At 49.1% G+C, this 70,699-nt stretch overlaps 2 protein-coding genes across 5 annotated transcripts in view; one reads left to right on the forward strand and one right to left on the reverse strand.

Annotated features, from left to right (window-relative positions):
- Positions 1–13,461: 13,461 nt before the first annotated feature.
- On the reverse strand, positions 13,462–43,490 carry KCNJ1 (potassium inwardly rectifying channel subfamily J member 1). Of its 4 annotated transcripts, none has more exons than XM_024740831.1 (2): positions 43,252–43,477; positions 13,462–15,583 (listed from the first exon to the last, which is right to left on the reverse strand). In XM_024740831.1, exon 2 carries the CDS (start codon positions 15,561–15,563, stop codon positions 14,445–14,447), a length of 1,119 nt encoding a protein of 372 aa, XP_024596599.1. In that variant the 5' UTR covers positions 15,564–15,583; positions 43,252–43,477; the 3' UTR covers positions 13,462–14,444. The 4 variants fall into 4 exon arrangements, 2 of the variants coding, with proteins under 2 accessions (XP_024596599.1, XP_024596600.1); XM_024740832.1 differs by lacking the exon at positions 43,252–43,477 and adding an exon at positions 18,270–18,290; XR_003002665.1 differs by lacking the exon at positions 13,462–15,583 and adding an exon at positions 24,577–26,219 and having other exon boundaries at positions 43,252–43,490.
- Positions 43,491–62,527: 19,037 nt separating this feature from the next.
- KCNJ5 (potassium inwardly rectifying channel subfamily J member 5) overlaps positions 62,528–70,699 on the forward strand; it is a 24,826-nt gene continuing 16,654 nt past the window's right edge. The window contains exon 1 of the mRNA XM_024740799.1: positions 62,528–62,749. The gene's annotated coding sequence lies outside the window, so the exon portion shown is untranslated. The remainder of the gene's footprint in view (positions 62,750–70,699) is intronic.

Here is a 70,699-nt window from a genome sequence, read left to right on the forward strand (position 1 = left end):
CCCGCCGTGAATCCAGCCCATTTACAATTCCCTTTGAAAAGGTCTCTGTTTGGGTGAGCTCCTTAGGCTCTGCCTAGAGAGCGGCAGATTATCTGAAAATAGGTGTTATTGATCACAGCCAGGTGGTCTTTGTGGAAAGGGGTCCACTTGAACCAAAATAAATATTTGCCGCACAAAGAACAAGCCGGGCCCTGTTGAGGGCAGGGCGCTGCCGGCCTCTCCGGCCTCCACGGCCGCGGGCGCGTCGGGTGCAAACCCGGATTGTGTTTCTCCAATTAGGACGGGGCCGCGCGGGGGGCGGCCGAGGGCAGCACAAAGGGCCGCCGGTTCCCCTGCCAAAGGCTCGCGGCCCGGCCCGGCTGCAGGCCCCAAGCCCGCCCGGGCCTGGGAATTATATTTTCTTTGGCTTGCCGGTGCGCTCCTTATTCTTTCTTTCTTTTCCCTCTGTTTTATTTGTATTTTCAAGTTGCCGGCCGGCCGGGCTGGATGCTGGCCATCCACCCCGCTGCCTTGGAGCGCGGGCGGGCAGACAGCCGGAGCCGCTCCGGGAGGCGCCGGGGGCCGCGTGGGTGCCAGGCTGTGCCCCTGCCCGGCGGGGCAGCAGGGATCCGGCTCCACCGTGAGGTCCTCCCGGGTCCAGCCTCATGTGACCTGGCAGTGATAAAGTGGCTTTCTTAGAAAGATGATGTTGATTCGAGGGGAGACCTGGTGGGGGGGGGGGGCACAAATCAGGAGGAAGCCGAAACCTCGTCTGACCCTTCGTGGGTCCCCTCTCGCCCATTCTACGCGCAAACACTGCCCGGCCTCCCGCCCAGGGTCAGCACTGACATCCCCTCAGGGGCGCTCCTGCGCGTTCCCACTCCCTCCCCCAGCCTCCGAGAAGTCTTCATGTGCACCTACAGATCGCAAAGCTCACCTTCTTCCCAAGGCCAGCGGCGGCTGGGTGGGCGAGGGGAGCCATGGAGGAAAGCGGGGCCGCTGCTTAGTCCATGTGGGGAGACCGGAGCCTACGGCCATAACCAACCTCTGGAAGAGGCTTTGAGGAGGCCGCCCCTGGCAGCCAGAGGGGGTTATCCAAAGCCAGGGGTGGAAGGCTGGGCCCTGAAAACGGTATGGGGCATAGGAAGCAGGAACCGCCTGACTCAGAGGGATTCCGGAAGACAGAACGGCTCGAGGCAGAAAATGAGAGGCAAGGGAATAAGCTAAGGACACAGAAAGGAAATGCAGTAAACCTATCCTGTCCAGGTCAGATCACAGGAGGGCAGGGTGCTGTCCTGCCAGAGGCAAGAGAGGGTGCAGAAAGAGCTCCCCAGCTATGGAGGCGGGTACAGACCTGGCACCGCCCTCCCGCTCAGCCACAGACCCTCCTCCACCCCGGGAGGCCCTCACTTCGCTGGAGAAGACCCTTCTGGGGGCTGCTCTTGAGCTGATGGTCCGTTTGCTGGCAGGACGCTAGGTGTGCTCAGGTAGAATTTTAAGACAGTGGTGTCTACTTCAGAACATCTCTGTCTCTCTTTGGCAGTGATTTCCTCTCCTCCCCAGATCAAAGCAAGAGCTACCATTAAGGCCAACGTGGCATCAGCAGCAGGCCGCAGGCCAGCCCCCGTAGAGCTAGGACGGCTTCGCGACCCAGGAGGAAACCGGAGCCAGGAAGGACGCCTTGGGGGCCTCGCTGTGCCTGGGGCTCTTCAGCTTTCCCTTGGGAAGCCTCTTCCGGAGGAAATCTCGGCAACTCTCTCCGGCTTTCCCTCCAAGCCTAGCGAGGACGGGCTAGTTACAAGTCCTCCCATCCCGGGACCAGAGAGCAGGAATGATCTGCTCCAGGTGAAGACGTCAGCAGGCTTGGCCACTGAGACAAAGCAGCCACAGTCACCAACGTATGAGAGGTGACAACCAGAAGCAGAGTTTTTTACAGCTAAAAATAACCTTTAAGGACATGTCATTAGAAAACCAGTGTCCAGTGCACAGGTCTTTGGAATCACCTAGGGCATCTAAATGTCCTGATTCCAGAGGTGTGCAGTGGGACCCAGGGATTCTGCGTTTATAACAAGCCCTCTCAGGTGATGCGGACACAGCCCCGCCTGGCAGACAGCCTCAGTCGTATGCTGGTAAATGTTTAATAACCGGCTCTTGAGATGGGGTGGCAGCAGGGGGCCTGATTTGTAGCATTTGTTGGTTTCCAGAGTATAAAGACTTCCACGTGGCCGACTTCAGGCAACCACTGTGAAAGCTCTGAACTCAGAGCCCGGAAGAGATGCGCCCCCTCGGCTCTTGTCACTTGGACCTCCCCTGAGACCCACAGCAATGAAGCGACGGTTCCTTGGGTCCAGAGTCAGGAGAGGAACGTGAATCCTGGGCTCTGCCCACAGCAGAGCCTGGCAGTCCTCTTAGTTAGCAGAAATCATGACCACACAGCCGGGGGGTGAGCCCCACATCCTGGTGACTTTGACCACAACCAGAACGAAACCAGGAAGGAGAACAGTAAACAAACAATGTCGCCTGCCGTTCCTTCCTCTTCACCTTGCCATCATGAAGTTCTTAAAAATGTGGCATGGCTGGGGAAGGGCCTGAGTGCCCAGCCCCCGAGGCTCGTGTTCTTTGGGGGGGAAAGTAAAAGAAGCAAGAGAGTGATCCTGGGAAATGGGGTAGAGTCTTGCCAAAGATGGGAGGCCGAATAGAAGGCACTCTGCCAGCTGGCCTTGGACGATTCTAACCAGGGCCTCAAAAGCACTGGGGTGGAGTTGTGACGGGGTGGGTAGCCGAGTGAGGTCATGCCGGGAGAAACGGGATGAAGGGAAGGGCATGGTTCATCCTTTTGTGCTTCCTTACGAGCCGACATAAGAAAACAACTGAAATGAAGTTCACATGAAAACTGCATGAAAGAACAAAAGAAGCATCTGGGAAGATTCTCCAAAGCTGCAAGTTTAGAGCTGGCTCTTATTTGGAGACCTTCCCTCGCATGAAGTCAGGTTTATAATTGTTCAGGTGTCTGCTAGTTCTTCCTCATTCAGAACTCCAGTTCCTAGAATGAAATTATAGCATTCATTCTAGAGATGAGCAAAACCTGGGGCACAGAGAGGTAACGGAATTTGCCCAAGACCGTACTGCTATTTATTCGTTCAGCAGCAGCTAGAATTCAAATTTCCTAGATCCAGTCCGGGCCTGGATCTTTACCTAGATCCCTAGATACTACACTGTATTATCTCTGATTTACCTTTTCTTAAATTGAAGTATAGTTGATGTACAGTATTATATAAGTTACAGGTGTACAGTACAGGGATTCACAATTTTTAAAGGTTATACTCCATTTATAGTTATTACAAAATATTGGCTATATTCCCTGCGCTGGACATTACTTCCCTGTACCTTATTTTATCCATAATAGCTTGTGCATCTCAATCCCCTACCCCTATCTTCCCCCCACCTTCCCTCGCCCCACTGGCAACCACTAGTTTGTTCTCTGTATCTGTGAGTCTGCTTCTCTTTTTTTGTTATATTCACTAGTTTGTTGTCTAAGTTATCTTTTGTTTAAAATGATTATGAAAGAAACGCGTGGCTTAAAAGAAAACCTGTAGAATACGGAATATGAAAAAATGACAATGAAAATGACCATTATGCTACCACCCAAAGATGATCAGATAATCACATGCATCACTTACACTTGCTTCCACCTAGTCTAGCGGCACTCAGCCTCAGCGTGGATTAGTGTCACCAGGAAAGCTTGTAAAAATCCCTGTGAAAGATTGAAAAGTCCTAATGCCAGGCTGTACCATTAAGGAATTAAGTCAGAATCCGGGTGTTGGTGGTGGCGAGCATTGGTATTTTTTGAAGCTCCCCATGTGGTGCCTGTGTGCCACAGGTTGAGGACCACTGGCCTAGAATATTCTCCTCCCATATCTTTGCGTAGCTGGCTCCTTACCATTGGCCATTTCTCAGTGTTAGCTCCTGGGAGAGGTCTTCCGTCCCCACTCTGTCTAAATCATCTTCCTCCCATCCAGTCATTCTGAGTCCTGACCCTTCCGAATGTTCCTTGCGACCTGTATGATTACGTGAAATATTCTTAAAGGTATGCATGTACTGTTATTTTCCACCTCCCGCCATTAGAAAGTAGGTCCGTAAAGGTGAAGCCCTGGACCATCTTCCTCACTGTGTATCCCCCCTGCCCTCAGCAGTCTCAGAACTGCAGGCCCTCCAAACACATTTGATGAATGAATGAATGACTGAGTGAATGGATTTGTGGTTACTTTTGAGTCTTCTTTCATGTGTATGTACACATATGTATATATACGCAACAAAATTGTATGTTTTGAAAAAATATTTCAAGTTTTATTTTTTTAATTTAATTAAACAATTTTTATAAAATTTAATTTTATCATTTTTGGTTCATACTCCTTTCATGTGACATTTTTGAGACCACTGTCTATAATCATTGCACTTGTTAAATGCGATTTGTAACACGTAGTGGTGTATTCCTGGAGCACTGCCCACCCCATGATCCTTCCTTACCCCGCCCCCATCATCTGACTAACTCTTCCTTATGCCTCAGGCTTCACCTTGATGTCTGCTCCTCAGGCACCCCTCCTTGGTGCCCCTGACAAGGTTAGGACCCCTTGTGCCTGGTCTCTCCTTTGACAACTGTGTCTCCTGTCGGCTGTCTCTGGAATCTGAGCTCCATGGCGCTCCCAGTGCATTTCGTTTTCCAGCATGTCCCAGGACTCTGCTGTGTGCCCAAATGTTTGTTGAAACCAGCATAGCATCTCACCTTATTCTGGTCCACACTGCACTAGTGCCATCTCCCTGTTGTGGTACACGGAGGTCTTTCTTCACTACAAATAATCCTGTGACAAATGGCCTTGTGTACGTCTTTATGTGAATTAAGCCATTAGGTGTCTGCAGTAAAAATAATGCCATAAAATAGAATTTTGCTTTAAAATGAACCCTGTGTTTCCCCAATTGATCTCCATAGCCTTGTGTGGTTATAATCCACATCTTACAGATGACAAAGCTAAGACTCAGAGAGAGTAAGTGACGCACCAAATTCATAAGAAAGCAACGAGAAGGGTCAGGATTGGGCCCTGACCAGGAGACAGGAGTTGGCCTATTTTTGGTGGAAATCCGTGAATTTTGACACAGCATGACCTGTGCTTGCATGGGTGGGTTGTTCCTACTCCTCCTAGGGTAGTTATGAGGATTAAATGAGTAAGCTATAGGGCTTCCCTGGTGGCGCAGTGGTCGAGAGTCCGCCTGCCGATGCAGGGGACACGGGTTCATGCCCCGGTCCGGGAAGATCCCACATGCCGCAGAGCAGCTGGGCCCGTGAGCCATGGCCGCTGAGCCTGCGCGTCCGGAGCCTGCGCTCCGCAGCGGGAGAGGCCACAGCAGTTAGAGGCCCGCGTACCGCAAAAAATAAAAAAATAAATGAGTAAGCTATAAATGTTAAATATGTAGATATATACCAGCTCTGCCCTCACTAGCCACCTTGGGCAAGTATCTGAGCCTCAGTCTTCTCACCCATAAGATGGGGATAATAATATTATTTCAGCTTGTTGTAGAGAAAATGGAAAGCTCCTGCACTCTAGGAGCCTCTTAATAAACAGTAACAAGTGTCTCTTCTGCCACCATACCCTCTCTAGAGTTATAAACGTCTACATTGATATCATATTTATTTTTCCAAAGTCTTCCACCGTTGTTTTATCAGCCCAGTAATGATTAGATGACACAGATATTTTATGTCTCTCTGTTAAATATTTAAACAACATAATGGCTATTAAAGAGCTTGCTGGGTCTGCGAAAGCCCTCTCTCCACCGCCTGCCTAACAGTTGGAGGCGGACTTCAGACCACTTTCACTTTCGTGATCTGGAAGTGGATGGCGCCACCTGCTGGCCAGAGGCACTAACGTAAGGTGCCAGCTTGCTTACGACTGACGGCTTGTGTAGATTCCCCTCCCTCTCACCTTCCTTTCCAGGTAGGTCCGTAATATCTTTTTTTTTAAACACCTTTATTGGAGTATAATTGCTTTACAATGGTGTGTTAGTTTCTGCTTTATAACAAAGTGAATCAGTTATACGTATACATATGTCCCCATATCTCTTCCCTCTTGCGTCTCCCTCCCTCCCACCCTCCCTATCCCACACCTATAGCTGGTCACAAAGCACCGAGCTGATCTCCCTGTGCTATGCGGCTGCTTCCCACTAGCTATCTATTTTACGTTTGGTAGTGTATATATGTCCATGCCTCTCTCTCGCTTTGTCACAGCTTACCCTTCCCCCTCCCCATATCCTCAAGTCCATTCTCTAGTAGGTCTGTGTCTTTATTCCTGTCTTGCCCCTAGGTTCTTCATGACATGTTTCTTCCTTAGATTCCATATATATGTGTTAGCATATGGTATTTTTCTCTTTCTGACTTACTTCACTCTGTATGACAGACTCTAGATCCATCCACCTCACCACAAATAACTCAATTTCGTTTCTTTTTATGGCTGAGTAATATTCCATTGCATATATGTGCCGCATCTTCTTTCTGTTTCTACTCCCCTGGTCACCCGATGGAGCGTCTAAAGCACAGCCCAGGTCAGCAACCAGTGTTTTCCGAGATCCATGAAGACACGCTGAATAAGCCATCTCCTTCCAGGACCCACTTGTCTCTCCACTTGTAAGATGACAAGGTTGGTCAGGGTTTTCATAAGGCCTTCTCACTGCTAAGCTTCTAGGATTTGGTGCATTTGTAGCGGAAGCAGAAGCAGTGGTGGGAGGAAGGTGAGTTATTTTGTCTCAGGTTAAGATCATGGCTGGGACTAGAAAGTGAAAGGAAGTGGTGGGGCTCAGGCCGAGGGCACAAGGCACAGTATGGGACCAACCACAGGGCCAGACTCACCTTTTCACCTTGCCTTAATCATCAGAATCATCTCCTCGGCTGTAGCATCACTCAAGCTACCATCTACTGAGAGGCTGTACCAGGCTCTGTGCTGGGTGCTTTACATACTACTTCATTATGTATTATTTCATACTGTTGTCCTTACTGTGACCCTCTAAGAGAGGGATTGTCGTTATTTACGATTTTTTAAAAAGTGGTTCATGTAAATCAACTATACTCCAAGGAAAATTAATTTTAAAAAATGGAAAAATTTTTAAGTCTTTAAAAGTGGTTCAGAAAGGTTAAGAACTAGTTTTAAACAACACAGCCAATGGGGAAAGCTGCATTTGCCCAAGTGTGTCTGTCTTCCAAGGCCCTGAACTTCACACTGGACTTCCTGCCTTCACCTCCGTTCTTCATCACCTCCATCTTTTCTTCCATGCTGCCAGCAGGGCGTGTCCTTCAGAGGCGGTCCCAGGCTCAGGTCGTGTGTGGCCACCACCAGCGACATGGGGAAGTGAGAAAGCCATCAGGATCATTGTGGTCTCTCACCGCCACTTTGAGCTCAACTAAAACCAACAGTGCTGGTGGTCCAGAGCCCACACATCAGTGAATCGCTTACTTTTCATGTCACTGGGACAGAGGAAGTCACCTCTGGGATGTGGACAAGCCTCTCACCTTCCCAGACCCCTTGGCTGCTCAGTGCCGTGGTAGATGCCTGTGACCTCTGTGTCCCCAAGGAACCAGTTCAAGGATGTGCTTCTCCGTTCCCCAGACTCACTCCCTCTGGTCCTGGTGAGCAGTCCCGCTGACCTTGGCTGCCACCTTCCTGGTGAGCTTTCCTTCAGGAAAGGTGACCCCCAGGCATGAGGTCTGTGGGTGGCCCCAGGAAAGAGCCCTGACCAACTCGAAAGCAGAAGCCCAGGGCCCTCGCCCCACCTTCCTGCTGCATCACTAGTGACCTGGGAAAGTCATGTGCTCTCTGAGCAGGTTTCCCCTCCTGGAAAACGGGAACGCTAACACTTTCCTCCCCAGCCCCCCAAAGCGAGCCTCTGCTTCTAATTTCTCCATTCCACCCTGAACACCAACACCAGAGATAGATACCTAAAACACACATTTAATCATGTCATTGCCCTGCAAGGACTCCAGTGGTTGACTGATAGATCCAGGATGCAACCTCAGGTCAGCACCAAGCCTCCGGCTGCTCTGACCACAGAGTGATGCTTCCCTCCTGTGCCAATGCCGTGGCCATGGAAACACCACATCACCTCCCAGGAGACCCAAGCAAATGTACATCCTGCTCTTCCATGAGTCTGGGGCGTGTGTGCAGCTGACGCTCAGCTCTCTAGTCTACCCCTTTCCCTATTTTCAATCCTACCCATCCACTAAGCCCAGCTTGGCTGCCACCTCCTCTGGGAAGCCTTCCCCTTCCTCTGGCCCCCTCAACATTTTCTTCATACTTCAGTTGTAGCATCTTATTTATGTAATCCATTGAATTCAATTTTAACACCTGTGCACAAAATTTCACGTACATGGTAGTTTCTATGACCTCCATCTCCCAAAGGGTGCCTGGATCCTCATCAGAAGGTGATGACCCAGAAGCCCTGGGAATGAAGCCCCCCTTCTTCCTAGCAGAGACCCTAGACCAGGTATCGGAGTGGCGCTGTTTCTCTTGAGGACACCTGTTCTGACGTTCTCACCAGCCAAAATTCCAGGAAGGTTTCATCCTTAAAGAGCTGTTAGTCCAGGCAGATCGGCTCCCACTGAGAACCCTGGTTCTGAGAATCCAGCTTATTGCCAGGCAGGGTAAGCCGTGCAGGCGCTCTGCAATGGGAGAGGAATGCAAGACAGGCACAGCCATGATCTCTCAGGCTCATAACAGCAGAGCAGGGGGCCTCTGGAGCAAGATCCCAGCAACTACAACAAAGCCAGTGAAGGCAAGTGGGGTGGGGAGCCTATCAACAATGGTCCTTACACAGTAGACTGCAGGAGGTATCGTTAAGTGGACAGTGTTTCTAGAATGCTACCTTCTGTGTAACAATGGGGGGATATAAATATATGTGTATTGCTTATATTTTTCAAAAAGAAATAGAGTCATGATGAAATGAATGAGAATGGCTACCTCGATATAAGGGGAAGGGAAAGGAGAGGCCACGGGGATAGAAATGAGTTTTCTAAATCCGGTTCTAGGATTTTGAAACCATAGAACCGTTCTTGGCGCGATTAACCAAAGAAAACTGTATAAACAATAAGCAAGCTCTCATCGTTGGAAATAAGCTGAGACAAAGGGACCTAATTCTATGTCAGATTGCTGCATGGTCCCATAGAGAAAAGAACTCCCTCAAGTGACTTTACAGCAGTTTGTTGACTGTACATCCCAGTAGGATATATTATAAAGATTTTTTAAAATTCCCAATAATTATAAATCCATAATCAATAGTCTTCTTGTTAGCAGTAATGTCAATGTCATTTTTGGGGAAACAATTATATGCATGTTTCATAAGGTAAAAAATTACTTTCTCTACCATCAGCACTTCTCTGATTTAGCTCTGGTCCCCCAGGCTGGTTTAAGCCCCTCGGGATCCTTTATCACAGTGACAGGGACCATCCTTGCATTCATTCTCGCATCCCCAGTGCCTGACTCACAGGAGGCCCTCAATGAACACCCACTGGATTGAAATGAAACCCAAGGTACCAGGATTGTACTCAGATTCCCCCAGCTCATGGCCTATGCGGTATTCAGGAGACCTCTGATCTTTGTCAGTGCCCCAACCAGGTCCCTTCTTCCTTTGCCCATGAAGGTGGCCGGGAGTCCACCCCGGGGACCAGTGCTCTTGGCTTCAAACCCACGCTCCTACCCCACTTTGCCATGTCAAAAGTCATTTACTTTTACGCTTTTTGGGTTTTTTTTACACGGTACGCGGGCCCCTCACTGTTGTGGCCTCTCCTGTTGCGGAGCACAGGCTCCAGATGCGCAGGCTCAGCGGCCATGGCTCACGGGCCCAGCCGCTCCGCGGCACGTGGGATCCTCCCGGACCGGGGCACGAACCCGCGTCCCCTGCATCGGCAGGCGGACTCTCAACAACTGCGCCACCAGGGAAGCCCAAAAGTCATTTACTTTTTACGAAGGAATTTTTCTATCGATTATTTCATCTAATCTTCCCCCTAACCCTGTTTCAAAGCTCCCTTTAACAAATAAGGAAACTGAGATTCGATGAAGTTATCTGTCACGGACCCTCAGCTAGTGAATAACTTAGCTTGGCCAAAAGTTCTTTGGGCAGATGTGGGTTGAAAGCCGCTATTACCCATGTTGTCGTGAGCAAATCATTCATTCATGTACTGATTCAAAACCATTGACTGACTATGTGAGGCAGTGTGTTGGTGCTATAGGTACACAGAGGTGAATACAGAATATGAACACTGTTCTCCAAGGCTCCATTTCCCCATCTGTCAAAACAGAAATATCTTTCTCTCCCTCAAATGAAGGGTTACTGAGAGATTGAAATAAACCAACGTATATCTAATTAGTACAGATATGTAAGGTATATGCAGACATAGGAGATACCAGTCTCCCCAGAATATGCAAGTCCAAAGATGTTTATTAAGCCCTGTCCAGGGGCTCTACTCCATGCCAAGCAGTGAGGGGTTTCTCCCAAAGCATGAGACGGGACCAGGAACGGGTGCTGACTATCCATGGGACCCAGGTAAATGCCTGGCAGCCCCGGTGGGTCCTCCCAGAGGGTGATCCACGTTAGAGGATGTAGACATGAATGATTTTAAACCCAGAAGCTTTCTAGACAGATGTGGGTTTGAGTCCCAGCCCTGCCACTGACTAGCTAGTGACTCTGGACGAGTTCCTTACCTGAGCTGCCTCGGGTGAAAAATCGGTGGAATGATAGTACCTCACAGGATCATTGGGAAAATAAAATTAGGTAGTGTGTACGAAATGCTTTAAACAGGACTCCAGACATAGTAAGAAGTCAGTAAGGAGCCCCAGAGTAAGCTTCTCCTACTATAGCACAAGAGAAACTTGGGGTTCCTCACTCGCCTGAAAGATGCTCCCGGCCTCTAGGACATCCAGGGTGGTGGAGGGTGCTTGGGATGGAGACGCAGGAGGGCCCACACCCATCCCTCGCCCCCGCAGCCCCCATGCAAGGTCTCCCTCTCTGCAGGGCTCAGCTCCAAGGAGTCCAGCTGGGTGCATCTGGCTGGGGAGATTAAATTATTTTTGAATTCCTAACTGAATGTTCTTTTAATGGAAACTTAATGACAGGCATTGAAATAGATTTCCTCCGTAACCCCTCCTCCCGCGGCGCCCCCCAACACGGCTCTGTGTGGCCCAGATCCCGATAACCTTTATTCCCTACCCCTGGACTTTTATCTCCCCAGTGACAAACAGCCCTTGCTGGACAGAAAGAGGAAATTCCAGTCATTGCTCTCAAACTTCTGGCTTCCAAAATAAAATTCTCTATCTCCCCTGTCAAGCTTTGATTGACATACACTTCCTGGAATGGGGAGGACAACGGCCCGGGGGCGGGGCCAGGGCTTCATTTGCATTCTGGGCACCCGAGGTTTTCATCACGTTTGCTCTGGGCAGGGGACAAGCCCCCGCGCTACTCGCAGTCACCCTGTGGAGGACCCATCTCCCGTTTTATGAAAAGTCTCGAGGGCAGACAGCTCCCCAACGGTCCCCACGATCTACCAGGGAAGTTCTTTGCTGTCCATGAAAACAGACAGATGAGCTGAGCATCTCACTCCTTAGACCTGACCGCTTAGGATCTTTTCCTTCTACCCTTTCTGTCTTGAGGAATAAATTTTTAGACAGTGTCCCACATCTTAACTCTAAATACTGGAGCTTGAGCCAACCTAGGTCCTGGAAGTTTAAACCGGGATCAGACTCTCCAAGTCAAAACCTCAGAGCGACAGAGCCAAACAACCCATTCACGAGGAATCTCTGAATTCAAGGGAAACTCTGAACACGGTGATGCACCATGAGATGCAGTTTTTCTTGAAAGGAATAAGAAATGCTGAATGGCTTTTAAAAATGGGTAAATCGGTAAATAGAATTATATGGTACACCTGTAGCAGTAGCAGTGCCTGTGTGATCAGGTCCTGGTGGGAACGCTGTTACCACATTGGAATAGAAAGCCTGCCTTTAGCACTGGCATTAAATTATGGGCAAGTTGGCCTTCTGGAACCTTCTGGAACCTTCTGTTTTCCATTTAATTTATTTACTCACTGAGTTCCTATGCCTGTGGTAACCCTTTCTCTCCAAATGTCCAGAGTTCTTATGCTGCTTTGGGGTTCCAGCCACCCCTTAGGACCATTGCATGGTGCCTGCAGGCCCTCATTTCCTCGGGGCTTTGTTGGATGTAAGTATGTTAACAGTTGCTAAAGGTTCAATGGGAATTTGCATTTAAAAGTAGATTTCAAAGGGCAGAAAGCCTCAATCCTAATAAAGGAATATTTGGAAGCAGACGTCTTCCATCGAATAACCCAGAAAGAAAGGCCATCTGCAAAGATCCCGGTTGTCCTGCTCTCCTAATGATCAAGAGGAACGGATTGCCTATGATCACTTCACTACCAGCATCCCCCAACATCTGCTAAAAGGAACAGAACAGACTAGAAGGCATGTCTTCTGACCCTTCCGTCTATAAAGACACTACAGAGTCATAAACCCTCATGACAATGGGCCAGCAGAGAGTTCCAGCTCCCTCGAGCTTGTTACACCCGATTTCCTTTAGCTTTGTCAGCAGATTAAACGGCGATGCCAACACACTTACACGCACAGAGTAATCTCCCACATGGTCCCATCGTGTCCACCGTTATGGCCACGGACAAAGTGCGCAACTCTGAACCCATCAGACTCCTCACTCACTTTTGTCGGAAGGACCAGAGTGTCTGTGTGTATCTGTACAAAGTCAACCCCAGGCCTGCAAAAATAAAGTCATTGGTATCCATGACCACATGCCTAGACTCACACCGGAGTGGTTTGATGGGGCTGCATGGGACGGGGCACATCTGCACCCGAGGTCGTGTCCTCCTGGGCACGCTGGACTCAAGACAAACTTACATCACAGTTTCAGAGATTTAATGTTTTTTTTTTTTTTTTTTTTTTTTTTTGCGGTACACGGGCCTCTCACCGTTGTGGCCTCTCCCTCTGCGCAGCACAGGCTCCGGACGCGCAGGCTCAGCGGCCACGGCTCACGGGCCCAGCCGCTCCGTGGCATGTGGGATCCTCCTGGACCGGGGCACGAACCCGTGTCCCCTGCATCGGCAGGCGGACTCTCAACCACTGCGCCACCAGGGAAGCCCAGAGATTTAATGTGTTAACCAGCACACTGACAACGTTTTGATTCCTAAGCAGCTTTGGGTACCATCTTTTCGAGAATACATTCCAAATAACATAAGCAGGGAACTGAACAAGACATTCACAGTGAAAGCTTCCCCTGCAGATCAATCCTCATATTACATTGGTCTGTCTGATGAAGACATGGTGTTGGCCCTCAGAGGAAGGAAGACCTAGCAGCTTCCTTACTGTGGGGTCATATCCCATTCCCTTCCCTTTCATACTTCTCCTTTAGAAACAGCATTTCAGTTACAAACCCTCGGGTGAAAAACACAAGATATATTTTTCTCAGAAGCATTAGCAGTATTTTCCCTTCTAAACTGTCTTTGCTCCTTCAAACTCCTCACTGCCTTCTTGGAAGATCAGGAAGTAGTGTTTTAACAGATTTGAAGCCCCTTATCCCATCTAGCACAAATTGGAAGAAATATCACCCTCATTTTCAAATCAAACGTTCTTTCTTGCAGGAAAGTGTTCATTGAGATTCTAGAGTGGTGATTTAGACCCTGTGTAAATGTCCTTGGGCCAACACCCAGCTTGACCACAGGCTCTGGAGGTGCCATCGAGCAGGCTGGGCCCTGTGCTCCTCTCCTGTATGTAGAGATGCGGAGTCCATGGGCCAAGCCTCCCCCTTGCTCCTCTGGAAACACGGCATGACCCAGACTCAGATGAAAGCGCCAACAACCAGGGCTGGAGAAGGCCAGCGCCTCACAGATGTTCACTGTGCATCCGTCTTTTCTTATTACTTTGATTGGTTCATCTCCCCCAACTCACGAGACAATTTTTCCTTTGATACAAGCCAATGTTAAAATAAACGTGGCTTCTTTCTTATCAGTAGAACCAAAATAAGAATATCTTTGTTCCCTGATCCTATCTAAAGCTTATATCTTCTTTGGGAAGACTCTTAAAAAGATCTCATTTGGTCTGTCCATGAGGCTTTCAATGATTTTTGTCTGTTCCCATCAACACTGCATGATTTCAAATAATCCTATTCAAGATTTTATGTGAGCTCCTGTGTCCTCCCATATTCCAGTTTCCTACAAACCCATTGCATGTTCTCGTGCAGTTGCCTTGTAGAGCTATGTGTCTTGTAGGATCATGGTTACGGGGTTCAGGGACATTGTGCGGGGAGATTTTAAAGGCTCTTGTCCCACTGTCATCCCCTCAAATTCTTGATTGCTCCATAACGTTTCTAGTCACTAGGTACCTTCTAGATTTTGCTTTACCCGTGTTGAAAAGCCACTGTTACATTTTGGTGTCGTCTGTTTCGCTGACTTCGGACAAGATGAAGTTGGGGTTGTCATAGCCTCTCTTCATCCTGGCTTGAGCATCTTTCTCATTATACAGGCACATGGCACAGTGAGGCGTCTCCACTTCCACTGTTTTGCTAAAGTTATGAAAGTCTACTCGGTATTTCCCTTCCTTGGTCTTGGACACCATGGGAGCAAAACGATAGCCCCAGAGCACCTCTTCTGGGACGTAGGATGTCCGGACTTGGCAGGTAGCACTGGTTGATTCCACCATGCCATCTAAAAACACCACTAATTCAAAGTCCTGCTGGGGAAGGGTTTCTGCTGCCATGTGGAAGAAGGGGCTAGTGTGGTCAATGACATGGTAAATTGTCAGTGGGGAGATGAAAAATAAATTTTCATTCCCTGCGTCAACCACAAAGTTGATATTGATCTGGTCCAAAATGATGGTCTCTCCTTCAGGAGTGATGGTGGTCTTCAGAAGCTTTCCATATATGTGACTGCCAATAAGGAGGCTCTTCCGAAGGTTAGCCACTCGGATCAAGAGACAGAGCTTCCCACCCCGCTTACTGATCACCGCATTCTTGCTGAAAGTAATGGTCTTGGCGCGTTTTTTGGGTCGGGAGATCTTGGCTAAAATGGCACCACACATGAAAGAATTGATGATGACCCCAAGGATAGACTGGAAGATAAGCAGGAAAATGGCAGTGCCACACTGTTCCGTCACACACCTGAATCCATAGCCAATGGTCACTTGCGTTTCCAGAGAAAACAGAAAAGCTGAGGTCAGGCCATTAATGTGCTCCACGCAAGGGGTGTGGTTGGCGGAAGGATGGAACTCAGGGAGATCTTTGTGAATGTAGGCGACTGCATACCACAGGAGGCCAAAGAAGAACCAGCTCCCCAAGAAGGCCGTGATGAAGATGGTCATTTTGTATCTCCACTTGAGGTCCAGCACAGTCGTCCAGATGTCCACAAAGAATATCAGCCTCGACTGTGCCTCTACGTTGCCAAATTCGATGTTACACCTTCCGTCTTTGGAGACCAGCCTTGCTCTTTGCGCAGAACGCCCAAGAAAGTGAGTGACAAACCATTTCTGAAGATGCTTGAACATTCTTTCTGTCAACACCCGACCTGAAATCACATCAAAGAAAAACAAAACAGAACAAAATTATGTGTCTAACACTAGTGAACTAAGTGACTCACAGAAAGAGCTAACTGTCTATGAAACTGCCATTCAATACGATCTGGGTGAATGATCGCTTGGGCAAGCTGACAACCTTGTTCTGGATACCATAATGCTATCGTCAGTAGAAAATTCCCACTACAAGACCATATTGCTTAAAGATAAAGAGAAAAAATAATTCCAGGGAGATAGAAATGTAAAGGAACCTGAGAGAGCATACATCCATGTGTTTTCTGACCTTAGTCACACCCAACGTTAAAAATGTTTGTGACAACGCAGACACAGAGAACAGACTTGTGGTTGCCAAGGGAAGGGAAGTGGGGGAGGGATGGATTGGGAGTTTGGGGTTGGCAGATGCAAACTATTATACGTAGGATGGATAAACAACAAGGTCCTACTGTATAGCACGGGGAACTACATTCAGTGTCCTGTGATAAACCATAATGGAAAAGAAGAGGAAAAAGAATGTGTATATACATGTATAACTGAATCACTTTGCTGAACAAAAATTATGGCCTGTACTATGATTTATTTGATAGTATTCTTTAAATGAATTTTTTTTTCTTTAATAAATTTAGTCTTAAGCTAAGCAAAACTATCTGTGAAACAGAAACTTGATGCACTATTTACATTTTAGTTAATATATAGAAATAAATAACTGTGAAAAAAAGGGTCATCAGTATACTACCTAAACCATCTTATGTACCGCTGTGGATACTCACATAGCAAGAGAAATTATAATTCAATTCAATTCTCTCATTTATCTAGTGAAGGAACTGAGAAATTTTATTTTTTATTTTTTTGCTGTACGCGGGCCTCTCACTGTTGTGGCCTCTCCCCTTGCGGAGCACAGGCTCCGGATGCGCAGGCTCAGCGGCCATGGCTCCCGGGCCCAGCCGCTCCGCGGCATGTGGGATCTTCCCGGACCGGGGCACGAACCCGTGTGCCCTGCATCGGCAGGCGGACTCTCAACCGCTGCGCCACCAGGGGAGCCCAGAACTAAGAAAATTTTAATGATATTTCCAAAGTCAGGTCCCTCAACAGAAATTAACACAACGTTGTAAATCAACTATACTTCAATAAAATTAAGACAACAGCAAAGTCAGGGACCTGATCATGGCAGGATGACAACTAGAGCGTAAGCTTCCCTGCTTCCAGGTCAGAGAAATCTCTACCTCCCTGTGTCTCAGTTATAACATTTCATATTCTAACACCAGATTTCTCTGAAACATTTCAAGAGAAGCATTGGTCAACTTCCGTTTTTTTTTTTTTTTTTTTTGCTCGACACTATTTAGAACAGAGTTCCTCAATACTGTTGGTCAAGTTGTATCATAAGATCCCGGAAGTTTTCTCAGTGCTTCACAAGCCTGGGATGCCAAGATTCCCAAAAGGAATAGTAAGATGCTCACCATCGGTATCTCCCACTTCCCTCCTTGCCCGCAAGCTGAAGGATGGGGCACTCTGATTTAAAGAATCCTGCACAAAGGTAGAGCCATGTTTTATTCACTCCTCTATCCCAGCTGTCAGCACAGACCATGGGCACTTACTATTTATTCAATAAGCATAAATGAAATCATTCCTTGAATAAATTAAGCACTTCAAAATACCATCTGGACAAAGGTCTCATGGATGACATTATTGTAACTTCCATCTTACAGCACAAAACTGAAGGGATTTCCCCCAAACAGACAGCACTGATGAACCCCCGGGGTCATAAACACTAGACGGTCTCCTCCCCTATCTGTGCTCACCCCACTCCCAAGGTGTGCCTGTTTTGGTTGGCAATGTCTTCGTGGTATTTTTAATCAAATGCAAATATGTTTCTAAAATAGATTTCAAAATCCCCCTTCAAAAATGTGTTTATTCATACAAACTAGGAAGCGAAACCAACTTAGTGATAAATTTTAAACAAAAGTGATATCCTATCACGTTTTGCTCATGGCCTTAAACCAGGTGAAAACACAAGAAGACCCCAGGTAGAAGTGGTGATGAGAAAACCACGGCTGTGGTGATTGGAAGGACAGGTTCTAAAGATACTAAAAAATGTAACCCGGAGAGCAGACAGTGCACTCAGAGGGGCCTGCCCCTCATGTCACCCAACCCTCATTGACCTCAAGTCCTCAAAGAGTATGAGGGGATGGTCCCAAGTGTGGCTCACCAAGGGAAGTGGTCTCTTCCTTCCCCAATCTCTCCCTTTTCTCTGCTCACATCTCCCCTAACCTTGTGTCCATCCACTGGGAACTCTCTCCCTTTCCCAGGTTCGTGGAAGCTCATACGGTTTACAAAGCTCTTCCTAGGGTGGATCTCACCTAAAACAATAACTTCTAAAGCCAACATTCATCAGTCTAATTCACATCCTCTTTGTCATGCATTGTAATTCCAGACGTAACTCCTAACACAGCAACCTCTGAGCTTTTCTCCCCCACTATTCTTGTAGCCCCACCTAAATTCATTTCACTTTTGAAAAGAAAGAGTATTTCTGTAGAGTAAATGAGTCCCCCCGATTTATCTCTTGGATGAGTTTGGGTTTCCATGCCTGTACTACTGAGAAAATATTATCTGCCTGGCCTTGCAAAGAGCAGGAACGAAAGCACCCAGCTTAAAAAGAGCTTTCCCCAGATTGCCCACACTTACCAACATCTTAAGCATATTCTCTCCCGAGGCATCCACGGTTGGGAGAAGCAAGGAGGTAGTGTCGGGAGCTGGTCTCTGTAGGCAGGCTGATTTTCTTTCAAACCCAGCCTAATTTATGGTAGGCTTTGGCCAGTGGACCGATGCTAATTTGTATTAGCCTGAAAACATTAATTTGATAGTGAAGCTGTGTGGTTTAAACCAAGGTAATTGGTCGTTCTCAGGCCAAGCCCCAAGCTGGGTATGTATTTTTTCCCCAAACCTCACATGGCTTGAATGCCATCATGCTAAGACTCGACAAGCCACCAGCTAAGGTCCCTGGGCAGCAGGCACAGGTTCTGTTCTGGCATTTTCCTCCCCTCCTTTACCATGCTCTATAGCTCTCTCGCTCTTCCTCCTAGTTTGTGCCCAATACCTTTCACCAGAAACAATTAGTTATCATCGATCTCCCAGCATATTCCCTGAAACACACTGAGATACCGAGATTTCTAAGCGTTCACAAAGATACAGGTGAATGATACAGACGTAGGTAAGTACATATTTGTAAGACAAAATAAGATCACACCAGGAAGAAACAAGATACCATGTTAATCTCTCTACACAGCAGTCACTGTTGTTTAAGAAATTGAGATTTAAAAGCAGCCTTTACTGTTGGATTTATTTTGTAAAATCTGGCATTTACTGAAGGTACTTTCTACATGCACTGGGTTAACCAATGCTGTTGATTTGTTTACTCAGACAGTGAGAAGATTTATACCTAGAGAATGCAAGAATACAGGATAAATTCATCCTCTGACCAAACCCATCAGTCACGTGGCAGTCCCATTACACACGGCCTATATCTGACTTTGCTTAGACAATGGCACTTAATCCTACCACAGACAGACACAATATGTATTTTTGGAACTATTGGGCGATTAGAAATTGGCCCTGGATTATGTAACATGCACAGTTTCTAGGTCACTTTCTGTTGAAATCAGTATATCTTAATAGCAAACATAGGGCTGGACATTAGCTAATATTTACCAAATCCTTCTTAATGGTCTGGCAAAGCGAGTGGATTATATTATCGCCATCTTTTTTCTTCAGTGCTCCAGCATTCTTTTTTTCTGTAAACAGTCCATTCTCAAAAAATAGACTTTGTATGAACTTTCCAAACATTGAGTGTATTGTGTAGGATTTCAAAGGCAAATAGAACTCTGTTCCTGTTCTCAAGGAGCTCACAGTCGAAGGGGGAAGTGAGCTCAGTAACTCAGCAATTACAATGTGGTGTGGTTTGTATAATACCCAAAGGACACGTCTCTGCCCAAAGATCTCTGTTAGACAGGCATCCCCCAACCCCCTGCGAAAACACCTCAACTGACAGAAAACTCACTTTTGTGTCGATTAATTTATCTATCCATCATTAAGCAACAGGGATGTGTGGATTCTAACATGTGTGTTAGACATCACGGAAGTAATCATTTACCAAATGGGTACAGTCCCTGTCATTGTGAAAAACCTTCTCGTCCAGGTGGGAGACGCAAACGAGCTGATAAACCGTCAAACGCAGTATGACACCTGCCAGGGTAGAAAACCATGGATGTGCTCTGGGAGGATCTTATTTGAGGAGCAGAGAAGTGCTATGGAGACCAAGGCCTGGAGATGGCATTAGCGTCACCGTGGTAGGAACTCTGTAACTGTTTGCTGGATGACAGTCAATTAAACAAAGCATGCATAAGAGCAATGAGTCTGCTACCACTTACGTGGCTCCCCGTCCAATAGAGATATTTAGGAAGAGACACTTTTGTGCAGCACCGTAGTTGTGTATGTGGCAGAGGCAGGGGCACAGGGGAACTGAAAGAACTGCTGAGTAAACAGGCGACGGTGCTGGGGGACAGCGCGACACACCGGCTGGAACCAGCAAGGGCCAGTGCACTTAGCGCCTGTGTGCCCTGCGAGACGTTCTCATCTAGACCTAGAGGAGAAACTGATACCAACAGCACCCGGTCTCGTCTTGCCTCGGGGACAACTCAGGATACTTCTAAAGAAGTGTGAACTCTCTTCAGGTGATCAGCCTTTCAAATTCTTGAAAATAAACATTTTCCTCCCGAATCTCCTTTTCTCCATAAAGATGCATGCTTTATTTGCATACAATACCTATGGCAACCAAACCCGTCTGCATTTTAAGTGAGGTACCTACAGTTTGTGCTCCTTGGTGATATTTAAAGAAACAGGCCACCCCCTGAGAACGAGGAATTGGGAATTTGGAGTTTCCCACGGCCAATATCACACAGCCTTCTACCCGCCCCGGGACTCAGCAGCCACTGGACCAGAGAGGAGGCGGCAAGTAGATGTTGCTTTTATCTCTTATTTAGAATTACAAAGGCTATCGTTCCTCTCTATAGATGAAAAAACAGTTGCCGTAGTCTGCCTATTAGTCCAACCTCTCACAGCTCAGGACATTTCTGAGAGTCAAGATTGTCTGTCAGAGGTAGGAAATAGGAGTTATTGAGCCTGAGAGCAGAAGTCAAATGACTTTCTGTAGTCCCTTTGCGATGGTGCTGGAGGAGAAATTCAAGCTGCCCTGAAAATTGATGGCTTTGCTTCAGACCATTAACCAACATTTCCTGAGGACCTACCGTAGCAAGGCATGCAATGGGATCATGGCCCAAGGTCTCCGCCTTCTTAAGCAGTGAAATCAAGCAAACTCTCTACTGATTGAACTTACTACATGCCAGGTGCTACACTAGGAAGCAAAAGAGGTAACAGTCCCTGCTGTCAAGTTGCTCAAGGATGAGTAGTCGTTCAGTCACTATCCGATAATTACAATGAGGCAGGTTTGCTGCCCTGAAGGGGTTGAGGACAGGGTTTTCAAGCAGCCACCGGAGAGGAGATGCAACGGGCTGAAGGTTAAGCTTACACTCTTTAACACACCTTTGCTGAGGAGCTAAAACAAATACATCTGTTACCGCAGAGGACTTCCTGTTTTCTATGAAAACGGCCTCAAGCTATTGGAGGATGGCCACCCAGCTGGATTTGCAAAGCCTCAGTGCCCAGGAGCATCCAGTCAGCCAGCTCCTGGGGATAATGGAGACCTATTGTCGACAGAGGGCATTGTTTCCTTTTCGTTCAATATTCCGAGAGAAATCACCTCTGATGTCTTTAGCTCTACCAGGCTGCTCACTTGGGCTCAGCCTGGGTTCTTACATAGAACTTGGCAAGGCCGGTGGAAATAATTATTCCTGGCCTCATGGGCATGAGCCTCAGGACCCTTCCAGGCTAGATTTGGGACTGCACTTCAGTAATACCCCACCTTTCCCTGGGGCCGAGTGTGCTCACAGGCCCCCTCCCCTGTGAAGCCACAAGTTGCTTGTGTCCAGGGTGGGAATGCAGCACAGACTTTCCTAGGCGCCTGGTTCCTTCCAGAGAACAGAGTTTGGGAACAAGAGCCAGTGAATCATAAGGTCTGGGGGTGTTGGTGCTCTCCTACGGCACACCGGCTTCTGTAGGCATCTCTGGAGCCTGCCGGTCCAGGGGCATCACCTGAATAGCTATAGAGCTCTGCCATGCGTGGGGATCAAGATGGGGTGGGAGCCCTGGTGCAGGACGTTCGTGGCACAGGTAAGAACCAAAGGCAGCAGGTAGACTGGAGGAAGTCCAGCTGGGCTGAGCGCAGACATGGACTTGAATCTGTCACTTGATGGCCAGGTGACCTGAGCAAGCCACTTAGGCTAACTGGGCCTCAGCTTCCTCACCTGTGAAATGACTGTGAGAATATGCTCTCCAAGGCTGTAGCGTGGTTTAAATGCAATCGCATATGTAAAGTTCCTAGAACACAGCAATTACACAATAAACAGCAGCGACTGTTATTATCAACTCAGAAGTTTAAACCCGCGCAGCAGCTTCACCAGGTGTCACCGCCCAGGCCGCTGAGGGTCTGCTCTGCAGAGTCACAGGGGCTGCGTGGGGAAACGACACGCAGGCGAGGGACACGGCCCCTGAGAGAGAGGGCGACAAAGGTTCTGACAACACGTCGATGTCTGTGAACTGTACTGGCTTCAGAGCCCATCCCGACCTGTGGAACAGACCTGAGAAAGCCAAACACGTCTGTATAAAGGATCTGCCCGTCATCAGGGCGGAAGCCTTATCCTGGAGAGGTGAGAACAGGATAGAGGGAGAGAATTTTCCTTGGTGCACTACCAGGGGTGATGCCCTTCTTCTCTTACCACAGACATTAAGTAGCATTTGATTGTATCACTGACAATCTACAGACGCCGTTGAAAAGGAGAAAGCAGCTCCAGACAGCTGGGAGCCAGCCTGGCACTACGTCTAGGTCTCAGTGCTGCCGGGAGCTGTCCTGGGGCTCACAGCCGGGTCTTGGTGTTCTCTTGTTGAACCCGGTTTCACAGGATATCAACATCAGAATCATGTCTGAACACAGACAGAAACATGAACATGGTCCAAACCATGAAAACGACCACATGTCCCCCTGTGCTGGCACCGTGAGTGATCCCTGCTCCTTTACCAATAACAGCTTTAGCCTTACACGGGTCTTCTCTGCTTCTAGATAATAAGATTTATTAACATACTCCATCACAGAATTACCCCTATTTCTTGACATCTAACCCAGAGCACAGTGTATTGCTTCCTTAACTCTCCCAAATCACCCAGAACAAGCCCAAATCTTGATTATGTGCTATGTAACACTCTCTCAAGCGAGGCTCCCCACCATTCCTCAGGGGCGCGTGCTCACTAGCTGCGACAAGTCAGCCCCTGCTGCTCTTTGGCTGGGAGGCACTGACACCCCAAAAGGCAGAAGAGGTGTAACTAAGAGGTCATAAAGCCGTTCTATAACCAATTGATGATTCCACACCGTTGCTTCCAGGGGTCACACTCGCACATGTGTATTTGCAGGCTTTTGTATCAGAATGTGAAAATGAAGGACCAAATTTAAACATACAAAGTCATTAAAAGGAGCTAAAATATTCAAGTTCAGTTTTTAAGTTCTGTCTAGCTAACTAGTTTACAAGGGCCGTCGGTCATCCTCAGATAATTCTACTCTCCCCACAAAGACCTGTATCACTTCCTGGCACCTGGATCGGGACCCAGCAGGAAGCATCAAGAGATGTGATATTCCCACCAGGACAGCCAGCCTGGGAGTCTGTGAGGCTGGCCCCAAGCCAGGTGTCCGCAGGGTCTCACCAGTCTTTGGTGGCGGCATGCCTTCGCTGTGGGGTAGGAAACCTGTGCTTTGGAAGTTGACACTAATTCTATGTGTATTTTCAAAGTTGTTTTTTGAAGTATTTTGGAAATGTCAGCATGTCTTGGTTCTGCAAAGGGACCCCCGTTAGGGGGGGCCCTTCATCTCTGCCTGATTCAGAGTTTTGAAGGGACAGCCACACATCCCCGGGGGCCGTGGGGAATGGTGACCACAGAGTGAGAGAACCCTCGAGGACGAGAGAAACTCACAGTCACAGGGTTGGGTCTTCTTGGCTTTTATTCTAAAGATTTTCTAAGGAGTCTATCTTCTCAACTTTAGGGAGTTTTGTACTTTACCAAAAGAAGGCACGGCTTTGTTGGCTATGCATGGATTGAGCCAAAGTGAAGAGGATAAACCAAGGGAAAATGAATGAAGGGAAGCCCAGGGCTGAGAAAAGCCTCTGCAGACTGTGAAGTGGTCATTAAGACCTGGGTGGAGGGCCTCCCAGCTGTATCCTTTGTGAACAGCGCCCTCTAGAGCACAGTTCAATGGTGCCCTGAAGCAGGGACCTTCTGGGGCAAGAAGCCCAGTGTCTGCCCAGCCACGAGTGTGAAACCTCTCGCAACCTGGGTTGTCCACTGGCTTGTTTACTGAGAAGCCAGTGCGGACGTGAAGTCACTTGCCTCTGTCTGAAGAGGTGCAGGAGATGATTTTCAAAGCTTCACGTATGACTGGAATTTGCAGTGACCCAAGGGCTTCTGGCTTTGGGGTTCCAGTTGTTGGGCTTGGAATTTGCCAAGTTGCCTTTGCTGGGCTCAGGATTGGGGGTGAAAACACAGTATGGAAAATACATAGTAAAACACAACAAATATGGTTATCATCTGGAGAGAGATGACAGGTCCCTAGAGAATCTTGGGTGAAATTCCATTCAGTCCGTCCCAGGACCAGATGGAACCCTCTGCCATGGAAGGGGTGGGAGGGTCAGTTCTCAGGTCTCCACCATGCACTCAGGCCAGACGTCCTGAGCACCACTGTCTTAACCGTTGAATTCTAGTTTCTGGTGAACCTAGAGCTGAAAATTAAATTAACACAAGGACCCAAAGGCATTTCTAGCCTCATAGCCTTTTATTCTCATTTCTATTCAAAAGAAATCCATTACAATGAAAGTATCGTTATACAAGTCTAGATACAAATCTTATACTGAAACCAAAACCAATAAATGGTGTTCCCGAAAGATAATATATGAACAGAAACTGCTTGTGTAGAGTAAGTTGTATGATATATGCATTAGAATATTAGATATTTAAAGGAATCCTTTACTGAATAAGTTTATAAAGCAAAGAATCACTTTTTCAAATAAAATAATCATTTTCTCACTTGTTTGGCTTGTAAAAGTATGTGTATTGGGGGATGAGTGTAGTTTGTTTTTCTGAAAACTGGACACATATGTAATAAAATAATTTTTAAATCTCTCTCAAGCACCCACCTCAAATGGCACTGACGTTTAATAAAAGAATTTTAATGTTTACCAAAAGTTGTATTTATATGTGTGCAGTGACCCCGTTATTAGTCTGACCCTTCTAGTTTTCTGTGGTTTGGGTTGGTATTACATCAATTCAGTCTTTCCAGCCCAAAAAGGAATGAATTCCGTGTGGACTAGAGGCCCTGAACATACTTTCCTGAGTGTCTGCAACAAGAAAATACACTTTGTTTTTAAGAAAACATATAGAATCCTAAGCCTTGAAGAGTTATAATATAGAGGAATAATTCTGATGCCTTGAGTTTGGCACTGGGGGACTATTAGTCATGAGGCTGTACCCACAGGTGAAGGGTGTCATGTTGGGCCATCCCTGTTCCAAGAGACATGCAAAGAGAAGGTGCAGAACCCCAGGTTCCTGAGTTTGGAGGGGACCTCTGAAGGCCTTTCAGTCCTATATGCTAGCTTATGTTTCCTGCCCCAGCAACGGGCCTACAGGGCAGGATTTAAGAGGTGGGTGTGTGGGGTTTGAATCTGGAGTTGGTCAGTCACTAGCCCTCACTCGCGGTACCATCCCATCTCTCAGTGTGTCCATTTCCTCATCTGAAAAATGGGCCCATTCATATCTATTACAGATGGATAGAAAGAACTCAGACAGCACTTAGGCATGCAAAGTGATCCAGCCATTAACACCTTCAGGAATGCAACCTCCAGCTCTAACTTCTCTTTCAAGTTACAACCATACATTGAATGAAAGATCCAACCGTGTCATTATCTGTGATGCCTTTAAATTCTGGGCTTTTCTTCACCAGTGTCCAGGCTGCAATAACAGCATGCTTCCCGGAAAGGTAATGAGAAGGGCAAGGCTCTAACCACAGGGCAGGGGATTAGCTGCAGAGCCCGCGCTCCTGTGGATCCTGCCGCTCTGCCCCGGGAGCTTCTGAGGGTCAATGATTACCAGCTTTGGCTTGGGTTCCGCCGAGCCACGGGAGTTGCATTAATGGGGCGGCACGTCACCCACCCTCCCATGTCCAAGAACTTTCTGGGAAAGCCCTGGAGGCAGAGGGAAGCAGAGTCAGCAGCCCCCATGACCCTGTAGTTCCGCGTCCTAGAGCCGCCCTTGGGCCTGTGCTGAATTCCTCCCTTTGGGGCTCTTCTTGTCACCGGGCAGGGCCCACCCCAGGGGATCCTCTGAGAGTGGGGACATTGCTGCGTAGACGCCCCACCTGCGTCCTCACAGTATGACGAGCTGCTCCAGCAACTGTCTTGCGCTGCTTTTGACGAGTGTCTGCCCCTGAAACAAGAGAGCAAGTGGGAGGAAGTCCTCTCCCAGACTCAGAGCCGGGCCAGGGTGGGCAAACCCAAGGCCTCGCCGAGACCTGCCCCTAAGAGGGCCCACGGAGCCCACGGCAGGCCTGCTGACGCACTTTTCCTCATTCCTCTCCTCCCTTTTACTCACTGGTGTGTATAGTGTCCTGAAAAAGGTGAAGTGAAATTCCATTTTACTTCCTCTTATTTGCCCTTCTAATCGTAATCAAACTGAATCACAAGAAGTTTTTCCGTCTCAAAAAGGTTACTTAACCTCTCCGCAGTTTTTCCTAATACATTGGTGATTATAACGCCTATTTGTTGCCAAGGGGATTCACTGGAAAATACACATGTCCACATAAAAAGCTGTGCACAAATGTTGACAGCGACATTGTTCGTAACAGCCAGAAATTGCAGACAACCCAAATGTCCATCCACGGATGAATCAATAAATAAATAGGGTTTGTCCATACGATGGAATGTTATTCAACCATAAAAAAGGAATGAAGTACTGATACATACTACAACACGGTGAGTTTTGAAAGCATTATGCTAAGTGAAAGCAGCCAGATATGGTGATTTCCCATTTGTACAAATGTGTAGAACGGACAAATCTACATAGAGAGAAAGTTAGATCAGTAGTTCCCAGTGGTGGCGGGAGAGGGCAGTGCGGAGTGACTGTAATGGGTACGGAGTGTCTTTTTTGAAGTGATGAAACAGTTCTAATATTGATGGTGGAGATGGCTGTCCACCTTTGTGACTATACCCAAAACGCACTATTGTAGTTTTAAGTGGGTGGATTTCATGGTATAGGAATGTGTTATATTATATTATATTATACTATATTATATTATATCAATACTGTATTGTATCGTATCGTATTGTACTGTTTCAACAGAGCCGGTACAGGAAAAATCCACATCAGGTACCTCTTGCACGGCAGGACTCGGCAAACTGCCCCCATCTGTGGCCTGCCTCTCCAATTTCTTCCTCTCCATCTCTTCTCCCTTCTCTCCCAGCGCCAGCCGGAAGCACCACGCTCGGCCCTTGTAGGGCCCTCGGCTGAACTTGGCCCCCTCCTCCTATAGCAAGTGCCACCGTGATTCTGGAGGCACCACATCCAAATTACTTCCTTGGTCATAAGAGTCTGGAGGCACCCAAAGATGCTTCTGTACGTCCTCACCCTCAACACGCGCTCTGCCAGCAAAGGAGAGACTGCGCCTCTGCCGGCACCTGTGGGCAAGCCCTTCTCCTCCAGCCCGGCCGGTGGTGACTGGGGAAGCAGCCGAGGCAGAGCGTGGTGCCGCCCCGCCATATATTATACTATATTATATTATATCAATACTGTATTGTATCGTATCGTATTGTACTGTTTCAACAGAGCCGGTACAGGAAAAATCCACATCAGGTACCTCTTGCACGGCAGGACTCGGCAAACTGCCCCCATCTGTGGCCTGCCTCTCCAATTTCTTCCTCTCCATCTCTTCTCCTCCCTTCTCTCCCAGCGCCAGCCGGAAGCACCACGCTCGGCCCTTGTAGGGCCCTCGGCTGAACTTGGCCCCCTCCTCCTATAGCAAGTGCCACCGTGATTCTGGAGGCACCACATCCAAATTACTTCCTTGGTCATAAGAGTCTGGAGGCACCCAAAGATGCTTCTGTACGTCCTCACCCTCAACACGCGCTCTGCCAGCAAAGGAGAGACTGCGCCTCTGCCGGCACCTGTGGGCAAGCCCTTCTCCTCCAGCCCGGCCGGTGGTGACTGGGGAAGCAGCCGAGGCAGAGCGTGGTGCCGCCCCGCCGTCCACCCTCTCCTGGGTCCCGCACGCCGTGACCCTGACCTGGCAGCTCAGGGTTTAGCCCTGGGTCAGCTCTGCCCACTCGCCCCTCGCAGCTCCCAGGGCAGGAGGTCGGGCCAAGGTCCTCGCGGACCCACGCGCCATCTGATGGGTCGCCCGGAGGCGGACGGGAATTCACGCGGCCTTGGCCTTGTCAGGCTGCCCCTCGGTCCACTGTGCTGGCCACGTCTGCCCACACTCCCTCCCCCTCTCTCACACTCGTGGGAGCTCAGTTCCATTCTCTCCTGCTCTTTCCTTCACACAGTACTTTTTTTTTTTTTTAATATTTTTTGATGTGGACCATTTTTAAAGTCTTTATTGAATCTGTTACAATACTGCTTCTGTTTTATGTTTCGGGTTTTTGGCTGCGAGGCTCTTGGGATCGTAGCTCCCCGACCAGGGATCGAACCGCACCCCCTGCATCGGAAGGCACAGTCTTAACAGCCAGGCCGCCAGGGCAGAGTCCCCTTTACTCAGTATATATTTTAATCTTTATTTTTTCTTGACTTTTGTTCCTTGCCCATGGCCCTTGTTGTATTCCTGGAGTCAGTGACATTAGTTATCCATTCTTAGCCCGACCTCTGTGGGGACTCAGCAACCTCACAGATGAGCCAGAATCCCATCGCACCACTGAAACCACTCGTGAGGCCACATTCCCCCATATCCTTCCGCCTGCCCACACACACGGAGGAGGGAGGAGGGGGCGTGAGGCAGATTAGGATGGGTGGGGGGTCTTGGCTGCTTCCTTGGTGACAGCTGGGGGGAAGAGCTGTGCGGAGTCCAAATTCGAGGCCTCTCAAAGGAGGGACAGAAAACCACCCACTGTGCATTGCCGGAGGTTGGCCCGGCCCCTTTCTCAAGGGCAGGGCTGGATTTCCATGTATGCTTCCTGAACGTGGGCCTCCCCTCTATTTTCAGTTGCCGACCTTAAAAAAAAAACATCACCTCACCTGCATTAACATAGATCACAATGACCTGTTTGATGACACACCATCAGGACCAATCCTGGATCATCACAAATAAATGACATTTGGGGGGCAAAGAAACTAAACTGTGGCCCTTGTCCTGTGGTGAACACTACTTCCTACAAAAAGAAAAAGAGGCCAGTCTACCTGCAGAGCGTGTGCAGGCTCCCCGGAGCCTCTGGCCTGGAAGCACGTGGTCTGGAGTCAGACTTGAATTCCAGCCCTGCCGCTGACTGATGCCCGTCTGAGCTGACTGCCTGCGTTTTCACAGACCTAATTCCCCAATGTATTCTAGTAAACCTGGAAATAAACAAGACAAAATGGAAAGTCACTAAGAAAAGCTTAGGAGCAATAAAGACCCTGGAGTTTGTGGTGAGTTACGTTTGCTTCTTCCTTCCTTCCTTCCTTCCTTCCTTCCTTCCTTCCTTCCTTCCTTCCTTCCTTCCTTCCTTTCTTTTCCTGTCTGTGTATCTCGCTGCTCTGTGCAGCCTTAAATTGCAGAGCCAGAGCCACTGTTTCCTGGTTCATTTTTCCAGTCCATCCACACTCCCAGTGACTGTACCCATTTTCAGCAATGGGTTTTTCACAGCATCACTCTGGTCCTGGCTTGGTGCCCTTTGCTCGGGCTCCCCTGGGCCAGATGGAGAAGCGAGGATGGAAGAAAGGCCACTAGGAACTGCAAAGACCAGTGGGCTTAGCACTGACCGAAATGCTGGCTCTCCAGTGCCTGGGGGCTGTGGGGTCCGAGCTGTGGGCGCTAAGACTGAGAACATCGTTGCAGAAGGCCAGTAGGTAGGGCTGGCGAAGCGAAGAGGGGGGTCAGCAGGTGTCACAAAGGTAGCGAAGGTCAGGCTGGGAGGTGGTGTGGACTCCGTTTAAACCCCACTCCTTCCACTTGTCAACAGGATAAATGACTTTGCTTCTCTGAACCTGAGTGTTCTCCATGAACATGGAGATAAGAATGCCTGTTTCACAAGCTGAGATGGGATTCAGTGCAGGGGGCCCAGCACGTGGGGACGTCGGTGAGGTCAGCTTCCTTCCGTGCTTGGCAGAGCTGACGGGGCTTCATGAAGAGACAGCCGGTGTCAATTTGGCATTTGAGGAATCATTTGAACTGCCAGGTCTGGTTTGGAGGAGGCAGCTGGCTCTCCTTGCCGGATCCGAGGACAGACTCGGAAGCGCCCACGTGAGCTGCAGAGAAAATGCAGGGGCGGGCGTGTGGCCCCGCCGGGGGGAGATGCCAGGCCACGGGCAGTATTCTTCTGCCTCTGTGAGCCCTGTCCTCCCCGGCACTTCAGGAAGGCTCTCCCCCCAGAACCTCTGGGAGGGGAAGGCAGCGGACGCCGGGCTGCTTTAAGGGGGCCTGTAAAGAGTGTGTTTGCAAACATGAAGCCCAAAGGGCGAAGACTTTGTTTATCTGGCTGCTAGGGAAGAATAACAAAGCTGGGGAAAAAGGCTGACGATCAAAAAGAAAAAGGTTGCCCATAAAATGAGCAGATTAGATTAGACCAGGAAGATCCAATTATGCCAGACCAACTGAATTTCCTCTGAGGTTAGCATGACCAGCCTTCCAGGAGCAGAGGCTGCTGGAGCACAGGGCTTGCGATCGGCGTCTGGCACGATCCTTTCTCCAAAAGCTCTTAGCAGGAGTTCAGACCCCATGAGCCCTGGGTGGGGTTGAGAGGTGCATCTCCACCGGGCATCTGTGGCTGAGATTCTACTCTAGAAAAATGAGCTTAGCACCCTCTTCTTTTCTTTCTTTGCACCAAATATAGTTTATTATATATTTATTTTTTTGAATTCGTGCTTTCCTCAGCTCTGTCAATGGCAAAACAATTGAGGAAAACTTGATTCGATCTTGATTCTTTTCTGTCTCTCATCCCCGCATCCAATCCATCAGCAAGTCTTCTCTGCTCTTCCTACAAAATATATCCAGAACCCCTTTGTCCTCCTGGCTCCATCTCCATCACTGCCACTGCTGTCCAAACCACCATCACTCCTGCTTAGCTGCAGAAATAACCTCTGCTCGCTCATGTCTCTGCTGCCTCTCTCTCTCCTCCCCCTGACACCTTCGCCAGGTCAGAGGCAGGTATTTCTTGTGTAAATCAGATCGTGTTGCTGTCTGGCGGAAGCCTTCTTTGGCATCCCCTCGTCCTAACCACCACAAGGACCTGTATAACCTGGGCTCTGCCCAGACCAACCTCACATCACTGTGCTTCCACCAACAGTGCTGCTCAGACCACGTGCCACACTGCCCCTGCCCCGGTCTTTTGCACCTGCTCTTTCCTCCTTTGGGGCTGTCCTGGCTCCTTTGCGTCCGTCAGGACTCAGCTCCGTGGTCACCTCCTCTGAGGGCCGTTCAGCATCCAATCCCAGGGAGCACCATGGTCTCGGTCAACCCCGCTGCTCGCATCTCATCAATATCAGATGTCATCTCATTTATCTGCCTATTTATTATGTGTTCACTTCTTGTCTAGCTCCCCTCTAGTCGAATATATCCACTCCACGAAAGCAGCCTGTCTTGCTTTCCTCTGAATTCTCAGCTCCCAGATCCACCATTAGAAAAACTCTACAAATAGTTCTCGAAAGAGTAAAAGTTCGTGCCCTCCTCTGGCTGGAAGTGCACAAGCGCGGGGACGTGGTGTGACCTGTTCACAACTTTATATCCAGCGCCACCCATTGGACTCCATTGACCCTCTAGAGAGAGAGGGGAGAGAGAGAGAGAGAGAAAGAGAGAGAAGCTATTTTCCTCCAAGATACAGCTGAACATGATTTTTACTTGTTCACGCAACTAATGACGAAGTAAACATCCAGTGATGGTATGAAAACAGCTCGTGGTGAATTCATAAATACCAAGTCTCAGAGGTGACAGGGAGATAGCGCATTCGCCTATCATACGCATTTGTGGGCCTTTTCCCCCCTAATCTTTTAAAGTTAAGTTTAGGTTTTCTACAATGTGCAGTGGCCATAAACTTCATGTATTTTGAACTCAATATCGTGCATGGAAATGTGTGTAAGAAATAGACGTGTTTCTGAGTGTTTGTTTCCATGATCCAAAAACGACCCATTTGGGGGACTTCCCTGGCAGTTGAGTGGTTAAGACTTTGTGATCCCAATGCAGGGGGCATGGGTTCCATCCCTGGTCGGGGAACTGAGATCCTGTATGCCACATGGCTTGGCAAAAAAAAAAAAAAGTTTTTTTTTTACCGTTTATTTTTAGCGTTTATTCACTTGGTCAAGGGTTTTAAAGTTTTTTAAAGTGTAGAAGCAGCTGACCTATATTCAAAGCTCAGAGACTCTGAAGAAAATGTGAATGAGATAGATCCAATGAAGTGCAAGGCTCAGGGAGGCTGGGTGATGGAGAGGCTGGTAGGGAGCCCTGGCCAGCAAGAGCAGCTGGAAATGAGGGGACACTTGACCAAGCAGGGGTACCCAGAGGAAAACCCCCGCTCCGAGGGAACAAGCGATACAGTGGTGAGCCCTGCAATAAAGGACAGGAGAATGGCTGTTAAAGAAGTCACCTACACACCACCATGTCTGCTTGTTTGTTTTAATTAAAGTGTAGTTGATTTGCAGTATCACGTTAGTTTCAGGTGTACAGCAAAGTCATTCAGTTATACGTATATATGTATGTATCTAAATATTTTATTCTTTTCCATTATAGGTTATTACAAGGTATTGTATACAGTTCCTTCTGCTATATGGTAGGTCCTTGTTGTTTAACTATTTTCTATATAGGAGTGTGTATCTGTTAATCCCAGCCACCTAATTTATCCCTCCTCCCACTTCCCCTTTGGTAACCATAAGTTTGTTTTCTACATCTGCACACCACCATGTTTTATGGATGGTTAACCATTGTCAGAAAGCTATCTGTCTCTCTGGCTACAGTTAGTGTTTGTTGAATGAGCGAACTGATAAATGAATGAAGAATGGGAAGCGGGTCCTCTTCCCGTGTTATTTGAAGAGAAAAGGAGATAAGATGTACAAAAGTAACTAGCGATTAATGAAAGTTCCACCAGGGACCTCCCTGATGGCGCAGTGGTTAGGACTCCACGCTCCCAATGCAGGGGACCCGGGTTTGATCCCTTGTCAGGGAACTAGATCCCACATGCATGCCGCAACCAAGGGTTCTAATGCCACAATGAAGGAGCCCACATGCCTCAACTAAGGAGCATGACTGCTGCAACTAAGACCTCGCACAAAGAAGGAAGGAAGGAAGAGAGAGAAAGAGAGAGAAAGAAAGGAAGGAAGGAAGGTAGGAAGAAAGAAATAAAGAAAGAAAGAAAGGAAGGAAGGAAGGAAGGAAGGAAGAAAGAAAGAAAGAAAGAAAGAAAGAAAGAAAGAAAGAAAGAAAGAAAGAAAGAAAGAAAGAGACAAAGAAAGAAAGAAAGTTCTATCAAGCTTTCTTGAATCTAGTTTAGTGTGAGGGTAGTTTTTCCTCTAACCCATAGATCAACAATAGCGACCATTTATGTTCTAGGCTCCATGTGTAAACTCAACAGTTACAGCTGCTCTATGACTTACACAGTATCATCATTATTCCCAGGGTATAGAGGAGAAAATCAGAGATCAGAAAAGCCAAGTTATTGACCCATGTTCCCAGAGCTAGAAAGTTAGAATTCAGCCTACTGTAGCTTCATCTGGTGGGATATGTGTCCACCTTCTACTTAGTTATTGGAAGAAACTCATTAAAATGCATCCCTTCCAATGTGACTTTTTTTTGGCACAGACGGAAGGCTGGCGGTGTGTTCCCTAAAAGATCCCCGTTCCAGCCAGGCAGAGCACCTCTCACACGTGGCTGGAGGAACACTGCAGGGTTTGATTTTGCTTTACAGAATTGGGGCGGAAGGGTTGAAATCAGTGCAGAGGAAAAAGACTGAAGGCTTATTGCATGTCTGCACACGCCAGAGACTGTGCTGCGGGCTTTGCAGAAATTAGTCCATTCGATCCTCACAGCGACCCTGTGAAGTAGCTATAATTATCTCTATTTTACAAGGAAGGGCACTGAGGTATGGAGAGGTTAAATAGCTCAGATGAGGCAGAGCTGGGATGGGAACCCAAGTCTTCTTGGATCCTTCTACCAGAGGTTCCATAAAGATTGAATCAATTCTGGTCTAGGGTCAGGGAGGAAAGGCAGGAAGGCCTTGGGGAAAGACAGGCCCTCCTCTGTTTCCCTCTTTCTTTCCTTCCTTGCTCGCTCTTTCTTTGCCTGTTCCTTCTTTGTTTTCCTTCTGTCAATAAATATTTACTGAGAGTCTATCACATGCCCGGCTCCGTGCTGCAAGCTGGGGCTAGAGCAGGAACGAGATTGGTATTCAGGGAGTTGGAGAGAACAGAACAGATAACAAAAAGGAACTAAATAAACAGGGTAATTATAGATGGTGATAAGGGCTGAGAAAGCCATGGCAACAAGGGGTGACCTTGACAAGTGGCAGCGAGTAGAGGGCACCAGGAGCTAAAGATGGTGGGGGGAAGCAATGCCACTACGAGAGAGGGCAGGTCCTCCCCCAGGCTGGAGGCGAGCCGAACTCGGCCTCCTCCTAAGCTCACCTGCTGGCTCCTACCCAGGACGTTGCTCAGAGAGTTTTAGCATTTCAGGCAGACCTAGGAACCCTGCCCTGCCTGCACCCCAGCATGGGCACAAAGCCGGCTGCAGTCTTCCCATTTGTCAGATGACAATAATAACATATCTACCTCCCGAGGCCATCATACAAATTAAATGACGGAACGTTTGGGAGAGTTCAGGCGAATGAGTGACACACTATAGAAAAGTGAGCTGGAATCGTAGCAAGAGGGAGTTCAGTTAGACACCAGGAAGAACTTTCTGATGGAAAGGATGATATGACGCACAGCAGGTTTCCAATGAAGAATCTTATCTATATTGACTATTTAAAATAGAAGCAATAGGGTCAGCAGATGTAACCTATTATATACAGGACGCGTAAACAACAAGGTCCTACTGTAGAGCACAGGGAACTATATTCAATATCCTGGGATAAACCATCATGGAAAAGAGTATGGAAGCACAAATGTATACACATGTATAACTGAATCACTTTGTTGTACAGCAGAAAGTACACAACATTGTAAATCCCCTATACTTCAATTTAAAAAATTAAAATAAAAAGAATTTTTAAAAAATAAAATAGAAGTGATAACTAACTGACCCTCCATAGGCTTCGTTGTGTGGAGTGAATAGATGTAGAAACGGATGCATTTTTAAATGCAGGAAGAGGTAGCTTAAAGAACTCAAGAAGTGTCTTTGCTAGTTCTAAGTTAGGGATTCCAGAAGCTTCTCTCTGAACAAAAGTGAAGTCACCGCCCACTGGACCCCATGCACACAGGACCCTGGAGACCAGCTGACCAAGGTCCTGTGACTGCGCCCCTCCCCAGCCCTCCCCGCACCCGTGCTGCAGCCCCACTGTGCACCCTGCCCGGGATTACTCTCATTAACTCCGGGGTGGGGACCAGGGAGCGTCCACAGTGCAAAGGCAAAACCAGCATCTTTCTGTGGGTGTCGTGCCTTCTCTCCATCCCCCGTCACAGCCAGGCCTGGAAATGGCTCAGCATCTGGTCGCTAGTCACCAGATGTATGGCGTTGACTGTGTCTGTCTTGGGAACTTGGCCTGCCTGCGGTCTGGCTGCTGGAGTCCCTGAGGCCCCTCCCCCACAGGGCTAAGCCAGCAGAGACAGGACCTGCTGCACTGCCAGCTTCCGCCCAGGCTCTGTCCCAAGCAAAGCAGGCGGCCAAGGGGATTAAAGAGGCCTGCTTCCCCGAGCTGCCCTGTCTGGTAGCTGCAGGTGGGGACCAGGAATCAGGCAGGGGGTGGAGACAGAACAAGAGTACGAGTAAAGAGTCAGCAGGGAGAGGAGGGGATGCTTGGAAGAGACGGGGTCTTGACCCCTTGGTTGCCAGGGGTTATGGTACCTCTGGGGGACGTCTCTGGGGCCTGGGCAGGAAGGAAGCTTCCAGGCAGCCTGAAGAAAGGCTTAGCCAGGGGAGGTGGCCGGAAGTGTCTGTCCCGGGTCCACACTTAAGCTAAGAATCAGATACCTGCCCCTTCGAGCCACCAAAGACAGTGGGATCGCTGGGGACTCGCCTCCCCGCTGCCAGAACACAAGACCAAGAGTGAGGGGTTCACGGTTGCTCCCTCCCAGGACCTGGGGTGGGAAAAGACTCTAAGGCCACCCTGCCTGTGGGCAGGCAGCCCCTGAACCCCTCCCCCAGAGAGACAGACACTGGTTCCCTGTCTGTATAAGGAACATTTCCCTCTGAAACCCATTCCTGCCTCTCAGCACCCAGATTCCCCCTGATACCTAACCCACATCCTCGGGCTGAGATTTGAATCTACTCTCCTCTTGCCTTCAGCAGGTATGAGAAAACCAGCCCTTCCCATGTTAGGGAGCAATTTTAGCCCACATCCCTCCACGACCTTCTCAAATGACAGCCTGTTTCTCAGCTTCCCTTCACTAGAGTCAACTCCTGGGAAGGAATTTGCCCACTTCATGTCCTGAGTGACGAATCTCTCTGCTTACATGGCTCCAGGCACAAGCCTGGCCTGGGCCCCCTTCCCTACCCTCCCCACACCCCCCTCTCACTGCCACCAGGTCCTTAAAGAGGCATCCTTGTCTGTAGAAATCCAAAACTGCAAATAGCACCACAGGCCAAAGGAAATAATGTATTAATAAAAAGATGAATAAAATCCAAATCTTGGACACAGTTCCCTCCACTTCTCAGCTAGACTCCTTCCCCAGGGGGCTTCACCCTGTCTGTGTCTTGACAGCAGTGAGCGTCCGCACTGCCTGAAGGAAACCCTGTGCTCTCACTCGCAATGGTTTTGGATAAAGGAGCACAAGAGCCCCAGACTCTAAAGGGAAGCTGGGAATGGTCCAGGTAAGCACTGTGAGTTAGGGTCTCTCAGAGCTGCCCTCGTCTCTCCATCAAAGGGGATGGAGCAGTTGGGAGAGGGGATGAGCCTTCTCTCCTCAACACTGCCCCCCCCCCACCGGCCCATCCCGCTGGAGCCACTCTGGGAGCAGACCGGGTGGGAGGGGAGAGCCCAGCCCCATCGGGTAGAATGTGCCCCTCCCATGCCTCTCTCATTCCCACCTGTCTGTCCTCCCAGGGGCCCGCAATTTCTGCAAGGTAGGGACAGGGTCCTCCCTTTGGAAAGCCCAGCACAGCGTGGGCTTCCCCAGAGGTCTTCTGGGTGATCCCCTGACCACTCCTGTGACTCCTCTCTGAATCCGATTCCTGTCCTCTCCACCCCATGCACAGTCCATCAGCGGTCCAACCCCTCAGATCCTCTGAATCTCCTGATCCCCGACATGGTTGATTGCCTTCCAGCACAAGACAGGGATTACTCTTATCTCTCCCAACATCTTATCAGTGACTCGGACCCCAAAAGGCCACATTTCGGGGAGTCTTTGCCTGTGAGAATCTAGCAACAGTTATTCATAGTTTCCAAGCTCTGTCAAGCTCCTCAAGGACAAATGGCAGATCTGGATGGAGTCAGAAAAGCTCCCGAGCGTTTAATCAAGAGCAGCGAAGCATGAGTCTTCCCCGAGGGTAGTCACCTGAGAGAGCTGTGGTGGTTCCTGCTGCAAAGACGTATTAACCTGTTGCTTTCAGCCGTGTTGTGTTGCCTATTTAAATCTGCTGCCTGGGGATACGGTGGCACATTGACACCCCCTGGTAGATGCAATTCCTGAACCTGAGCTAAGAAACATTGGTGTTTGTGCAATTGGAAGAGAGGGAAGGCCACAGATGGACATTGGAAAATTCTGAATACATGGAAATTTCTGGCTCGTATATTTCAGAGGATTCAAAAAGAATGTTCTCTTAAAGCCTAAGTGGGTGACCTGCCTCTATGAATGTTTACAAGGCTGAATAACTGCAGATCAGAACCTGGGCAGACACATGCCCACCGGGGCAGACCGCACGCTGGGGAACCAACTTAGGGAGAAAACAACAGGCTTCCTTGAGTGAGGAGTTACAGGTCTAAAGCCCTGTTGGGTGAATTCAGGTTTCTGCTTTACCTGGGGACACTGGAAGGTCTTGGACCCTTCTAACCCTTAGTTTCTTCTTTCCTACGATGAGTGAGCAAGGGTTCTGATAAACCCTTAGAATGATTGTTTAAAATTAGTTGTGCTACATATACTACACTACTACATATAAAATAATCAACAAGGACCTGCTGTATAGCACAGGGAACTCCACTCAATACTCTGTAATAACCTATATGGGAAAAGAATCTGAAAAATAATAGATACAAGTATATGTACAACCGAATCACACATGAAACTAACACAACATTGTGAATCAACTCTACTGCTCCAATATAAAATTAAAATCTTGTAAAAATCTGCCAGAAAAAGAGTTCATTTCAATGCTCTGTTGTTTAATGGGATGGTATTAGGTTGGGCTTTACATGAGCAGCTAAAGCCCTTAGAGTTTCCGAGAAGGAACTACTTGGGGTAGAACATCTTTGGATTCTCAGCAGTCTTGAAGTTGCCCATTGTGTACAATATTCTTGGTTTCTTTGTGTTGTTTTTCAAACAGAACCAGGGAGTTTCAGGGGTGAGGGCATCACTCCCTCTGTCTGCGCGTGGATTCTGACAAGGCAACAGAGAGGATGGGGAAAGTTCTCTGAACATCCTTCATAACAAAGCCAATGAGGATGGCTTAGGATCCTTCCATCTGGAGCAGAGAATGGACTTTTCTGAGCCCCTTGACCTTAGGTTATTCTTTGCTTATTGTTGGCTTTTCTAGGTCTACCTCCTATATGTCTCCCCAGGAATTTTTCTTTCATCTTTTTTTCTTTTTTTGAAGTTGTTTGTTTTTATTCTGTTTTGCTTCTCCCATTTCCATACACACTCCCTGCTTGCTCGTGAAGATTCTGAACTACATGAGCCAACCACTCTTGCTGTCTGGAACAGAGCTAATATTACGCATGAATCATACATAATCCAGGAGACAGAACAGACTGGGAAGGTCTGGTCCTTTTTGCTTTACTTTTGGCTTCGGCCTAAGTCGTCACTGCCCTGTACTTTCTTTTCTCAACCTATGAAATTTTAATGATTTTATTGACCTTGAGATGAAGGTAGACGGATGGTCCCTTGGAGCTGTCTCCTTATTGACCTTGAGATGAAGGTAGACGGATGGTCCCTTGGAGCTGTCTCCTGACCCCCTTATCAGGCTCACCATCACCTCCACCTCTGAAGATGCCGAGCTGATGTGGGGAAATGAGACAGTGGGAAGCAGAGTCTTTAAAACTAATTAATATATTCAACTATCCTCAATTAATTCTTGGGCAAACTTTGATTTCTGTGCCAATAAATTCATTCGGCTGTGACTTGAACTTGCAACACGATACACATTTTGGCATATTCTTCTTCTCGGGCCTGACAGAAACGAAACTGGAACACTTTGAGTCCTGTCTGGATCCCAGGAGTTACTTCAGGTCCAGGGAGAAAAGTCCCAGGGGCACCTGAAATTGGCTAGTCTGACATGAGTCTATCCTCACCTAAACCCCAGAGGGCTGCTTTTCCCAGATACTCTGAACTGTGAGATCTCACTATCCGGGACCTGTTACCCGCCTGCCAAGTGGAAGGAGGAGGGATATATGGTGGATGCCGGGGTCAGATAGACACGGGTCTGAATCCCAGCTCTGCCGTTCACTGCCTGTGGGACCCGCCCAGAGCGTCTCAGATGCTGTGACTGGACAGGGGTCACGTGGACCCAGATGCTGTCCCCTCGCCCTGGGGTGGGTCTGGAGTGAGTGACCAGGCCTGAGATGGCAGCCTCTCCACTGACCCCAGCAAGGGGTAATTGTCTTATCAACGTCATCCTCTTCTATGTGGCCCACTAGAAAAAACTCAGGAGACACGGACTTAAGTTCCCTTCCCTTTGTCCCTGTCATCTTTACCTCCCTGCAAAATGGGGCTGAAAAGAGCACCTACTCGAGACGTGGATGGACCTAGAGTCTGTCATACAGAGTGCAGTAAGCCAGAAAGAGAAAAACAAACATCGTGTATTAATGCATGTATGTGGAATCTAGAAAAATAGTATGGATGAACCTATTTGCAGAGCAGGAATAGAGACGTAGACGTAGAGGACGGACATGTGGACACAGAGAGGGAGGAAGGAGAGCGTGGGACGAATTGGGAGATTAGGTTTGACCTAAATACATTACCACGTGTAAAATAGATAGCTAGTGGGAACGTGCTGTATAGCACAGGGAGATCAGCTCGGTGCTCTGTGACGACCTAGATGGGTGGGATGGGGCGGGTGGGAAGGAGGTCCAAGAGGGAGGGGATATAGGTATGTATGCAGCTGATTCGCTTCACTGTACAGCAGAAACTAACACAACATTGTAAAGTGATTTTACTCCAATAAAAAAAAAAGAAAAGAAGAAGAAAGATTATTCTATATTAAAAAAAAAAAAAAAGAAAAGAGCACCTACTCATAGGAATGACCCACAAGGAAGATTCAGCTAAGTAACTGCTCAGTGTGAGTAGGGAACACTTTGGGGCAATTAATGGTACTTAGAGTAACGGCGACAGGGGCCTCTAAAGCCCAGCAATTCTGTTATTCTTTCTGATATTGTCTCCAGTTTAAGCTCCACTGCCGGGAAAGACACATTTTCTGCCCTGCCTCCTAAGGGGTGACACCGGGGCTCAGCAGAGATCCAGGGCGACCCATCATCTAGGCCCGGGTGATCAAGGAGAGAAGGAGAAAGAGATACTCCTTCACCGCAGACAGGCAGGCACTTACCTCAATGATGGAGGAAAGCAAATGACCGGAGGCTACATTTCTGAGGAGGGGGCCCCTGCAAGGCCAGGCCTCTGCCCCACACAGCAGCGGCCTCCTGTAACATCCGGGCCCATTAACTCATTTCTCTGGGCCCGGGAAGCCGTGGTGGGTGCGTGAGGCCCAGGGTAGAGAAAATGCTCTTTTCCATTCAAAGTTTGCTCATCGTTTGGACTTTGGGGAAATTTCCAGAATGAGACCAGCCAACCCTCAGTTTCCCGTGTCAGGGCTATGCTTCATCCTCACAGCCAGTCTGTCCTAGGTCTCGTGTATTCTGCATTTTAGTAATTTCCTAACTGGTTTCCTGGCAATGGTCATACCCCAGCTCAACCCACTTTGCACTTTGCAGACAAAGCAGCCTTTCTAAATTGTAAATATGACATCACGTGGCCTCCCACTACCTTCAAGATACTGCCACGCTCCTGGGCATCGCGCACGAGGTCCCTCATGGTGAGCTCTCCCCTCACAGCTCCGTCCTTCTTCTCCCCTCCCCGTCCCCTGACCCCAGCCATGCCAGCTCAGTATTCACTGAATACGCCATGTTCTCTCATGCCTCTGTGGTTTTGTACATGCTGTTCCCTCGCTCTGGAATGCCCTTCCTCCTGTCTCCAGCGGCTCCATCCTGCCCACCCAGCGAGCTGAGGGTCACAATTCCACGAGGAGGCCTTCCACAGGCAAACTGGGCAGTCCTTCCTGTGCAGGCAATGATTATATCATGACTACACTGTAGCATTTATCCTACTGGAGTGTGACAGTCTACCTCCACGTGCACAACCCACCCTCCCAAACTGTAACTTCCATGCGAACAGGGGCTGTTCAGTAATTTCCCAGGACTTCAAAGAGTTCCCAGAAGACAGTGGGTGCTCATTATAGGCTTGTTGAAAGGCAAATGGGGAAAAAAACCTGTATGCCTAATAATAATATTAACGGAAAGGGCAATAGTGAAGAGAAGAACGCAGTAGTCGTGATTAGCGTCTTAAATTGTAGATCCAGGAGGAGTGAAATTTGAATCAACCTCAGGACATGTAAGCGATCCCAGTGAGAACTCTTAAGTGGAAAAATTAAGAAGCATTGATTCCACGGAAGCCACATGCCAGGTAAGAGGCAAAGCATGTGATCAAAGCTGAATCCTCGGAAAATCACTGAGCTGTGAAAAGGTCCAGGGTAGATTTGTAACCCAGCACAGAAGACATGAATTGCTGGGAAAAGGAAGAAAGACATGACTGAGTCTCAACTCTGCAGAGTGTTTCTTGGCAATTACAGCATCTTATGTATTTGGAAAAAAATCACGGAAAACCAAAGCCACCAGCAACATCAAAGCTCCAAGAACCATTCACAAATCATCTGCTCCCTGTGCTGATTTGCCGATTCAGCCCTGCACCTGAGCTGAATTGATGTCCTTCTTACCCAGGAGAAAAGCCATCTTCGTGCCTTATGTATTCAAAAAAGTCTTTTCTGATGGTTCACACCTTCCCAGACACTCGACTCCACTGTGTTTTGAGAAACTGAAGCTAACTTCGTAGGGATACATTTTCACAAAACAGGGCAGATTAAGACAATGCAAGCTAAGTGTATGACTGAAGGGCACCTGCCAGTGGGCTGGGTAAGTCCTTGTTGACAATGGTGTCCTTCCCATCACCATGCTTGGCTTTATTTTGTTCGCCCAACTACAGAAAAAAGCAAACACAATTTTCCTAAAGCTTGCCAATCGCAAAAGACAGACACCTTTTGAGCAACTATGCGTAGCATCTATACGACATGGAGGTTTGGAGAAGGGGGCTCCAGGCCTGTTCATTCTAGGGCTTGTACGAAGTGGAACACAGGGAACGGCTGCCATTCACGGTGCAGAGCATCTGTCAAAGCTGTATTTAGGGAGCTGAACAAACAGTGAGGAGTCCAGATGCGTTCACTCGGAATCATGCAGCATTTCGCCAAGTGAAGGAAAGGCACTTTTGCTGCAGGTGAGCAAAGAGACTTACTAACACATTCCACCCAGTCAAGCCTTCAGCGCTTTCCACAGTGGACCTCACTAGCACCCTTACCCTCTACCTGAATGACGGCAAAGGCAGAGAGAGTTCTGCTCTTGCAGGAGCTGAAGCCATCAGGGACAGAAGCCCACGCACGTCTGTCTCCACCACGACGAGGAGAAGGTGGTGGAACCAGGCGTGATGCTCAGCGCTATGGAATGGCCAAGGGTGGCCAGGAGGAAGCTCATGGCTCGTCATCCACGTGCGATCAAAAGATACAGACCATCAAGCAAGGGAGTTAAAACCACACTTTTATCCCCTGGGAACGGTGGACAGTCTGTCTAGATTTGAGGTGGGGAAAAGAAGGCTAAATTTCCACCAGAATTCACTCCTTTTTGATTAACTCCCCAAAGGAGCAATGTGGCATTTCTCCCCTTACCTCATGGGTTGCCAGCGTGAACACAGAGAAAAAAGCTCAGTTTCTTGGTCCCCTAGAAAGCAGCCGGGTCCTTGATGTGAGCGAGTCCTTGCACCTTTGCTTCAAGAATTTGGATGGCCCAGGTGACGGGGCCCGGGGCCCTGTTCGTTTTTATGAGTCTGTGGGTCAGCTCAGACCGGCTGCCGACTCCTCTGTATGCAACGGCTCTCAGAGAACACAGTTTACTTAGAACCGGTTCCAATAAGAGGAGGCGTGGCAGGTAAGTGGGCCGGATACAGCAGAGGTGTTGAGCCGCCAGGGCTAATTACGAGAGATATGTTTATGGAGCCGTGTTGGAACCAGTGTGTACCGGCTGAGGGTCCCAGCCAAACGCATGCGTGAAGGCTGGGTGCTCCCGGATGGGGGCACCGGGGTCCCCGAGGAGCCCTTTCCAAAATTTCTCCTGCTCAGTGACGCTCCTCAGTGACCACAGGTCAGGCTGGCCTGACGTTCCCTCGGCCAATTTCTGCCACCCTGGTCCCAGTTCAGTGCAGAGCTCTGTAGCCGAGACTTTACAGAAGAGCCCTGTAAAGGGAAGGGAGCCCTGCGGCACAAGCACCTCACTGGGGGTGAGCTCCTAGCTTTGTCACTCAGGGTCTGCAGTGGGTAGGGAGGTGATGGATGGAACGGACTTGTCACGTACTTGGCGTTGAGCGAAGGCTTGGGAAATCAACACAGCCCAGTATCTGCTTTCTTTCCTCCTTCCCACCCCAGCCCTTAGGGTCATCTCCCTCTGGTTCATACTTGGTGTCTTACGCCCTCTTGAGCCGTCCTGGTGTCTGGGTTCCTCCCGGTCCCAGTGGCCTCTGTGGACCCTCACTCATTTCACCGCTAGTCACCACTGGGGCATCAGAAAACATTCCCCTAGTAAGCTGTCACTTTGTACTCGTGGAGTAGCGGTTGGGGGGGCCGCGCGGGGCTGGAGGGCGAATGCAGGCACCCTTCACCTTCACCTTCTTGCCGGTCTCCACTCAGCACCTCACGAGATGACATGAAGTATCAGATTTCACTCCGGTCTAAGTGACTCAAAGAATGGGAGAAGCTGCAGAGCTGGGCTGTTGTTTGGAGGCCACATTCCAGTGATTCTGACACAGGAAAACCAGGAGAAGGTATACATTTTGGTTTTCGTAGAGACGATAAAATAGAAACTGATAATTCCATGAGGAAAGGAAATTGTGTTTTCAAACCTGTGTATCATCAGTTTTATGATAAAGCAAAAAGAATAGAGTAGATGTAAGTAAAAGAACTTATAGAGGCATTTCCCGTATGAAGTTTGATTGTAGGATACTTATTCTAGGGAACAGCAGTGCCACGGGAAAAGGAACAAGAAGAGAGTTCCAAAGCTTGTGCTAAATATGACCTTTTCCCTTCACAGAAGGTCCCCTGTGGGCAAGCAGTCCCTACCCCCTCTCCCTAGGCTCTCCCCTCTCTCCAAAGTTACCTCCTTTCTCAATCCCCCACTGTGTGGTCCTCCACCTACCTTCCCTGGCATCCCTACCCCACCCGGGGAATAAATGGGTGTGGGGTGCATAGGAATGCAGCCTGCAGACGCCCAGTGCAGAGAGCGTGGGCGACCGGGGGCCCTAGCAGCTGCGCCCCACAACGGCTGAGCACAGGGCACACCCAGGGAGCTGGTGATGGAGAGGGGCCTCCTCCAGAGCAACCGTGGCTGGAGAACTCCCCTATGGCCACTGGAAGCTTCCTTAGACTCCAGAGCGGCCTAGGGTGTTTCCGCCTCCCCTCCCTCTCCCCTGGGCTGTTCAGACAGGACGGGAGCTGTCAGGGCCACTGCAGGGCAGGCACCGGGTTCACACAGGGCAATCCAGGAAAAGGGCTCTCATCTTCAATTTCAGAGCAGGGACCCAAAGAGCCACGGTGGGTCTCCGGGCCAGTGTGAGCCGCAGATGTGCCTCTCATTCTCCAATCCTCCTCCAGACAACTGGAAACACAAACCTGCACCTCGCAAAGGTAAGCATTAATTCTCGGAGTCAGCACAGAACAGACCCCAAATGAGGAAAATAAACATTTTCTTAAGTATCTCATTCATTTGCAGGTCAGGTCCCTGGCAGGATGGAGCCAGGCGTCTCATTGTTATGGAGACCAGGTAGTTATCTTACCTCCTTCCTCCCTCTCCTTGCCCCCCAGTTCAGAACGGCCCCTGGGGACCATCTGGGAATAAGAAAGAGGCTGTTGCTAAGCAACAGGGAGGGCAGGGCAGCTGCTTCTCCCAGCTCCAGGAGCCTTGGTTATAAGGTGCCAGTGAAGGCGCTTGATCTGATGGGATGCTGCATCTCGCATGAGACCAGCATGATTCGTTTCCTCAGTCTCTCCTCCTACCCACGGTCTTCATGGAGAAATTCTACCCCTGTCCCACCGTCTGTCGCTTCTCCCACCTCTGCGGTCACAGAGACAATCCTCCTGGGCCTGACAGCCCGTGGCAGCGCACAGAGTGCCTTTCCCCCCCGGGCTTCGCCTTGGTCTCGCTGCGCTAACCCCGCTGGTGTTCACAGACATTTATTCCTCAAACACAGCCAGGAGCCCCAACCTCTGCACCTGAGTCGGGGGACCAGAGTCGATGGACTGGTTTTCTTTTTCTTTTCTTTAAAGAAAATTGGAACATTTCAAAGATATTATCCCATTCATGACCAATATTCCAACGGGAGCAATTTGGATAAACAGTAGGTCTTTAGAGGTGCCTGTCTGGTTAGGGGATATGGGGCATCCCGCTCACACAACAAAGGGCAGCTCACAACAATTTCCGCAGGGCTGGGACCAGGTGCAGAGCACACAGCAGGGAAAGTAGGCAGGCCTTGCAAAACGGAACCAGTTCTGGGTCCCAGGAGTGGGTATGCGATGAATAGCAGGTGAGAGCAGCAAATCACAGCAATGCTGCCAAGGCAAATTATTCCTGGTCTGAACAGAGCAAGGGGGAACCTGACCCGGGTGGGCTCCCAGTCTGCGCTGTGTCACTTCACGTCATCCTAACAACGTTTGGGAAAGTGTCGTTTTAATCAGCATACAGACAAAGGGGGAAAGACTTGTCTCTGGGGACACATTGAGTATGTGACCAGCCAGAGGTTAACTTCACGCCTACACGAGAAGCTCGGGCCCTGACAACCACTGCCTTGTTGAGACGATCGACTGTGAGGCAGACACAGTTTCCCGTAGTGGGAAACAGAGCTTCAAGTCATTGCCCTGCCTCTGCTCTGGTTAGTTAAAAAGCAGTTCTAACTGCACGCTTTGGGTAGAGCATATATTCTTGGCAAAGTGCTGAACTCATCATTTGGGGAATCAGGAAAGGAAATTTTAAAGAATTGTAAGATGAAAATGCGGTAGATGAAACAAATGTTTATTTTTGCTCCCTCCTGAGCTCAACAAAAATGGGGGTAAAGGAATTTTAAAAGGTGAAAATCCACAAAGACAAAGAGCACAGGAAAGGGAACAAAAGTGGTCAAGAGAGTTGTACAAAATTCAAGAAGCTGGAGAGTATATGAACAGGGTAGAGTGGCAAGGGCTGAACACAAGTACTCACCGTGGGAGAAGTCAGCCGGCGTCTAGGGGCAAAGCTGAGCTCTCAAAGCCCAGGGCGAGGGAGCCCAGGCACCCCTGGAGGCAACGCTCATGTCAGGACGGAATACAGGAAAACCGGTTGAAATTCCTTATCAGGAACAAAATCCCCACTCCTAGGATTTGAGAAAGCCAGGGAGAGTGTGGACTGGGGTTCTTCAAATGTTGCTGAGGATGGGGGTGAAGCCCTGTACTGGAGACAGAAGGGGGATTGTGGGAAAATCTTTGCACTGAGTGGGAGACCATGAGTCCCTTCCTGCACACGTCCTTTTTGCAAAACAAGCACATGGCCATGTTATTCTAACACAGAGTAGGAATCTACTGTTCTAGCCACTAATCTACAGGCTGTCTCCCCTCTGCACATAAGGGGAGAGATCTCCTGTGTCCCAGGCCACCGCCTTCCTACAGATGTGACCCGTGTCCTCTGATTTAGGAAGGGCAGCAAAGGTGATTCCATGACAAGCGAACACATGGCCCCTCAGACAGGCCTCTAGTTCCTAAATGGGGAAAGATAGAGGGACTCTTTGCGGGAATATGTTCTTTCATCTTTGTGCCTCGATTTTTTTGGAGAACAAGTGTCTGGTGAAAGAGATGTGGTACAGTCTGAACACGTTTGCCTCAGAGGAGAACTGGGTAATCCCACTGAGGTGACAAAAAGGAAAGAACACCGTTACGCGGGCTTCACAATGGAAAGGTTTTGAGAAATCTGTGTGCAAGAGATGAAATGCTGCCCTCTGAAACATTTACTGCCTTTGAAGATGGTAATGCATCCATGGCTCTGTGAGAAATTCCAGGTCAAGGGACATTTAAAAGAAAAATAGGATTGAACAAAGGGAGGATTTTGATGATTCCGTTTAATTCACTAAAATCTTGTCGAGGGCCTTCCTTTAAAAGTCACAGTGCCAGGCACTTGGGGAAGTTACAATGTGAATAAAACATGGTCCCTGCCCTTCAAGAGTTTAATGCTTTGTAGGGGAGAAGACATCACAGACACAATAAGGCATAAATTCATGGGAAGTGTCGTGAATAAATGGAAGAAGAGGTTACTTCTGGCTGGAGGAATTGGGGGGGGCCTCATATAGATGGTGATGTATAGCTGGATGCTATCAGGAGGGTAGAATTACACTCACTCCCTTGAGTCTGCAGCTGGTTACTTGGAAACTAGCTGGTGGAGGGTGGGAAGTGGGTGAAGGAGAAGTAGCTTGGAGGCTGGAGAACAACAGTGAGTTTGGAGCACGTAGAGGACTCGAGGGGAGACACGTCGGTTTAAGAACAGACGTCTTGGCGGATAAGGCAGAAGAGGGGCAGGTGGGGACAAGATGGCAGAGGGAGGGGCTGTGCTTGCATTTGACCTTTATCCACGTTTCCATGGGAGTCACCTGGCCCTAGGGGGAGGGGACGGACACTCAGAATGCAAGAGCCATGGGTCTCAATGTAAGACAATGCTGGAAGTTCTTCTTTGTTTTGTATTTCCTATCTTGAGGAATTTTGCCATGTTTTATCCAGACTTTTGTATTTACGTAATTGCTGCCTATTTTGACATCTCTAGCACATTTCTGACAAATATAAAATGTTTCCTCCTCTAAGACATGGTGGGGACACATCCTGGAAGCCCAAATCTCACACACTGAGTCTCACTCGTGTTCCTTGTAGAGCCCTGCCACTCATACCATTAAACGAGGAAGAAAAGGTGCCCAGAGGCTACAGACTTGCCCTCATTTCTGTCTCTGCCAGGCTTTCTAGAAAAGGCGCCAGCCTTCAGCCGTGCTCCGAGGCCTTCTCGCCCCTCAGAAAAGCTCCCAAGTATAAATAGATGTTAGTTCCCCTGAAGCAAGTGCTACTTCAATAGTGAGCAGAAATGTATTTTTCCACCTCCCAACCCTCGAGATACATAGAGCACGGCTGCAGGGGGTTCCCTTCAGGTGGGCTCCCTATAACGCCCAGGACTGGATTGTCCTCCCCCTGAGAATGGACGCCTCCCCAGGGCCGTGTGCTTTGAAACCTGTGGTTCCCCATGTCTTCCATCAGCAGGCTGGAGTCTGGGTCCCTGGTCCCATGGTGGAGGGGTTGCTCTGTGACAGGTGTTACTCGGGACAAGCCCAAGAGAGAGGTGTGGCAGGGAGTGCTTGGGTAAAGGTAACACAGTAAGCCCCCTACATACGAACCTTCAGGTTAGAAACTTTCAAAGATGCGAACGTGTGTTCACATGTCCAATCACGCAAGTTAGTTCACGTGTCTGGCATACATTTTCACGTGCGTGCATCCTCTCCAAGTGGTTGTGCTTTTGTGTACTTTACTGTACAGTACTGTGTAGAGTCCAGTATCTCTATTTCAAGCCCAGGATGTCCGGAAGCAAGCGTAAAAGCAGCGGTGATGTAGCTGGTACTACTGTACTTTTCAAGGTACTGTCCTGTAAGATTAAAAATGTTTTATTTTTTGTGTTTGTTTTTAATGCATTATTTGTGTGAAAAGTATTATAAACCTATTACAGTACGGTACTCTATAGCCGACTGTGTTAGTTGGGTACCTAGGCTAACTTTGTGGGACTTAACAAACGCGCTCTCAGAATGGGACTCGTTCGTATGTAGGGGACTTACTGTAATTGCTTCTGATCTGCAGTTCGAGACACTTTGCTGTTTTGTCTTGTCTGTGTCTCTGTGAAGGAGGCAGAGATGTATCTTTCTAATCCTCATTTTAGAGAAGAGGACACAGAGGCTTAGCAAGGTCAGTTCCCACAGGGCCTCAAATGCCCTTCCTAAAGGGACCCAGGATAGACTGGGGATGAGACCAGGCTCAGTTCCTACGTGAACTCGGCTGGCCCCGTATTTTTGATCACTAGACACCAGACCAGCAATCTGAAAGATGGTGTACCCCCATCTCCTGGGACAGCTGCCTTCTTGGAATGGAAAGAGAGGTTCATAGATTCGCAAACCTCCCACACTGAAAGGGAACCTAGAGGTCACCTCCTTGTTGCCCACATTTTCCAAGCTTCCTTCCTCAACCACTTCCACCCAGACTCTCCAGCCTGCCCGTAGTCTTCTTAAGAACCTGCCCCTTGGAGTCCAGCCCTGCAGAGGTGCCCTCCAACCAGCCCACGTGGGACAGGACCATCACCTCTGTCATTCTAGATGTGATGCTCTTCTTTATTACCCTGGGTATAACAAATAGAACATGGTCACAGTACGAAAAATCAGAGCAGGAATTAGGGGCGGGCTACCACACAGTATGTGCCGGGGACTTGTTCCTTTCAGTATGCAGCTAGTTACTTGGAAAAAGCCAGTTGGGATTGTAAAAACTATATTCTCTTTAATAACAATAACAATTCCACCAAGATTATACAAAGTACATTCAATACTTAAGAGTGGTGGGGTAGGGCTTCCCTGGTGGCTCAGTGGTTGAGAGTCCACCTGCTGATGCAGGGGACACAGGTTCGTGCCCTGGTCCAGGAAGATCCCACATGCCGTGGAGCAGCTAGGCCCGTGAGCCATGGCCGCTGAGCCTGCGCGTCCGGAGCCCGTGCTCCGCAACGGGAGAGGCCACAACAGTGAGAGGTCCGCGTACCAAAAAAAAAAAACAGTGGTGGGGCTGGAGAGAGGAGGAGAGGAAGCCATTTTGGCCTGCGAAGTGATGCTCTTCTCAATGCCCCTCTGCACTCACAGGGCGATTACTGGTGAGCTACAGCTGAATTTGTTTTGTCTTCAAATGGAAATAATCCATTCGTTCCCCCAGCCTGCACAGGACTGGCTCATTTGGGGTTGGCTTGCACAGACAATGAGCTCCGGGGAAGCAGAACTCAAATCCAAGACTAACTCCATGGCGCTGTGGAGGTGTAAATACCAAGCAAATCTCATCAACAGAATTCTCCCCCAGTGTCCTTCCTGTCTTTGAGGATCCAGGAACCGGGCAGAGAACACGGTAACCCTCAAGGAGGACCCCAGGCTCCCTCTCCCAGCGCCTTGGGGAGACGGCCCTGGGCTTGATGGTGAAATTGCAAACGCAGGTTATAGAGAGCGCCCTCTTTCTTGTTTTAAATTTCTTTCACATTTCTCTTCGTTTTGCAGTGTGTGCTTGTTTAAAGGGAGAATTCCTGGAAGAAAACAAGCCTGAGTAACTTACTCTAAGTTTAAAAGAATAAGCATATAAAAGTAAATCTTTGAAGATGATATCACTTATATGTGGAATCTAAAGAAAATGAACTTATTTACAAAACAGAAATAGACTCACAGACATAGAAAACTAACATGGCTACCGAAGGGGAGGGGAGGGGGGATAAATTAGGAGTATGCAATTACCATATACACACTACTGTATATAAAACAGGTAAACAACAAGGACCTACTGTATAGCACAGGGAACTATACTCAGTATGTTGTAATAACCTATAAGGGAAAAGAATCTGAAAGAGAACGTATATATGTATGTATATATATGTATACACACACATATATACATGTTAAATATATATAGAACTCAATCACTTTGCTGTACACCTCAAACTAACACATTAGTTTGTTAGTAAATTAACATACTTAGTAAATTAACTAAGTAAATTAACTATACTTCAATTTTTAAAAATCATAAAAAATAAATAAGTCTTTGGGAAAGGATGAAATATATAGGTCATCTTAACACTTGGGACAGAGAGGTTGTCTCGTGGACTGAAGTGGTGAATACAAACAGGGCAGGAAGACAGCCCAAGAGGTCCAGGGGTGGCTTCACAGAAACCCTGCCCTGCATTCTGAAGCCTCACCACTTCCCTGGCTCCTGTCCCCAGGGGGCTGCAGGGAAGACAGGGTGCCGCCTCCAGGCTGTCCCCCTGGGCATCTCCACAAAGAATCCCAGACCCGTCAGCGGCCAAGTCTTTGTCCCCTAACTCGTGCGGTCTCTGGGGTACTTTTCTTGCCGCTTTTATGCCTCAGCATGGCTTTCTCTCTCGCTGATTTGATGTTCCCAGGAAACAGGTTCCTCATCCCCCGAGTTCTCTGAGCTCCCAAGCTCCAAAGCTTGAAAGCTTGTCCGAAGAATGAATGAACGACCACAATGGATTCCCTCCCCTTTGCCGTGTACAGCCTGCGAACACAGGATGCCTGTTCCCCTGCAAAGCACCGGCATCCCACAAAAGACATTTACTTCTTGTAGTTCCCAGCTGGTACAGGCATCCTGTAGTTTTTCTTTGTTTGCTGCCCTGGCACCCAGTGGTGACATCATATCCACAGAGCACCCTATGTCTTCCTTCCCTCGGGACCACTCAGACACACAGGGGTCCCTATGCTGCGCCATGCTATGACCAAGTAAGCAGAGGAGGCAATTTTCATTTGGGGCAGGGGTGGGGACTTCTGTTTGCTGGAAAGCTACCAAGACAGCCTTGCCAGGACCCAGCCACACATCCATGGGGCCTGAGCGAAGGACAGGGCTGAGCGGCCCCTGCCACACGGTGGTCATAATCATGCCTCCACTCTGAAGACCAAGGGTGGCTCGCTGGTCATGTAGTCTGGCCGATGCTTTTATCTTAGAGCTACAATCCCTGTGGCAACCAACAGATTCTCAGAGGACCACCCATAACTCCCTCAGGCATGCCCAGACGCACCGGAAGCCCACAGAGCAGGTAGGTCCAGCCAGGACAGCAGACCAGAGCAGGAAGGGATGGTTGATGCCTGCCCTGTATACTCGTCTGTTTGGGGAGCAGGTGTGAGGTGGGGACATGCGTGGACGTAGGACCAGGGGGTGCTGCTGGGATCCTTTGGAAGGTAGAGGGGAGGGTGGCGGCAACACTGGCCCATGGTTTTGTAGAGTTTCAGTTCAGTGACTCGGACACTTTGTTCCAGATTCTCAGTTACTCACACGTGTCCCCATAAAATCAAAAGTCAAGGCAAGTAAGTTCACACGGTCCCAGCTAGTCACCCTTCTGTTCGCTGAATGCCCCGGGAGGTGAGGAGGGCTGGGCAGGGACCAGACGGCCCTCGAGCCGGTACTTGGCAGGCACTTTGGTCCAGGCTCGCGTATTTATGGGGCTCAGCTTCTCGACTCGGGCATGCAAACCCAGGCTCTGGAAATTGCCAACTCCTACAGTGACAAAGCACAGGTGCCACGGGCCAGTCCAGTGACCTTGAAGTTGATGCCTTTGCAGCCAAGTTAGCTGATGTGACAATCATCTCCTACCACAGCGACCAGCCCTGCACCTCATTGCTCAGAGATCCACCCACGAGGAATGCCCTGGGACAAATCATCAGAACCCGCGGCGCCTACAGAACAAACCACGACGCCCAGGCCCTCCCAGAATATTGAGAACTTGGATTCCAAAGAGCAGCTCTCACTGGCCTTCCAGCCTGGGTCCCTGCTGTCTCTCGGGCCCCTCAGTGACTTTGGGTGCAAGGTCATTAAGATTTCATTCAGGGGGAGGAAACATGCTTCAGAATAAGGGCCTCAAGTTCAGGGCAAGAGCCTCAGGGAGCTCGAGTTAGTAGGAAAAACACTGAACCTGCAGTCAGAAAACTCTGGGTTTGATGTCTGCCTTTGCCCCTTCATGGCAGCGTCACATTGGGTTAGTTACATAACCTCTCTGAGTCTCAGCTTCTTCATCTGAGAAAGGACAAATTACACTTGGCTTACACGGTACTGTGTGAAAGTGTCTTGTTATTGCTAAATGCTCCATGAACATCACTTGCTGTTTTACCGTTATGTGGAATACTAAGATCAAATAGAGCCAGAGACTAGAAATCCTGGGTTTAGTTCTAAGTCCTGCAGCAATGAATGCACAGCAGAGGCCACGCCGTGCTCCCCAGACTGTGACGTGGGAATAGAGTCAGCTGTCTCCAGTGGCCCCGGGGGGCTGCATGGGCTGTGGAATTGGAGGTGCTGGGTGGCTGGGACACTCTTTGGAGATCAGAGAGCACAGATAGGGCCTGACCTAGACTTGGGGACTATAATGCAGGGCCGTTCCTACCTTCCTGTGAAAGAACCCCAAGGGTGAACTCTGCTCTTTAAAAGGGTCTCAGCACTGCCTATGAAACAACCATCACAGGAGCCTCTCTTTTTCTGTCTGGTCCTTTGCAAAGCACTTTTGTGAACATGACCTTATGTGATCACTTAAACAAGGGAAAGTAGCTGCAGAAGGAGGTGGGTAATGCTCCTGGCCTCCTGCCTCCGTGTCCGGTTAACAATCTTGTCCTTGTTACCCCAAGTGCCCTGGAGCAGAGGTGATATGGGCTATTCCCATCCCCACCCCCATCTGTGCAAGCCCCCTTCCGTCCTGACCTCACCCATCCTCCCTGACTCCCTCCCCAGGTCTCCTCCAGTTGTTGCCTGGAAATCCTCAGCGGAGGAGAAAGGGTCCACCTGCCACTCTCACCAACAGCTTTGGGGCTTGATTCCTTCCTTTACGAAAGGACACTGGGGCGAATAACAGCCAGGTTCTCTGGAGATAAGGGGAAGTGAATTCTCTGGGAACAACTGCCCAGTGGGTATTTTCTGATGTTGGGTATTTTCTGATGTCACTACAAAAGGAGGCAAGGTGGTCTTTTTCTGTGACCTCTAGAGCTCAACAGCGACGTTATATGATTCTTCAATCCCCCAGCAGGTGTGTCCATCATCAGACAGATTTAGAGCATCTCATTCAGAACCCGCCATTTGATAAGTAACCATGTCCCCTGACCCAATACAATCTCGTATTACCAGAGCATCTGGGGAGGGTTTGAGCGGCCGTGGGCAGGGAGAGGGGGATACAGGCAGGAGAGAGTGTGAACTGCTCTAGAAAAATCCCAACCCCTTGGGATCTTCATGCAGAGAGTGAGTTAATGTATCTGAATTTAAAAACATCCCCAGGTGCACTGTGAATCAGGCACCTTCTAGGGAAGGGCAAGCCTCATTCAACAGACTTCAACATTCCGGTCCATTGAACATGACCTGCCTTCTTGTTCAATAGCCAAGACCAGTAATCACCTAGCCGATCTACAGTTCATGCCCTTTGCCGGAGTCCAGGTTCACCTGGCAATGTTCCAGTCACGCGCTGACCTCCCCTCTGGCGCCCCCTGTAGGGAGAGATGTGTTGACCTCATGTGGATTCTAGCTCCCAGCACTTGAGAGTGTTCACTGCAAATTAAAGAGTTAGCATTCTCGTCCAGACATTAGGAAGCTAGACCTGAACAGGTGTTGCTGGGAGATGGTTGTACTCAAAAATCAGGTGATTGATTGAACTTGCAAGGGAGTCTTGGCAAATGCTCTAAGCGATGTCACTTTCTGGGAGCTCTTGGAAAACAGACGACTTGACCTCCATGGAGACACCCAAACATCACAGTTAGCTGTGTGCCCTTTATATATACGCTTGCATAACTATTTATTTATCTGCTGCCACAAGGGTAGGCATCCCTGTGGGCATGGAATATGGCCTTATTTATCACTGCGCATCCAGAACTTGGCACAGGGTCTGCTGCAGAGCAAGGGGTCAACCAATGTCAGTAGAACAGATGGTTCAAAATGAATGAATGACTTGAGTATAAAGAGAGTGAATTAAAGAAATGCTTCTACTTTTGCTCTCATCTGAAACCTCAATAAAATAACAGTTCTTAAACAGGCATTAACCCTTAAAGGTAAAAAGAACCAGACAGGAGACAATAAAAACAATATCTTTGAAAACCAGAACACAGATACATTCTATGCTTGGACAGGAAAAAACCAGGACCAGCACAACTGACACGTCAGAATCCCCAGAGGTGTAGCAGTTTGTAGCACAGTCTGCCTCTGGAGGTGGGGAATGAAGGAAGCGGTTAGAAGGAGGAAGATTGGTTGAGTCTGTTTAGGAAGGATCCTCTCCCTGATTCAGCCCAGGCAGGAAACCTCTCCCGGCCTCCCTGGCACAAGACTGGAGGTTTATTCTCTAGGGTAAAACAGAGGGCATCTGGATGGAGGGACGCACAGCACCATTAAGGATGGACTTTCATACCCTGAGAAAAAAAAGGCTAAGTAAACATACCCATCGCAGATGTCAAGGTCCCCAGATCTTGCCCCAACTTGATTACAGAGGCTGGCAGTCAGGACTTGACCCTCCAAGCAGGAGACTGAGAGAGTTTTTCCCGAGGAATCTGAATATCCCCAAAGGAAAATTACTATCAGGGGGTGCCTGCAGTGAAATGGTCCAGACAGAGCATCTTCCAGAGTGCCTGACATCTGTAAAACCCCATCCTTGGGCCCAGAGCTTCCTCTTAGCAGGTTACCAGGTATCTGTGGAGCTAAAACAAACAGACATGAAAAATTGTCTTGGAGGAAACAGAGACTGCACAGGGGGAAGAAACCTTAAATGGAAAGGATGCTACCAAAATAATGAGCCTTAAGAGAATAATAAAAGGAGATTCCTGGAAATTAAAATATGGTAGCAAAACCAAAAATCTCAGTGGAACGGTGGAAAGAAAAAGTTGAGGAAATCTACTGGAACATAGAGCAAAATACAAAGAGATGAAATTGGGAGAAGAAGATAAGGAAATGAGAGTTTTCTGAGTTCCAACATCTAAGTGACAGGAATTCCAGAGTGAGAGAATGAAGAAAATAGGAAAAAGGAAACCATCAAAGTAACACGGCAAGAGAATTTCCCAGAATGGAAGGCAATGATGAAAAGAGCTGCCTAGTGCCCAGCAACAGGTATAAATAGTCCCACACCAACCAGGTCCCATCACTGTGAAATTTCAGAACACTACGGACACACAGAGGGTCTCACTTGTTTTCAGAAAGTGAAAAGAGGACACGTAAAAGGATCAGGTATGGAACTGGCTCTGGACATCTCAACAACGTGATGGAAAGGTGGAAGAAAATGAAGACACCCCTTTAACATTCTGAGGGAAAATGATTTCCAATTTAGAATTCTATACCTAGCCAAGCTGTCAATCAAATAAAGTAGAGATATTCTCAGATAAGCAAAGTCTCAGAAAATTTACCTTGAATGCTCTCTTTCCCACAAAACAACTATAGAATGTGTTCCTCCAAAGTGAGGGAGCGAACCAAGGAACAAAAGTTCAGGAGACACAGGAAACAGAGGATGTGATACAGGAAGGGGGTGTGGAGGGAAAAGAGATGCCGGAGGCCAGCTGTGCATCGGCAGAGGGCAACCTATCCAGACCAAAGGGAGTGGATGGCTCCTGGGGAGATTTCTCTAAGAGATGAAGTAAATAAGACACATTACGTATCTGAGAGGAGACTGAAACCGTAGGTGGAGAATTTTCCTTGAGACTGGTGATGAAAACAAATAGAACCAAGAAAATTAGTGAAACTAAAAGTTGTGCAGGAAAGAAAAAGTAATCTGGCTTACTGCATGGATCAGCTATGAGTAGAGTTTTATAGACTTGATAACATTAGACCTGAATATTATCCAAGGAGAATGGCGATACCACTCCATTGGGAGAATGGAACACGGGAAGAGGGTGCACATGTGATAGGGATAGGGGAGGAAAAAGCTAAGTTCTATCTTCAGTGATAGCCTCTAAGAGCGAAGCATCTAAAAGTACAGCGATAAACATATTAAGTACTTAGACACAATGGGTAAAACCAAGGGGAAAAGATAACCAAAGAGGAAAGATGGTAGCCTCTGGGGATTGAACGAAGGAGGAGGAGGAATTCTGACTTTTTCACATCAAACTAGTTAGAACAATGTGACGCTTTGACTAAAAGCATATGTTACTTTCATAAAACCAAAACTAAAGGTTAAGATAAGTGAATGAGTCAATAAGGTATTCTACCTACTGAGAAATCCTTTTCAGCCACTAGATGGTGCTATTGGCCACTTGTGGAAACTGCCAAAGCAAGGCCAGTGCTGGCTGGTCGGTAACGCTGTGGTGTTTTCCATAAAACAGAAGAAAGTGAGATTTGATCAATAAAGATAGGAAGGAAGTAAAGTTGTTTGTTTTCTTTCATCTTCAAATATTGTCCCTCTCGTGGAGCAAGAAGGAAAGATTATTTGCTCCTAGTGTTGCAGTAACTGAAAACTGGAATCTGGCGACAAAATCCAGAGTCCTCAGGCTGTTGGGTTTCCCCTGCCTCCAGGCACACAGGCGGTGACTTAAAATCAACCGTGCAGCCGATCGTGGTAAGTGTCTCCCTCGGGCACCTGGGCCCAGACTCAGGAATAAGAGGAAACTCGGGAACTCAGCTGTTATTAGAAAAGCTGGAGCTACAGTTGTGCTACAGCCAGAATTCCATGAAAGTCCCTGATAGGTGATCTGGTATCCTCTCCCAGCAGGTAGATGCTTTTCTACTCGGGGAAGCAGAGGCACCGGCATGGCAATCAGGCACGAGGCATATTTAGCACCAGCACGAGGCATATTTAGCATGACCTGCGAAGTTACTAGTGACATCTGGAAAGCCGGAGCAGTGGCTTTTACCCTCAGCTCTACTGTCCCTGATTTTTCTGGCTCTGCGGTCAGGAGGACCTGTGGGTACACGTTTCTTGCCCCCCTGCTGTGTTGAGCACAAGTCTTCATGAGATAAGTACCATTTAGCTAATATTTTATTGGAGATGGAATCTGGTACACCGCCCACTCTGAGGTCTTGCCACCCTCATCCTTTCAGGGTGGTGCCACCACACGGGTCATTCTGATCACAGCCCTCTGTCCCCTTCTGGACCCGCCTCCTCCTCCCTCCCCCCAGGTGTGAGCATCTAGCCACTTCTCCTATTCCTCTCCGCCCTCCTCCAAACATCTAAACTGGCCTCAGAGTCCCAGTCTCCTCCTCTCCGTAGATGGCATCCCAAAGTCGACACCTCTGTCCCCGATTCCCTCAACCCCAGACGCCCACTCCCTCCTCTTCTCAGACAATTCCATGCGGGCGAAGCGCCCAACCTTTGGTTAGCACATACTCTGCCTAAAACCACACTCTGCATCTCTGCTCTCCAAGCGCCCTGTTCCTCTTGCCTTTCGTATTCCCATCATCAGACATGCATGCTTTCAGTAAGCAATTGCTGAATAAAAGAGACGGTGCCAGACTCTGCGAATTTCACGGATTTGAAAAAGCAAGGCCGTCAGCCTCAGGGAACTTAGAGATTCCAGGTAGAAGAAAGAGACAGGAAACAGACGCCCCAGCACGCGCCGATCAGAGCCGTAGTGCGGGGACTAGAAGGGGCTCCATACGCACAGGGGGAGCCCAGCCTCAGGGTCCCTGGGGATTCTGGGAAGCTTAGCCCAGCTCAGCAACAAGCCCAGCTCTACTCCTCCTCTCCCTGTTCACCGGTGCTATCAGGCACTGGCGTGTGCCGGGTCTTTCTCAGCTGTGTCTTCTCTCTCTCTTTCTCAAACCCCAGCGTGCGTGGGAATCACTCGGGGATCTTGTTAAAATGAAGCTTCTCTTTGAGCAGGCGGAGCCTGAGACTCTGCATTTCTTACAAGGGGCCCGAGACGGTGCTGACGCTGCTGGGCTGTGCACCACACTGTGCGTCCTCAGGGTCTGTCCCCCCCTGCCCTCGTCACCGCAGGGCAGCCCCAGTGCGTGGCCCACGAACGCGCCTCCTGCCTCCAATCCTAGACTGTGCCACGTGGGAGCCACCAGCCGTCCCGCTTATTTCAGTGAAAATGGAATAAGATTTAAAATTCAGTTTGTTATCTGCAGCAGCCATATCTCAGCCTCACTTCTTACCCTTGAGCTCCCCTTCGTCCCAGCAGCAACCCCACCCTCACTGCGGCTCCCTGAGTGCTTGCCTCCCCGAGGCTTTTTCAAACAAGCCCACTCCTCATGTTCCAGTGTTATTCTCTTCCTCGTGCCCCACTTCTCTCTGCAGTCAGATGTCAGCCCCTCAGCTCCCTCTCCAAGCTGTGTTAGCACTATTATCAACTCTACACCACCATCCCGTCAATTAGCACCTGGGAATTAAAATCCCAAGTTGTTAATTTTTCTGCTAACTTTTCTTGCACGTAGGCTGACCCTCCCAATTAGACTGTCAGGCGTTTGAGATCAAAGCCCACCATTATACTTTTTAGTGCCCATCAGAGTGTCAAAAACATAGCAGACCTTAACTTACATGTGGTCAATAATCACTATTCAATATACACACTCTATATATACAAAATGTATATATATGTGGGGAGTGGTCTTAGCGTAAAGAAACCATGAGAAAGAGAAGTACCACCGACTGAGACATATCTGCTGTTTATAGACGAGGTGATTAACAGGCACAGCTAATGTATAAAGAATTCTCCTGACATGAAAAAAAATACTTAGAATACTTGTCTTAGAAGAGTTTTAGTTAGGACTTCAGAGTCCAACTCAACAAACTCTTTTAATTAATATTTTATCTGGCTCATTACCATCCTCATAAATGCAAATGGAATTTCTATAAATAGGAGAAAAAATAATTTCCTGTGTGTCATATTCTGAAGAGAAAACTTTAATTGTGAATTCATCTCTTGCTCGACGAAGGAAGGTAAGAAGCAGGGCAGGGTGCACAGAGGCAGGGGTTCTGCGCGCTAATTACCAGTGATGACACACCTGAATTCCCCCCTGCTTTCGAGCCCCAGCCTCATCAATTTTCAATGAAAGATGTACTTATACCTTCCAGGCCCCCTGAGTAGTTCTTCAATTGTGTCCCCCATGCTCCAATGTCCCCTGTGATCTTTGAAGGATTTGGACATGAAACAGTCAAGGCTCACCTAATTCTGCAAAAACCAGCCAGGAATAGAATCCTATTTCAGGTCTAGGCGGAGAACTAGGTTCTCCGCCTCCTGGTCCAAGGTCCATCACTGTGAGAATATTTACAAAATAACATTTTCTTACCCTACGTTTTGCTTCACAATCAGCCGGGCTCCCTCCATCACGGCAGAAGAAATGCCATGGTCTTTATACTGAACCCAAAGGCAGCTGCCACCCCAAGACAGAGCACCTCCTGGGCTCAGTAGACGCTTACAGCATGTGTCATGTGGTCCACAGACCTACACTGCCAAGGCCGCTCTGAGAACTAGGAAATGCAGGACTTGGGAATTTTCTTCCCAGAGTGATAACCCCTAAGATCAACCTGGGATGGATGAGCGGAAGACAGGCTACAGCCCCGAAGGGGCCGAAGAGATTTCCTCGTTAGTCGGAACCATTGCAGCCTCACTGGATAAAGACCCTCTGCAGAGACAGGGGAGGGGCATCCAGGAGACCAACCCCGGCTGCTCTGAGCTCTATCCCTGGGGACGGTGCCTAGACGGTGGCTGTGTACACGCTGGTCCACGGCAAGAGGAGCCCCCAGGTTGCCACCGTGAGACTAAGCTGCTTGGTCGCTGCCGCGTTACCGTGCATGGAGGAGAGGACAGGTTTGGGGCATCTTAGCCCCGGGGACAAGCATCTGTCATCTCGTAATTAATAAACCAGTTTTCTTGTTTTTGACGATGTTCACTTGATAAATATTCACTGAGCACCTGTGCTAGGTGCTGAGGGCACAGCAGAGAACATGACAGCCAGGGTCCCTGCCCTGGCGGGCACTGGTTTCACACGCCTCATCTGTTGTGCCTGCCCCTGAGGGGAGACAGGCTCGGGGATTAGGGCAGGGGTGTGGATCCCCAAAGGCTGGGCAACAGGCAGAGACAGGCCAGGAAGGGCCCCCCTGATGGACCAGTCCTCGGAGAAGCTTGCAGGCCCTGCCCAGACAGCAGCCCTCCCTTTGGAGGGGATGTGACGTTAGCAGCTGGCTTTCCTATAACTCACAGGAGTTACAGAATGAATGTAGGCACTCATCTTCCCCCAGGCAGGGAGGAGCTCAAAAAGGGAGGGAAGGGAGGCGGCTGCTAGGCGATGGCTCTGCATCTGGATTGCTCTGGGCTTCTCCTCGGGGCAGAGAGGACATTTCCTGCTATTCCTGCCCGGCCACAGGCCACATGCCTCCGGAGAGGACGGCCAAGGGTGAGCACAGAGCCTGGGAGCCGCAGGCCTGTTTCCTGTCTCTGGATCTGCTCCATCTCCAGCCCGTGAGTCAGGGCACCCCAGACCCTCACTCCACCCATGGGAGCAAGGTCCGTGGGGCTGGGGATGCAGTGCCAAGACTGTGGCCCCTCCAACTTCCCGAGGAAAGCCTCTCACCTGCTGGGTTCCATCTAAGAAGCGCAACTAAATTTCGCCAACCGCCCCATCAACGCACGGCGGAGTGAATGAGCAAGGCTCTGATCCAAGATTTCTGCTCGCCTAGTTTCTTCCTTCTTTCGGTCTGCGGCACCGCACCCACTAGACACGCGTGCACACGCTCACACACGCGCACATGCGCGCGCGCACACGGATCTCTGTCCTTGGCACCTGCACGACCAGAAGCAGCCCCGGCACCAGCAGCAGGTGTGGCAGGGAGGTGGCGGGAACCTGGGGGAGGGACGGAGGGGGCGAGGCCCGCGGGGAAGGGAGCGCAGAGCCGCCGGCCCCCTCCCCCGGGGTGTCTCTCCGCCTTCCCCCTCGGATTCATTCTGAACTGACGGCGCCCCCATCACGTCGCACTGAACCCCCGCCCGGCCCCGGCCCACCTCCCCACCGCTTCGCCCGTGTTCCTTTACATCGGTTATTACACATCAGTACACAGAGATTCATTGTTCTGGGGGCAGAAGGGGAGGAGAACCAGGGGAGAGAAGAGGGCGGAGGGGAGGTAGGGAGGAGGGGACGGACGGACGGAGGGAGGGAGGGACGGAGGGAGGGAGAGAGCGCGCGCCTCCTGCCACTGTCGCTGGAGAAAGGGAGTGACTAGTGGCTGGGACTGGAGGGGCTGGCGAGGGAAGGGACAGAATGGCTTAGAAGCCTCTGCCCACTGGACCGCACGCAGGGAGAGGCTCCCCGCAGAGTCCGAGGCTGCCGTGATGGCTGGGGCTGGAGTATCCCCTCCCGGGCCCTGAATGCTCCCGCACCGCCTCGGAGGGGCACCCCAGAAGTTAGCATCAGTGTGACGTGGAAGCTCCGATCTCAACAAGTAAGTTGTCTTCTTTCCTCCTCCGTTTCTCCCCGGCTCACCGGTTCTGGAAGGCAGGACGGGCGCTCTCAGGGTGCCCACTGCCCGAGCAGCTGGCTTTTCCCCGGCACCTGCCAGTTTGGGAGCCCTGGGGACAGGGAAGGGCTTAGGATGGGTCCAAAGTTCAGCCAGGAAGTCTGAGCTCCCCGAAGACTGCGCGCTGCCCTGGGCTGCGAGCTTAGGCTTTAGAGGGCTGTGAATGTAGCTCTTCTGCTCTAGAGCTGGGATCCTGTGGCACCAAAACCCGCATCAGGGTGGGCGAGGCCGGGGCAGCGGGGAGGGGGAATCCTTCCCCTGGGCCGGGGCAGCGGGGAGGGGAATCCTTCCCCTGGGCAGCCACTCTGCCTTCAAGTGCGGGTGTGGAGAGCCGGGGAGGGCGACCAGCCCTTTTAGCCTTAAATCAATCCTCACCTTAGTCTTGCTTCCTTTTAAGTCTGGCCAAATTGGCAACATGGCCTTGCTGATTCTGCCCTCCTGCCGCGCCGTTCACCTCCTGCGTGCCTCCGTATCTCTTTGTAAACATCTTTCAAACTGTTCAGAAAGGGTGGGGGGGCAAAGCTCCAAGGACAGGCTTAGGGACTAGGGAATGGCACCATTATTCCCGTGCTCCCCAAACCCACATATCTCCCTGGAGAGCTGTGGTGCCTCCCCTCAACCAGGTCTCTCCTCCTCCCTGGACCACGGGGCGGCCTGTGTGCTGCCGGCTCCTTGGACCAGCTCTGGCCCCGAAGCTCCAGGGTTTGTGCCAAGCATCGGGTCAGACAAGGTCAGCTCAGCACCTGCTCTGAGAGTCCTTTCAAACACCAGCAGACCCCCCAGGCACATGAGTGGTTGTTTGGGGTCAAACCATGCCAAGCACTTTGCTCTCTTCTGAGGCTTTTAATGGAGCAGATATCACCATCCTCGTTCTACAGGTGAGAAAGTGCAGCTGAGCGAGGCTACGTAACTTGCTGGAGGTCCACAGCTTTCAAGTGAGATTCTCACCTGGGCCTGACTCCCAACCGTACCTCTTTTTCATCACTAAGCCATGCATTGTAGGGCTTTCTGCTTCCCAAAGTACTTCTCCATGTGGGAGGGAGGCAGTGAAAAGAAGCTAATATTTATGAACCAAATACTGAGCTGGACACGCTCCTGTGCGGTAATCTGGACTCCAGTCCTGTGACGCGGAGCTCATCCCACCCACGTTATAGATGAGGCTGAAGCTTGGAGAGCTCTGAGCGCTAGTAAGCAGCCATTAACTTCTAAACGCTTGTCCTCTGGCTTCAAATCCGGATTGTTTCCACTGTCAAACAGCAAGCCTGAAAGGTGTTCTGGCCTCCTGTATCTATACCTTTCCTTAAAACCCAGGTGTAAATCCCATCAGCTGGCTGACAGAGGCCCTCGGGCTTCCTAAAATCTGGTGGGAGGATCAAGCAGAGCCATTGGTATGGGCGTTAGAGAGAAGGGCCCTTGGCTGGGCTCCGACATGAGAAGCCTGGTCAGCCTGTGATTTTCAACTATTGATCCTGCCTGAGATGCCCTCACTCCAGGTAGAGGAAGGCATGGCCCTCAGAGGAAGTGCTGGGGTGCAGGGTAGGGGTGCTTCGGGGCACTGATATCAGGGAATCGTCACTTATGAACACTTCCTGTGGGACCTAAGGCATTTTATGTATGAGGAGGAGGTTCTGCTTTTCTTTTCCCATCCAGTGCTTTTCCCACTATTGCTCCCAGCCTCCCCTGACCTCACCTCCTCCAGCCCCCCTACACCATCCTATACCCACACAAGCTGAAACCAAGTGTCACAGAGTAGAGATTTGGAACCCAAGGCTAGAAAAAGGCAAGCATTCTTTTACCTTGGAAGGAATATTTTGGGGCATTTATCAAGCGTTTACTACTTCTCAGGCTCCATTCATTCACCACAAGATTGATAATAAATTGTTACAACAGCATCAATTATTAGAACAGCACCAGGGCCATCGCTGAAAGAGGAAACATCCCATAGAGAAAAGGTCTGTGCTTTCCACGAAAGCACGGGGCTCCCAGTTTCCCCAAACCACATTCTAGACTCCGTGTCTAGCTCTCCAACAGGAAGGATCACTCAGACACAGACTCTCCCGCAGCCTTCCTTATTTAAGTAGCCCGCCGACAGTAAGCAGAGATGGGTGAACTCCGTGCAGAGAGCAGCGCGGCAGGAGGCAGAGGCAAGGGTGAAAGGGGAGGGGAGAGAAGGGTCCGCGCTGCCCAGGGTCAGATCCCAGTGGAACTCCCCGACTTGGCTTCCCCGGAGTCTTTGGGCACATCCTGAGACAGGCAGAGCTCTTCCCTCTATCTGTGGGCCAGCAGAATCAGTGTGGCCCTGTCACCAGCATCCTTCCCACCCCACAGGCTGCGTAGCAAGATCCCCCTGGGGCTCTCTGCCGGCACCCTCCTGGGTTTCCCATCCAGGAGGCACTAGAGGTGCCCTAGTGGCCCGTGAGGATGCTGACGTCAGCGTGAGGTGACAGCAGGGGTGCCACCCTCCCTCCTGTTTGCTCCAAATACGGCCAAGCTCTCGTTGCGTCCTGTGGTCAAAGCCACCAGCAGTGTCCTGTGCATTCACGTACTTGAAAACCGCGTCTATGTCTGTTTTTTGTGTTTAAATCAATTCAGCAACCGTGGATTTGATCTCCTAACACGCTCCAGGAATAATTAATTTTTGAAAACCTTGGAACGTGATCATTCGGGCAGGGAGGGTTATGCTTTCCACTTAGGAGAACGTTAGCAGAAGTTTGCATTTTCTGAGCAATCCTGGTGGAGAGAAGGGTGTGGCCCGGGAATCCATTAGGTGGTTGGAAGGAGCCATTTTTAGATTAAATTTCCACTGTGTCTGAGCTACAGACGGGCCACTGGGAGCCGGGGCCCATCGTCAGTTGTCTGTAAGACTGTGGTCAGCCGTGGAGGAATTGCTCTGTTTTTCCTAAAGACAAGGTAAGAAGGATGGGAGAACCAACACAAAGGGCTGTAGGGAGACATTTGAAAAAAAAAAAACAACAACACCTGAATGTATTTCTCTAAGAGACCTGTGGAGTGGCTTTCTCTGGAATAATTATTTTAAACCAGAGGGGACAGCTTCCCCTTCCGGAGCCCTGGCTGCTGAGGGACCGAGTGGTGGCCTCTGCCAGTGCAGCCCCGCTTATCTAACGCCTCCTACCTTGACATTCTGATAAGTGAGCTATTCTAGTCCCCAGAGCCCAGGACGGCAGCTACACTGGCCAACGGCCCTGTTGAGCTAAATGTCAGAGCCAAACCTTTAACACATGACCCTGGAGATCCTGGCTTGTGCATCCATGTTAAGTTCCATCATCATTCCAGACCAGAGCAGGCTGAGGGGCAGAGGTCAGGGATACCTGACCAGTTTGACAGGTGGCAACGGCACTTCCGGGTCACCAAGGGTCAATCCATATGGTGGCCAGAGAAGCTGGTGGGGACACTGAAAAGGGAAGTGGATGGGGGGTGGTGGTCAGAGATCAATGGTGACAAGGACAAGCTTTTAGGTTCTCACTCTCATCTCCTGAGACTTGGTTGTTTGGGGCTGTGTGTGCCACCTGCCACTATGCCCTCTCTTACGTTTCAGGCTCCCAGCATTTAAAGTCAGGTAGACCCTAGTGCCATCATCCTGTATTATTTCTTGCTGCTCATAAAGGAAAAGAGGGGAAAAGGCAAGAGTGGAAGCGTGTCATCCAGAGCTGAACCTGTGCCCCACGTCTTGCACTTGGAGTCTGCTTCCCCCCTTCCCCAAGACTGGGCTGTTGAGAACTTGATCCCCAGAGCCTGGCTGGGGGATCACAAGAGCAGCAGGGACCCGGTGCCACCCCTGCCTCAGGAAGCTGCTGTCCAGCTGGGGTAACAGGTCCATGGGGGCCCAGGTCCAAGGCACCTCTCTAGCAAGGCTATGACAGCCAGCGCTCCTGGGCTATCGCAGACGACCCCACTGGACATTAGGGAACACAGTCCCGAGTCAGGTTGCCTCAGTCACTTTGGAAAGTGCCCTTTATTGGATGAACTTAAAAAGTCGCTCGCATGTTCCTTCAAAAATGTGTATGGAGCTCCTACCACAGGCCAGACCTTGTGTAGGAACTTGTGATACAGGTTGGGTCATGTACACACCCTGTCTGTCCTGCCTGGAGCCTCTCCCAGGACTGACTGGGGGAAGCAGCCGTGCCACAGCATCGGGGGGTGGGGAGCATTGCCAGAGAGATGCAGGGGCCAAGGAGGTCCCACTGAACCACAGAAGGCTTTCCAAGGGGCTTGAAAAACCACATGGTCTTGATCACTGTGCCTGTATAGTAAGTTGTGAAACTGAGTAAACTGGCTTCTTCCATCTTATTCTTTTGCAAAATTGTTCTCCCTATTCTAGTTCCTTTGCCTTTCCATATAAACTTCAGAATAATCTTCTCTGTATCTACAAAAAAATCTTGTGGGAGGCTGATAAGAATGGCATTAAATCTATACATCAGCCTGGGGAGAGCCGGCATCTTTTCTGTGTTGAGCCTTCCCGTTCATGAACAGAGCATGTGTCTCCATTTTCTAGATGTTCCTTGGTTTCTTTCATTGTCATTTTGTACTTAACATGGTTCCTTTTGATCTGCCAGGAACTGTGTGACCTTGGGCGAATCCCTTAGTTCCTCAGACCTTCATTTTACTTTCTGTAAAATGGGTATAATGGCATTGCAAAGGGCAAGTAAGATAGGCTTATTTCCCCTTGACTGATTCTCTTCTCTGTTCTTTCTCCCAACTCACGTTCTGATGCCCTCACTCACTTCTCATCACTGTGTCGTTTCTTTTCATCCTGTGTTACCTTAAGCGTCTTTCATGCTCAGCCCTTTACTCAGTTCTCTTTGCTTCCTGTTTCTCTTATTCTCACTGCTTCTCCTGGTCACTCAGCATCCCGTGATGTTCGTCTTCTTCCTCTTTACTGCATCACGTGGAGGCTCCCTTTTCCTTCTTTTCCGTAGATGTAGTGTGTGACGCTAGTGCCGGTCAGCCTGCGTTCAAGTCCAGATCCACGACACTAGCTTTGGGGCAGTTTGCTCACTCTCTTTCTTCATCTATAAACAGGGGAAACAGTACCTATGTCACATCTTTTCTGAAATGATTAAATGAGTCAAGACATATAAATCACTTAAAATACAATCTGGGATGATACTATTACTGTCGCGCCCTGAGTCTCTGGTCCTTTCCCACTGGTTCTCTTACCTTCTTGTCACCATACCATCTTTTCACTTGCATGTAAGTCTGTTTGTATTCACATTATCTTGCTTTCTTGCTACCGTCTCTCTGCGCTACTGTATCTCATAGTCTCTGATCGTCATTGATAAATCGGCACCAGCCCAGGAAATCTGTCCCTGGGGCTGTTGAGAGGAAACAAGTGGTTTTTCGTTTTGATTTAATTATTGATCTGCTTTATTCTTTAATGCAGGATACATACTCACAGTGCAGGGTTACAGTGAAGAGAATGTATTATAACGATTCTGCTCACTTTCAGAGAGCTGGCCGGCTTAAAAGGGAAAAGTACTGGATGGACAGACATGAATGTGGGGAAAATGTAAAATGAATTAATTTGATTTTCATGCCCTTTTATTCGTGATTTTTCATACTTCTCCTGCAGGGGGCTGGGAGGGTGAATCTGGATTGCGGCCAGTAAACCATGGCTGAATATTAAGACGAATAGATGTAAGGACCCATGAGGGCCTGCAGCAGTCTGCCAAGGAGGGCAACAAATGTTCCGTCTTAAGCAAATGGGAGCCAAACGAGTTGGGAGCTTCAGTCACAGCTGCAGTTCCATAGATGCATTGCCCAACAATTAGGTGCTTACAAAACGTCAAATTGCTTGACAGGTACATGTGATTAAGCCTTTCAAATCCATAGTCCATACCTCAAATTAAGCCTGATTTTCACCCTTTTAAAAAGTAGTGAATAGGGACTTCCCTGGTGGCGCAGTGGATAAGAATCTGCCTGCCCATGCAGGGGACACTGGTTCTGAGCCCCGTTCCAGGAAGATCCCACATGCCGCGGAGCAACTAAGCCCATGCGCCACAACTCCTGAGGCTGCGTGCCACAACTACTGAAGCCCGCACACCTAGAGCCCGTGCTCCGCAACAAGAGAAGCCACCGCAACGAAGAATAGCGCCCGCTCACCTCAACTAGAAAAACCCTGCACGCCACAATGAAGACCTAAAGCAGTCAAAAATAAATAAATAAATTTATTTTTTAAAAAATTAGTGAATATATTTGGACTCACTCAGATATACTCAACTAGATCTTTTAAATGCCGCCAAAATGATCTTTCTGTCTGTGTTTCCTCCAAAGAACTGAACTCCACAAGCAAATGACAGATCTGTCTGCTCTCATTTCAGACGAGAACTCTGTCTTCCTTTAAAAACCCTTCAGTGAAACACCATTTAATCCTCTCTTTTCTTTGTATGTGTATCGCAAACTCCCCGTGTTCTTGTGTCTTTAATGACAAAGTAAGCACAGGATTAGCCCACAGCACTTCAAATAAGGTTCACGTTCCTCTCCAGATACCAAAAACATAATGCAGAAGCTTTTATTCCTTCCTTGGAATGGTGGTGGAGACCCATCCGAGGATGCAGTCTGAATGAGTGGCCTGGCCTGGGCTGCCCGAGGTCTGAGGGCTCAGGTTCACCCTTTTGGCACTGACCAGCCCCTTCTCTGTGTGGCCAGGGGTCAAGGCCACCTGCTAGACCTATTGTTAAATCTTTCTTTTTATTACCCAAAACCTCATAGTCTGTGTTTCCATGTCAAGTGTCATCGTCGTGGGAGCGATTTAACCAGCATGTGCGTGTCCTTGGACAACTAGCCAACTACAGAGTGGGACTAAAATCATAGGATTCTCATGAACCAGTCCAAGAGTTATGAATGGGCCCCACAGAGATAGCAATTACCATTATTATTCCATAATAATTCCATATAGTAATAACACTGCTATCATTTCATACCTTATACCTGCCCTTATCCAGTAACAATTCGGATTAGGGGGCCGAGTGCCTTGTACTGGTATCTGGTGGAGTAAAATTTTCCTGATAAAGTAGCAGGTATTTCACTGACACTACGATTCCTGTGGATATTTCCATTTCTCATACAGGAAAGAGACCCAGGGTAGGGATCTATGGAATGGTGTGTGGTTCAGGGCAAGGTACGTGGTCAGGAGAGTTGGGATTATAATTCAGGATCAAGACTGCATTCTGTCTAGTGCTCCGGACTTGGATGGACGTCGAGTGGCAGAGCAGGAGAGCGTGGACCCTGTGGTCAGCCCAGTGTCGGTTCAAGCGGGTCCTGCGGCTTCCCAGTCACGTGACCTTCCCTGAGTCTCAGTCTCCTTATCTGTATAATGGACGCATTGTGCTTTCTCCGTAGTGTTGCGGAGAAGATTAGGTGAGTGGACACACATAAGGTTAATATACATCTGGTTCAGAGGAAAAACACCACACACACACACACACACACACACACATTGCACTTCTAGGGCTATTTAAATAAAATAAGTCAGCATAACCCACTGCAGGAAGTAAATTGAACACATATTTAAAACAAAAACAAAATGAGTGCAAAGGGCATGGGGGAAGCAGCACACATGGGATAGATGCTCCCTAAAGAGCTGGCTCTGGTCAGGGCATGTCTGAGGCGAACCTAGGGACAGGTGACTCACCTAGGAGTGACCCAGCCCTGCAGCCACACCTCTACCTTGACTTTGCTTAACAATCCCACCCATGCTGAGGGACCAGATTCAAGGGCTCCCCTGGGAGGGACAGAGGCAGCCCCAGGAAGGAGACCCAGGAGGCCTCAGCAGGTGGGGCCAGGGAGTCTGTGGCAGCTCCCCAGGGAAGGTCATTCTGAGCAGTCGCAGGCAACACAGGACACTCATCCCCTGAA

The sequence above is a fragment of the Neophocaena asiaeorientalis genome, unplaced genomic scaffold (genome assembly GCF_003031525.2).
Source record: "Neophocaena asiaeorientalis asiaeorientalis breed wild unplaced genomic scaffold, Neophocaena_asiaeorientalis_V1.1 scaffold308, whole genome shotgun sequence".
NCBI classification, from domain to species: Eukaryota; Metazoa; Chordata; class Mammalia; order Artiodactyla; family Phocoenidae; genus Neophocaena; species Neophocaena asiaeorientalis.

Coding starts and splice junctions, on each gene's coding strand:
- KCNJ1 (XM_024740831.1), bottom strand. CDS start 15,563: ATGTTCAAGCATCTTCAGAAATGGTTTGTCACTCACTTTCTTGGGCGT.